The sequence below is a fragment of the Callospermophilus lateralis genome, chromosome 7, assembly GCF_048772815.1.
Source record: "Callospermophilus lateralis isolate mCalLat2 chromosome 7, mCalLat2.hap1, whole genome shotgun sequence".
In the NCBI taxonomy this organism is placed as follows: domain Eukaryota; kingdom Metazoa; phylum Chordata; class Mammalia; order Rodentia; family Sciuridae; genus Callospermophilus; species Callospermophilus lateralis.
Window position 1 is genome coordinate 137769305 of NC_135311.1, and position 71249 is coordinate 137840553.

Here is a 71249-nt window from a genome sequence, read left to right on the forward strand (position 1 = left end):
AGAATGGTAGAAACAGGAGGAAAAGGCAAAAGCCAGCAAGAGCTCACATTTATTGAGGCCCCAGGGTACCTGTGGCCCTTCCAAGGCCCCTCCGTATACACCTTCATTTAACCCTTTGACCATGCTGCTCCTGTCCCGTGTTTCGGAGGGAAGCAGAGGCTGAGCTGGGTTGAGGCCAAGGGCGGCTGCTGAGCAGGCCCATCCTGTCCTTACCAGATCCCAGTGCAGCTGTCCCTAGCCTGCACCTGCCCACCAATGCAGACATGCATGCCACTTACCTGCTCGAGTCAGAGAGGGAATGGTTCCCAGCGAGAGGGCCCGGCGGAGGCGGCCTGGCAGTGAGGAGGGTGAGGCCCGACGGGGAGACCGGAACAGTTGCTGGTTGGCAAGTGGCAGGAAGCCAGGCGGGGTGGGGATGAACAGGGATGGTGAGGAGCCTGTGACGCTCGGGTGCGGCATGGCCAGGCTGGGGCCGGAGGGGAAAAGGCCGGCAGAGTCGCCAGGGAAGCACCTGCAAGGGCCCATTGGGCACCGAGAGAGGAAGAGGGTGAGCCTGGAAGGTTCTGGAGGCAGCCTGCCCAGCAGGGGTTCATGCCCTGTCCCAGGGTATGAGGGGGCCTTAGTTGGGGTCCCACAGGAGGCGTGCATTAGTTAAAGCAGGAAAGCAGTCGTCCATTTGCGCCATTAGGAGCAGGTGGCTGAGAGGTGGCAGCATGACTCCCCCGACCCTGCATGCCCCTCCAACCCCTCAGGCTCACAGCAAACTACCTCCACTACAAGTCTCAGCATTAAAGTGACACTGTCGCCCTTGCTGACCTCACATCAACCCCGTGCCCTGAAACAAAAATCTAGTTGTGTGCCGTGCGCTCAGTGAGGCTCTATGGACCTGGGCTCCTTCATTCCACTTCCTATTCTGTGTCCAGAGATTCCCAGCAGAGCAGTGGAGCCCAAGAGACACCCTGGGTGGTCTCCCACATGGGCTGGGACCCGGGGAGGTAAGAAAGCACGGGGAGCCCTGTGCATCCTGGGGGCCCTGTGCGTCCTGGGCACGGTTCCTGCAGCCCTCCCAGGGCTCCCCCTTGGGAGGCTGCCTTTTGCTTTCTGCTCTGACACTGGATGCTCTGCTAAAGCCCCTTGTGGCGCAGGGGGAGAGGCGGCCAGGCCTGGCACTGCCAGGCTCTCAGGGGTACACATCAAACTCAAGCTCAGAAAAGACCCATAAACGACCATGAGGCTGCCCGAAAGACAGGTGACAGTGTCTCTTTAACTTGAGAATGGTACAAATCACACAACAGGACGGATGGCCCCAGGCCAGAAGGTCAACCATGCTTCCAATTAAGGCACCCGATTACAGGGGGGAGAGGACAGAGGCAGTTAATACATTAGTCTGCCATCTGGACGGAGCTTTGGGCGTCCCGCCTTACCTCAATCCCAAGGGACAAAGGAGCCCAGCAGACAATGTGGCAACAGATGGACAGGTAGGCTCAGGCCTGTGGTGAGGGGGGCTGGCTACTGCACCCGTGCTCTCCCGACTGAACACTCCTGAGCTACCAACATGCCACCACTCTCCTGGCTATTCCTCTCCTCTGTCCCTTTAAGTTTTATAAGGCAAGGGCGGGGACAGCTGTTGACTCCCTGGATAATCACGTGACCATTCTGATCTTGGGCAAAAAACCAGGAGGCCACCTGGACTTTAGAACCAATGGTGAGACTCAGTGTTTGCAAATTAAGGCAGAGAATCTGCAGAGGGGCCTGGCCAACTGGGCCCAGGCTGGACGCACCCCTGCTCCACCTGCTGACTCGTCCTTCAGACCTGATGCCTGGCTCCTTGCCCCTAAACTCTGGGGAGGGCTCTGCCTCTAAACAAGATTTTGCAGGCTGAGGGCGCCACTTGGGGGCAGAGCATTTGCTGAGTGTATGCAAGGGTACAACACCAAAAAATAAGGTTAAGAAAAAAAGGTTTCGTCTTCTCGTTTTGGGAGTGTACATCATGTGGTAGGCAATGCAGGGCAGTGGCTGGGACCGGCGGGCTACAGGCCCCATCGCACAGAAGCCTGGATAGGAAGAGACTGGGTGCTCAGTCCTGCTGGGGAGTCAGCAGAGAGCATCCGGTCGGCAGCAGGGTGTGGGTCAAGAAGCCGGAGCAGGCCCCTCCAGCAGGTGGCAGCAGGACTCTGCTGGGCCTCCTGTGACCACTCCTCTCAAGGCCAGAGCCAAGGGTGACTCTTGAGCAGAAGACCCCAGGGACCAGTGAGCACGGTCAGGGAGGCAGAGAGGAGAGTATCCCTATCAGGCTATGGGTTTTGGAGGCAGCCAGCTGGGACCAGAGACTCCTGGCCCCTAGGGCCAACACCAGAAGGAGCAGCTGTTGTCTGGTTAGTGTTCCCAGGTTCCCCAGTACTTCCTCACACCCGGGGCCACCCCCCGCATCTCCCAGTTGAACCCGAGAATCCCAACCATCTGACAAAGATGTTTCTGATTTTGGTGCCATGGAAACTGTTGGCACTGTGGGGGGGCTGGAAGTCTACCCTCTTGCTGTGATGTGAGGGAATGTCACTGGATAAGCGGACTCTCACAAAGCCCGAGGTGTGGTCTGTTTGGGCTCAATTTTGCTCTGGACAAGGGTCTCCATGGAGCATCCTTCTGTTACAGGGGCCCTGGCTGTCAGGCTCCAGAGAGCTGTGCAGGTACGAGTGCTCATGTGCTCAAACCCACCGCAGAGAGGGACTCGGAGCCCGAGATGCACATCTGTGACCCCCAACTCCCCAGGGTAGTGGCTGTGGGTGGGGCCAGCAACATAACTGACACACGAGAAGCCACGGCCTTCTCCTGCCCCGCCTCATCAAGAGCAGGAGAGAGGTTATGTTTTAAGCAGCTGTTTATTGAGATAGGAAAAATATGCAGCAAGGCAAACGAGGAAGGGTGGCCCCTGAGCCATCTGGTGACATTGTCACCAGTTCCCAGATCTCCCACCCAGACTCCTGTGTACATGCCTACACCCCAAACAAGCCCCCCCGCTGCCCCAGCCCTGGCAGAGGCCCTTCTGAAGAAACGTGAAAGAAAACAGGAAAAGACGCGTGGTACCTGACGCCACCCGGAAGTAACAGGGCCCGGGAGGCATTTATTGAAAACACAGCATTCAGATCATGTCGTCTACAGTGGTTGGGGTCACTACACAGTCATCGACAATGCTACACAACAGGACAGATGAGACTGGCACCAGTCGCAGACAGAGGACCACAGGCCCCTTCCTGGCAGGGCTGGGCTGGCTGAGGGGTCCTGGAGGATGGTCCTGGTAGTCTGCTCCAGGGCCCACTCGGCAGGGTTGGGGACCGCAGAGCCAGAGGGTGAAGATGGCTGAGCCTACCTCTCCCACATCTCAGCAGGGATGGTCACCCTGACCTGGGACGTTCTGGCGGTGGGCCTCAGGCCCCCTCCAGGGAAGCCTGCACTTCCTCAGTTGCCACTATTGATACCAGAAGGTGCCGGCACTTGTAATGAAAACTTCAGCGGACAGTTAAAAGTCACACAAAACTCTAAAAAGGCCAGGAATCCTTACTCGCACGTGTCTTTTCACACCCACTAGAGGGCAGGAGACACATCTGCTTGGTAAGGGATCCCTGCCAGCCAGAGCTGGCTCAGGGTATTATAAATAATTTAAATAAACACACACATCCTGCTCCTGCCCACCGTCAAGAGCGCAGAAATCAGTACCACACTGTCAGCTTGGAGAAAAGGAGATTCACATCACACCAAGAGCACGCATGGCTGACAGCCTGGCCCTGCCACCTTCCCCCTAGGCGGCTTCACAAGGTGGAAGGACAGGCAGGTGAACCTCCAGGGCGGCTGTGTCCCCCCACTCCTCACTGCTGAGCACAGAGGCATGGCCGCATCCACCTCTTTTCTGAGGGGCTTTTTCTCTCTCTCTGCACGCAGAACAAGAAGCCGCGTCCAGCACGGCCAGGCCTCGTGTAAAGTCACAGAAGGCCACAGAAACCCAGATGGTCTCCTGCCCTAGCTGGGCTCCCCTCATGCAGAAACTGAGCAGGATGTGAGCTCCTACTGTCCATTATGGAGGCTAGAGGGTGGATGGCCTCACAGGATCCTTGGACTTAACAGCTTACAATGGTGGGGCCTAGGCACGACTCTCCAACTCCCCATGGGGCACCACGGTGAAGCTGACCAGCCATCTTCCACCTGCCCATCTGCACCCCAGACCTAGGCAGCTGGTGGCCCCTTTGCTGGGTGTGGCCCTTACATGTGTAATCTGCTTTTGCCCTCCTGGGCTCTGAGGCAGAGGGTGGAAGAGCTGGCAAACTGTAGGCCAGTCACAGCAGGGCTTATGTTGAGTGACAAATGGCAGGACAGACTGGCCCTGGAGGGAGTGTACAGCCTACTCAGGGGCACCACAGGCTACATGCCAGGCAGGCCCAGGCTGGGCCCACGCTCCTGCTGGATCCTTGCACACAGCCTCAAAGCCAAGGTCTATCTCCACATTTGGACGGCACCCAGTTCTCAGAGCGTGTCCACATGTGCTACTTCATGTGACCCTTACATCCCCAGAAGCTACATCCCAGGGCCCTGGAGAGGGGACCACCTATTGTTTTGGATGGTTAATCGAGGCTAGGAACAGCAGGGGCCTGGCCAGGACAAACAGCTAATGAGGACCCGGGTATGGCCCTTCTCTGGGGCAGCTTTGGGCGGGCAGCACCCCAGGCAGCCCTGCCTCAGAGGGAAAGGCAAGGCTGAGGCCCCGTGGCTACCCTCTGGGGAAGTGGGGGGCAGGAGGTACGGCACCCTGCATGAGCTGCTACAAGGAAGCCAGTGGGTGACAAGGCAGAGGAGGACAAGGTGGCAATGACTATGGGTCACTATGAGCCTCTGGATCCCTTGGGCCCCTGACCTGCATAGAACTGGGGCAATCTGAGCTTCTCTCAGGCACCATATGGGGTGAGCAGAGGAGCTGGGCATGTCCCAGGCACAGGGGGGAGCAAGGCCAATGACAGCACTCAAGTCCTGCTCTTGCCATCCAGAGAAGGGCAGCCTTGGCCCAGCTGGCAGGGCAGGGCAGTGGGAGGGTGTGCATGTGGAATGCCCAGTAACTAACTTATGAGCAGAGACTATTAAGACTCTGCACCCTGGGCAACCCCAGCACAGCCTGGCTGTCAAGAAGGAGCCTCCTGACTACGCAAAGCAGCAGGATTTTCTACTATCCACCTTGGGATGGGGCTCACCACACAAATCATGGTCAAAGCCAGGTCAGGCCCAATACTACACTCCGCATTCCTGGGGAAGGAGGCCGAGGGATCATGCGGACTCAGGAAGGTCTTAGTGCAGGGAACGGGGTAGTGGATCAAGGGACAGACCAGGCAGGAGGTCCTATGCGGGGACAGGGTGGTGATTCTGTTCTAGCCCTCACTCACCCAGAGTGGCACCTGCCCTGCCAAGCAGCCTGAGTGGACAGGTCACACAGTAAGGGCTCAGCAGGTAGCCACCATCACTGCCCTGTACCAGGGGCTCACCCCTGGGAGCTGGAGCCAGGAGAGGGCCACACATGGTGGTGTGTACGTGCGTGTGCCTGCAGGATTAGAGCTGGGGTCAGAGGCAGACTGTGAAATGCTGCTCATGTTTAGGTCACTGGGGCTGTGAAAGGGTCTCAGGCCAGAAGTGGTGGTAGTGGTGAACAGTTCCTGGGCTCTTGGGCAGCACCTCAACTGGGGGATGGCCTAGCAGTGCTGGGAAGGAAAAAGGGGCAATGGAGAGGCTGGACTGAACTCGGGGCTCTAGGCTGGGTGGATGGGAAGTGAGACAGGTAAGAAGAGAGAAGACTGAGGGGTGTCTGTTCCGGGCACGAGTTGCACCCTGGGCCTGTTCATCCATCTGTCCTCCCCCCGCAGTCACTGCTGCTTCTCTGACCTTCGGGGCCGGAACCTCCGTGGGCCCGTTGCTTTTCTTGTTGCCACAGCTGCAGTGAAGCCCACAAGGCAGCACAGGGATGTGGTACTGAACTTGAGTGTGTCCAGCCAGCTGGGTGAGGCCGCCTGCAGATATTGTTGGGCCAGGTGCAGCCCCAGCAGCAGGGCCCAGAGGCAGGTGGAAAAGGCATCGATTCTTCGGAGCCTGTGAGGGGACAGGAGGGGCAGGTGAGTGCCCAAGAGGCAAGGTGGGAACCCTCAGCCCCCTTCATCCACACTGGGCCTTGCTCAGAGTGCAGAGTCCAGAGCCAGGGGGATCCCTCTTCTGGCTCAGAAGCCACAAGCCCTGGGACAGCGCAATTCCTAAGCTGGTGAAATGGGCTAAGGAAACCTCTTGAGCCACTGTGTGGACGCAGCAGGTGTGGAACTGCTATCACTCGAGAAGGAAGCATGGCCCAAGAGCACCTCGCCTGAGCCCTGCAGCCCACAGGGCAGATGGTCATCATCACCCGACTTACAGACGGGAGCATGAGAGAGAGAAGTGAAGTGTCAGGGCCCAGCTCACAGTGGGCAAGTGCTGGTGACCCTGCCCCTGAAAGGTAAGTCATTTGCTATCCTGTCTCACCTGCCAGACTAACAAGTCTCGTTTGGCTACATGGTGGAGTTCAGCCCAGGGCTGTGCACCAACGAGGCCTCTCGGCTCCCATCCCTACACAGCAATGCAGAGCTCGAATCCCACACGTACCTGATGCGGCCGGCCAACAGCATGGCCAGCAGGCAGGTGAGCAGGCCCAGCAGTACAATGCCCATCTGGTGGCTCTGCCCAAAGGCCCAGGCCTCAAGCAACTTCTCTGCTGTGTGCTCGGGCAGCAGGCCCAGCAGCTGCCGCCAGCCCTCAGCCCCAGGGGCAGTGCCATTGTCCGGCATGGCTGAGCCATTGCTGCCAGGGGGCAGAGCTGGGGGCAGGGCAGCCTCTGGGGTGAAGGGGTCACTGGGGCCATACAGTGCAGCAGTCAGCAGGAAGGCACAGGCCAGGAAGGCCAGAGCACGGAGCAGGATGACCTGGACTGGGGCCTTCACCGTAGAGAAGCTCTGAGAGGGAGAAAGAGAGATGGGTCAGCAAGTGCCACCAACAGCCACCTGTGCCCTCTGGGGGGTGGAGATTTCGGGGAGGGGCTGGCCAGGGCCCTATGGCACCCACACCCACTCGAGAGCCCGATACTCAAGAGATGCCCTGTTCCCACACCCCTCAGCTCTGTTAGGACACACCACTGGCTCGTCCCACTCCTGCCCCCACCTGGCGTGGGGGGGGCACCCTCCACCGTGCTCACTCTCCCTTTAAACAATCTCTTCCACATTGTAGAGACCGTATTCCTCCAAACAAGTTTCCAAATTTATATTGTCAAGTTCTCACTTGTGCTTTTAACTAGCACTGGAATAACCATACAGTTAACGCTGGCAAAAGTTAAGTTAAACAGTACAGTCAAGCCATTTAGTGTATGGGGCCATGCAGTCAGAATGAGAACCACAGGTCTGACAAGGGTCCACCTGGTGTCCTGCTGTGGGCCAGGGACCCAGTGCAGACCGTTAACCACACCAAGTGCCCCAGGGCACATCTCAAGACATGAGAGGACACTGTTTATTTCTAAATCCACCTGGAACTATGTTGAGTTAAGGGTTTTTTTTTTTTTTTTTTTTTGTGGTGCTTAGATCAAATCCAGAACCTTGTATGTGCCAGGAAAGTGCTCTCCCTCCGACATGCACATCTATTCCCTCATTTTTCAAATTATCAGAATATTTCATTAATTAAGTACTGTGATAACAGTTAATAGTTTCAGCCAGACATTCCCAGGTTTAAACCCTGATACTGGTGCCTAGCAGATGTGGCAGGTGTGGGGCTCTGTGCAAGCTTCTCAGCCTCCCCAGAGTCGTAGGAGTCACAGCACCTAAGAGCAACCACGAAGGCCGTTATGAGGAATGCACATAACGATGCCGCGTAAGTGCCACTCAAACCCATGCTTGGGCATGTAAACAACCAAAATGTCACGGTCCTGGTCACTCTCCTTGGGAACACACACGGCTGGTGACAAAGGGACTTGGGGGGCAGGGTGGGAAGGGGTTTTAGGGGAAGGTTGTTTCCCCAGGAAGGGTCACTGAGGCCCAGCCCTCTGGCAGGGGCTTCCCATGTAGACCCAAGGCTCCAGAAGCCCACGATGCCAGTCTCAGACCTGTACCTGGGCCTGGTCTGCCTCCCGGCGCCTGAACTGGTGGCTGAGCAGCAGGGCCCGCAGCTGGCGGTTCTGGTGCTTGATGTAGTACTCCACGGCTGCCTGGCATGGCCGGCACAGCTTGTACATCTGCTCCAGGTGGTGGCGGTACACCTCGATCTCCTCGTCGTATCTCCCCTGTGGGTGAGGATAGAGGCTTGGTTCTGGGGGCACCTGAGCTCCCCTGGTTCAGAACCAGGTCCTGCCACGTATAAGAGAGTTACCATGGGCAAGTACTCCCACTCTGAACTGCCTGCCTCTCTGCCACTGAATGGTGATGCAGGCTCCCAAGAGTGAGGGACAGCACAGGGCAGGGGCACAGGTGACAGCAGTGTTCTAACAAAACTGCTGCTCCAAGCACGTACCTGGAGGTCAGGCACTGAAGAAGCACTGCCTGCAGCAGTCCCCACTCCTGCCTGGAGCTCCTGGAAGGTGGGTGACCTACAGGAGGCAGCTCTAGGCTGCTGCTGGAATCAACCCAGCAGACGGGCAACCCCAGCTCAGGGACTGCCCTTACCCTTGACTGATGGTCTAAAATGCATTATAGCTGCTGGCTAGGCCAAGGCCTTATTGAGGAGCTAAAGGGTTCTTTGGGCTTCTGGAATATCCCAGAAGACAAGTCCCATCCCTACCATCCTCAGAGATACAGCACTGTACCTCCAATGTCTTATAGTCTGGAGTGGCTAAGACGATTATCAGTTTGATCTCTTGAGGAGACCAAGCATGTCAGAAAAGCCATCTGGTGCCAGGTCCCCTATTCCTCCCCTTTCTGCAGACCCTTCCCTCCTTGCTTGGCCTGAGCTCACTCTGTTCTCTCCCCCTCCTAGGCTGGACCTAAGAAAGCTGGTGTTTCTGGGCTTCAGCTGGGATCTGCCTCTGAGGTCACAGGACCTAGGCTAGGCAACGTCTGGGGATAGGGTCCAGGAGGAGAAATCTCTGGATCTCAAGGAGGGAGGTCGAGGGGAACAAAGCTCCCAGCTCAGTCCAATTCCTAACTTCAAGTTTCTTAGCAATACCTAGCTTCCTTCCTCTCCCAGAGCTCTGAGTGTTCCCCACCAGCTCAGAACTGCCCTTGCTGGGCTGAGGTGTAGCTCAGTGGTGCAGCACTTGGGTTTAATCCCTAGAACCCTTCACCCCCAGGAACTGCACAGGCTGCCAGTGGGTAAAGGGACCTAGAAAGATGGGAACAGGACAGGGCCCAATGGAGTCCAAGTTCCTTATCTCTTTCTGTCCAGGGACAAAAACCTCTGGAACAGCAATCCCTGGGGTTTCCACTGGTGTTCCTGGGCTGAGACCCCAGGCAGTAGGGACAAGACAGGGAGAGCAGGCAGTTTGGCTCTAGTGGAGAATGAAATTGCACTCCCTGGAATGTGGCCAGACCAGGGTCAGGGGAAGGGGCCTTGGATACCAGGGACAGGGGCTGAATAGGGGCTGGAGGAGCAGAGCTAGCCCCAGCCAGCACCTGTGCACCTCGGCCCTGCCACCCTGCTCACCTCCTCCCGCGGTGCGAAGGCGGCCAGCTGCTTGATCTTGGTGGTCTGGTGGTGGCTGCACCTTCTGCACAGAAGGACTTGGCTGCTCACCCACTGCTGCGGCTGTGTGGGATCCTGGGGCACGCGCACGCTGCTTACCACGTGATTCAGGTGCTCCATGTATTGGGCAGGGATCGGCTTGTTGTAGTCACCATTCTGTGGAGGAGTGTGGGCATCCTGGTTAGTGGGGAGCCCACTCCCAGACCCTGGCTGGCTCAGCTAGAGGCCACTGCAGGATGCTTCGGGATCTCAGACATTCCCACCCTTTCTCTATGTGACAGAGCAGCAGCTTTTCCTCTGACACCTCACGGGTGCTGGGGCAGGGCCTGCACACACACCTGGCTCTGGCTTCATTGCTCGGAACCCAGATTGTGAATAGTGGCCTGTGAGCGGGCAGCCTGCCTGCTCTGTGAAGTCTTACCGGAAATTGGCCACTCTCCTTCATTCACATATTGTCTGTGGTAGCTGGGCAGTCGAGCAGCTGTGATGGACCACGCTGCTTGTAGAGCCGCAGATCTGGGCCTGCCTTAAGTCTGCCACTTGTAATGGCGAGATAGCTGACAAGCCACCACGGCTCCTTGAGCCTGGTTCCTCCCCCACAAATAAGGGTGTTGTGCCAGGACAACTGTGAAGCATGCGTGAGATGCCAGCACCCTGCTCACGGTCCAATGGATGGAGATGTGGCGGCCACCAATCCTGGGATGGGCCAGGGTGCAGGTGGCTTTGAGTTGCTGTCTCGGGAGCACCAGCCCCACCTGCCCGCCTGCCCACGGCCCGCACCTCCTGGAAGCCGTTGTATTGCTCGCAGTGGGGACAGTCCCAGCAGTTGCGGTTCCCATATGGCACCAGTGTGTCCTGGTTGCAGAACCAGCAATTGACCATTGTGTGCGTTGGCTTCACCCTGTGGACCAAGGACAGCAGATTCAGTCCAGAAGCCCTCAAGACTTGTGAGAGGGGAGGCCACCAAGCCCTGCCCCAGGCCACCAGAGAAAGGATAACAGAAGCAGGATCCCAGCTGGAGATGCAGGTGAGCTGCCAGAGGAAACGGCGGCCGAGGGAGAGTTGGGAGAGGAACTCAGACTCCATGTGCTGTGGCTGGACCAGAAGGACCAAGCGAGGGGGCCACAGCTGACAAAGTACCTCCCAGGAAGAAGCTGGAGACTCTCCGGATCCAACAGTTCCAGCACATCCACATGGGGACCTAGGGCCACCAGCCCCCGTCCCCCGGCTACCTGGGGCCCAACTCAGGATGGTCCCTCCCCAGGCTGTGGAAATGGTGTTCTCCAGAGTTTTCTAAGGGAAGGGAGTCACCCGTGAAAATCTCCCAGACTTTTTTGCTTCCCAGAAAAAGTCCCTGGAGTACGACGGCCAAGGAGCAGGGACTAGTGACAGCTGCTGGGCCAGGGCCCAGCCGTCCTAGTGAGGCAACAAATGTGGGCAGGTCCACAGTGGCCTTCCCTGGTCACACTTGTGGTGACAGGTGGGGGCTTCAGGATAAGCCTGGCCCAGACACTGGGGGATCTGTGTTCTGGGTCCCCTGTCCCCCTCCATCTGCTTCATTGGCTGTGGGGCGTTGTATGGGGGAGGGGGGCACAAAACAAATACACAACAAACTCCTCAGTCCCAGAGCCTAGAAGGACGGGAGTGAAGGAGGCAGCTGGGAGTTCTTACCTCCCAGCTCAGGGCCCACGTCTGTGAAGCAGGAGCTTCTGCACACTGCAAGGGCTCGATGGCATAACATACAAAGGGCTCTGCCAGCCAAGGGACAGCTCTGTCACTATTCTTGTTACTGGCCTGGGGGGACGGTAGCTCCAGGGAAGCAGGGCACAGCTGCTGCTGCCTGGCCTTGCCCTCCTGTGCCCTCCCATCGACTGTCTATGGGCAGGATAAAGTGGTTTCATCACCTGTCGCCTGGGGACAAGAAGGCTGCCTTCAAGGCCTGTTCCTGGGCAGTGCTTAGGATGCTGGGCCTAGAGTCAACCTCATAAACTGTAGTGATGTGGGGGTGGGGAGGCCAGAGGGTGGCCATGGTATGCCACTGGCAGCCTCTGCCTATACCTGCTTCCTACTCTGGCCCAGGTCAAAGCCCTCATCATGACAAAAACCAGCTGCATCTTGTCAAGAGCACAGGGCTAGCAGGCAAGGCCTGAAGACAGTGCACAGGGCAGGGGTGGCTCTGTGTTCATTGGCATGGCCTCCAGGGAGGGTCACCCAACTTCCTGGAATCCCCACTTCATTCCCTCACCTAACAAACTGGGACACTAAGACTCACTGCCCCAGAATGGCTGCTGGGAGGATCCAACCAGAGAATGTAGGAAAGCACTGGGCACGGCAGGTGACCCATGCTCAGCGCCAGCCAGCTTCACTGGGCACCAACAATGGGGCCAGTGTGGCTGGAGGCGTGGAATCTCTGCAGTGGTGGTCTGGTGGCCTGGGCAATTAGCACTCACTGTTTATTAATTTGTACTGCTTTACAAGCCTCTCTAGTTGTGCATGGGGGTGTGTCCTGACAGCCCGTGACCAGGCAGTGTGTCCTCTCTCACCGCTCCCCTCCATGCCTATGACAAGGCTCTGTACCTACCTGTCTCTAGGGCCCCTCAGCCATGGTTTGTTTGAAGAGGAAGACCACCCCCTGTGCCTGCCCTGGGAACCAAAGACAGGTGAGCAGGAGTGTGGCTCCGCTGCCCAGGGGGCCTTCAGAAGCCCCTCCCATCCAGGGAACCCCTGCCAGGGAAATGGTTCAGGGCCCTAGAAGGAGCCCAGCCTGGAAGGGAAGGCAGGAGGTTAGCCTTTGTCCCAGGCCAGCAGCTAATCTTTGATGGGGGCAGAGGTATTCTTTTGTGGCCACAGTGGCTGTTGCCCACTCTGGCTAGGCAGTCTCCAAACCAACAGTCACCTCCTAGCCCCAAAAGGTCTGTGGGTGGCAGTGAGGGGCTACTGGTGGAATCTCAGGACCCCTCCCACTAGTACGGCTGCCTCCCAGGCTTCAGACATCAGCTGGTGGGTGAATGTGACAGCCCAGGCAGGCCAGGCAATCCTGGCCTTGAGGCCTCCCTCTGCCAGGCCTAATGCAGCAGTGGCTGAGCCAACCTCACCTGGCCTGGCTTCTGCTCAGAGAAACGCCCCTGCCCCAGCTCACATTTCCCTCATAAACCCCGGGGCCCACTTCTCTCCACCCAGCCTACGACTACCCCATAACTGGTTCTAGGACACAGCGTACCTAGCAGGTTTGAGGTGAAAAGACAAAGTGACCCAGGCAGCCTCAGGCCCACGAACCTTTTAGGAGGTTACTTGGGGCTTATGGGTGGGCCTGGAAGGTACTCTCCTAGCGCCTGACACCATTATACTAAGCTCTTGGGCTGCTGGAGGGGCCTGAGGTAGTCATGGGGCAGAAGCATAGCCCAGAACAGAGGGGAAAACTATGAGCAGGAGGAGTCTCTGAAGAGGCTGGCAATCCGGGAGGCCCCGGCACAGAGCGTTACTCAGAACAAAGCTCCTGCCCTGAGGTCTCCCCACTCTTCTAGAGTGCCCACAACTTGAGTTCCTTGAGGCCTACCTCTGCCAGGCTGCTCTGTGTCACACAGAAGAGACACTGAAATGGCTCAGCTGCCATCCTGAGGAGCTCCAAGGGCATGTGTACACTGGTCTCCACCAGGCCGAACAGCACACGGCCTGCCCGAGGCCCAGCCCTGTCACTTTGACCCTGGGCACTGTGAGCAGGCTTGGTGGGGGTTGGAAAGACTTGTCTCTGTGAGTCAGGCTTGGTTCCCTCACAGGCCCAGGGAGAGCTGGCCTCACAGGGTGTCTCTCTTGCCGTTTCAACTGCTGGGTGGCCACGCAGATTACCTCATCTGCCCTAAGTATCCAAGGAGCCTCCTGGGCTTACTTCAACCATGGTGGCATCACACTGCAAAGTACACCAAATTCCACAGTGATGCTACCAACACCAAAACAGAAACCCCAAGTTCTACCCCTAGGAGGACAGACCTGGCTTGGGGCGACTCTTTGCCTATCAGTTCACCAAGCACCATGCAAAGTTTGCAGAGATGCAAGGACTAGCATAGTGCTCCACTTGGTCCTGCACATGAGGACAAGAATGACAACTCGCAGCAGGAGACAGATGCCACAGGAAAGTAGCCAACAAGCAGGGCATCTGCTATCACCCCGAAGAGCAGGTGTGCTCAAGCCAGGTATGGTGGTGCACACCTGTATTACTAGCTACTCTGGAGGACAAGGCAGGAGGGTCACAAGTTTGAGGCCAGACTGAGCAACTTAGTGAGACCTCAAAAAACAAAAAGGGGTGGGGATGTAGTTCAGTGGTAGGGCACTCCTGGGTTCAATCCCCAATACCAAAAGGAAAAAATACCCAAAACACAAACAAACAAAAAAGAGTGGGGGCACCCAACAGCAGGCAAAGGTGGGGACCATGTGAGGTGAATGCACCCAGGCACAAAATCTGCTCAGCTTGGGTGGGCAGCCCAGGACATAAGTGGCGAGAAGTGGACCTGGCAACATGAGGGTTCCCTAGAGGGCTGTGTGGCACGAGAGGCTGTGCTACACAACGGGGGAAGTTGCCTCCTCTTCATTCCCAAACAGAAGAAAGACGATCCTAATAAACCCCAACGCAGTGCCGGGAGCCCCAGGCAGCATGTGACGGGTGCAAGGAAGTGTGTGCTTGCAAAGGGCAAATCCTGGACACACGATAAGGTGGGATGAGACGTACCAGAGCAGCAGAGTCAAGGGCTAGGGGGTGGCATAGGAAGCCACAGGCCGTCATGGCTGCCTGGACGGTGTGAGCAAGCCCAGGGAAGTGTTATTTGGGCTGTGCTGCCTGTGAGCGCAGAGAAGCAGCCCAGGTGCTTAGTGAGCACGCAGAGCATGAGGCTTGGTTGACATAAGGCGGGGCTCTGCCACTTACAGCTGGGTGATGTGGGACAGGAAGACCAACCTCCCCAGGACTTTGTTTTCTCATCTGTAAAATGAGAGAATAGTATATCTGGCCCTTTGGTGTTGCTGCCTGGGGACAGCTCCAAGTGCTTATGGCCCCACTATCACCACAGTAATGGTAGCTGATCTGGTCGTTAACAATAATCAGGGTAAGGGGACTCATGGGGGAGGAAGCCACAGTTATTGGACTTGACTGGGGTTCTGGGGGACTTTAGAGAAGTGACCACTTCCTGGGCATCTCAGTGAGGCTTAAAGCCCAGGGTAAGGCTGACCTAGAACGAGTCCAGAGGATGCTCCCTCCACATTCCTCCTCAGGGGCACCTTCCTGCCCTCTGCCATCTCTGTGCTAAGCCTGCAAACACTGACCCCACCAAGTCACCTTCCAAAAACAACTATCCTTTCATGCCCTCCTTAGGGTCATTCAAAATCCCTGCTGTGGCCAGAACCAATGACTCCTCACTGTCACAGTTTTCTCCCTGTTGGAGGGAGAAAGGTGCAAGCAGCCACTTTCCAGACTGTTCTCCAGATGACACCCAATGCCCTATGAGGACACTGAGAGCATCCTGGGAAGGACAGGTCCTTCTCTGTCCAATCAACAGTAACAGTCCCAACACTACACCTCAACCCTCTGGTGTTGTTCAGGGACACGAAGGGACTTCTGCACCCACAGCACAGCTCACCCCGCACCTCACCAAGACCTCTCATTTTGTCTTGTTTCTGGCAGAATGAAAGCCATAGCTGACAGGTCAGGAAGGGGAAATTGGTACCTGGGAACAGTCACAGCACAAGACATCCAAGAGTGTGTCACAGTGAGCAATCCCTAGTCACATGCAGCCACACTAAACCCAGGTGAGCAGGTGCAGACTCTGCTCCTCGGCTGTGCTCCCAATCCTGGGCTGCCGAGGTGCTGCTGTCCAGGAGGAACCTGGCTCTGTGCCAGTTCTGCTGCCCATAGGCCCTCTGTGTAAGAAAATGACTGGTTCAGACCAGCTGGTCCTGCAGGCCCCTCCAGCTTCCAGGAGCTGGGCAGGAGTCAAACATGTGGAGACTCAGGGTGAGCGACCCTTTGAGTTGAGGGCTCCCTCAGTTCCCCAGGAGGCAGCCCCTCCTCCAAAGACACCAGACACCTCTTCCTCTTCAAGAGGTCTCTGTGATTCGCCCAACCCACTCCTTTTTGCCTGTCTCTCCTCTGAGATGGTTAAGGAAGACTCTCCAGTCACGCTTCTGGGTTCAAGCTGCAGCTCTGCCACCTGCTGCTGAGTGACCCTGGGCAAGACCTTTTGCACCCTTCACCTTCGTGCATCCCTTGTTGTCTCTAGGATGGTCTCACAACTCCACTTTCCTCCCTGTGCCCAGGGAAGGTGGATCAGTGGGGAAACAGTTGGCTATTCCCACCCCCAGGCCTTGCTGAACCAAAAGGCCATTCCACTTCTATGCCTGACCATGGAGTCGATGGAGAAGCCAGATGTGAATGGAAGGTCTGCATGATCTCGGCCTGGCAGGGTGGAGGACGGGCCCTGTCCATCTCAGACACCTCCGAAGCAGCTTGGCTTTGCCCATCTCCCGGAGGCAGTCCAGCCAGGAGCCAGGAGTGCAGGTTCCAGACACAGGCAGCATCTCTCCTGATATGGACCTATCTGGCTTGCTGTCTCTCGGCTTTTCCTGGGGGAAGCAGTAGTGGCCTGAAATGGCCGATGTGAGCAGTGTGTGGCCCGAACCATGACACGCAGAAGAGCAAGTCCCAGCTATTATCAACGCATCAGACGCGCTGCCGGGGGCCCAGGGCGGAGGGGGCCCAGGGCAAGGGGCCCAGGGCAGGCCGCCAGGGGACAGCGACCTCCGGGCCTGCAGGGCGTGAGGCGCGAGCGCTGCGGGCGCAGCGGGCGGAGGAGCCCGCAGCCCCCGCGCCCGCCGCTCTCGCCCGCACCCCACACTGTGGAGCCCCCGCCCCCGGCCAGGCTCCCCAGCCGCTTCCCCACTCGGTTCCAAACCCGGTCTTTTCGGGGCGGGCGTGGGGCTGCAGCGGTCCCGCGCGTTCGCAAGCAGGCCTCCGCGGGACTGGGGCGGGGCGGCGGCCAGGCCGCATGGGGCCGGCCCGCGCACTCACCTCCGCGCGATCCGGTAGAGCAGCACGCCGGCGGCGGCGCACGCTGTGACCCCCAGGCCGCCGGCCAGGCCGGCCGTGGGGCAGCGGGCCAGCAGCGCGCTCACTCCTTCCATGGCTCCCGCGCGGGCGGCGGCGGCGGCGGGCTGGGGGCGCGGGCCGCAGCGGGACGCGGGGCGGCGGCGCGCGCCTGCTCGCGCCGTGACCTTCGCCGCTTTGTAGCAGGCGCGGGCCCGCCCCCTGACTCGGCGCGCTCCCGCCGCTCAGCCTATCGCGGCGCGGGGCGAGCCCGGGTGGGCGGGGCGCCGGCGGAAGCGCGCGGCGCCTGCTCGGGCGCGCCCCCCGGCGTCCGGAGGTGGAAGGCGGCGCGCAGAGGCGGACCAGAGTCCCGCCCGCGCACGCGCCGGCCCGCGTGGGTCGAGCTCCAGCCGCTGGGGCTACCTCCGCGTCCTGCCACCGAGGGCTGCTTGCCGTTGGTTCTCTCCTCCCGCTAGTCCGCTTCTCTCAACGTCTAGCCGAATCTTGCTGATGCGCTCAGTGCCGTAGCAACTTCTGAAGGCACAAGGTTGAAAATTAGCTTGTACAAACACAAGCGTCCTGCGACGGAGACAAAGTTAATCCTAGGATCATCATACAAACGTTAGAAAGAACCTCAGAGCTGGAGGTATTGACCTGGAAGGGTGGTACACTTTTAAAAATCCACTTGCTGAGCAGGACACTGTGGCGCATGCCTGTAATCCCAGGGGTTTAGGAGGCTGAGACAGGAGGATCTCGAGTTCAAAGCCAGTTTCAGTAGGCGAGGCGCTAAGCAACTCAGTGAGACCCTGTCTCTAAATAAAATACAAACTAGGAATGGGGATGTGACACAGTGGCCGAGTACCCCTGAGTTCAATCCGTGTACCAAAGGCGGGGAAAATCCACATGCTGGTTAATTTTACAGTATCCTAAGTTTGAATAAAGCCTATTGGTGTATTTGTAAGAAGTAGAGGGTAGTTAACACTGAACTGCAAACTGGTTAGTTATCGCGGGCGGGGGGAATGAAAGGAAGGTGCACTTGAGGGAGTGTAGTAGTATTGATTTGAGCTAAATTGGTCAATAAACCCTAAGAGGAAATATTTTTATCTAAGCAAATGTTTCTGTGACCCCACAAACTTTACCATTGTTTTTGAGATCGATATTAAGTTCTGTGTGGCAGAGATGCATACCTTCAATGTGTGGGCCTGAGTTTAATCATCACCTTTCCAATAAGTGTGAACTGGTATCCAAAAGGAATGAGTGCACTATGTGAGAACAATGTATGACATCCAGCTGTCACATCCCTCGTTCATTAGTTTAAGCACACCTTGATCAGCAGTGCTGCCTATGAATGCAGCTTTCTGAATGGTTTGCCAGACCCTGCCTTTGGAGTCAGAACATTCCTGCCTTTGGTCGGACCTAGAATGACACCCCTACCTTTTATTAAGTCTTTGTTTCCAGCCTTCTTTGTTATTGGAAGGTGGTAGAGACTCAGTTCACTGGAAGCATGCCCCCCTTTTTTTAAAATAAATATTTATTTGTTAGTTTTCAGTGGACACAACATCTTTGTTTGTATGTGGTGCTGAGGATCGAACCTGGGCCGCACCCATGCCAGGCGAGCGCGCTACCGCTTGAGCCATATCCCCAGCCCCTGGAAGCATGCCCTTGACTGAGAAATCCCCGTCTATTCCTCTTTTTGCTTCTGGGCCACAAGGTGAGTGTTTCTCTGCCACAGTGCTCCTGCCATGACATACTGCCTCCCTGCAGGTCCCAAAGCTATCAGCCAATCAACCATGGACTGGAATCTCTATAACTGAGCCAAAGTAGAACTTTTCATCTCAGGCATTACCTAACACAGGCTTTGGAGTCAGAACATTCCACAGGCTCCAAGGCCCTTTAGACCTCTTTTATTAATTTATTCAACAAGTAGGACAGTGGGCTACTGTGGGTCAGTTTACCACTTACCACTTGCAAGTCACCTGACATAATCCCACTCACTTCTTGTGTGGATGGTACCACCTGCCTCACAAGGTCACCAGGATGAATTTAAATGAGAAAATACCTAATACCTTGCATAGTTCATGGCATATACTAGGCATGCAAAGAGGATTTTTAAAGTCACAAATATGTATGTGTATATGTACATATGATTATTTAAAAATAATGAAATCTCAATGACTGAGCTTGTGAGCAGAGAGGAATAAATCATGGGGTTTCCCCACTCAGCCCCAGCAGTGGTATTCCCCATGAAACCAGCAGCTCCTTTCTGGACAAAGTGTCCCTTCCTTCCTGCTTGCTCCCTTCCCACTTTGAGTGCTCAATTTTCTTTCACTTTGATGGCCTGATGAAGGAGAGGCAGAAAACTAAATTATACTGGCTCAACATCAAAATATTCAAGAATGTATAAGTGAAAAGTTAAGCAATCTCATTTTTAGAAAAAATTCTGGTTTTACTGAGTATAAAAATGATGCGGCTGGGGTTGTAGCTCAGTGGAACAGCGCTTACCTAGCACATGTGAGGGTTTGATCCTTAGCACCACATAAAAATAAATAAAAATCTTTAAAAAATGAGGTTGTGGAAATGCCACTATCAAACACTACAAGGAGCTTCTGGATTAGAAATCAATTTCTCATTGTACAACCAGAGAAATGAAAAGCTGTGCCGCAACTGTGTACAATGAATCAAAATGCATTCTGCTATCATATGTACCTAATTTAAATAAATAAATGTTTCCCATCATGCACTTTAGAAGCAATGAAGACTGGCTACAGTTTCCCTTTTAGGTAGTAGTTGAAGCAGATTATATTAGTGAGCTCAAGAACACCAACTGACTTCCCTATGACTATAAAGATCAAACTTGATTTAAATTCTACTTGAAAACATCCTCCCCTCATCCTTACCAAAGTATCTGCAATTGAATCTGAAATACAATGTATCAGGTATTAGGATCAAATATCTTTTGAAACATTCAGATTGCAAAATAAACTTCATATACCAATTCCAGTGAAAGAGCTACTGGAAGACAACTGATTTTTACCTGCCTTTTGTCTTGTTATAATCATTGTGCTCCTTTATTGTTTCCTTTAAAAGCTAGGAGTAAAATTCTGGTAATTTGTTTTTAGGCTTTGATCAGAGGTATTTATACAACACCAGCACCTCCTGTCAGGATGGGTGACCTCCCCAGGGGTGGGCAATCACTCCTGCGTGGGGTTCCATCTCTCCAACAGCAGAGACCCAAGAACAGAGTCAGAGACTGCAGAGGAACAGCCGCTGCCCCCCCACTCAACATTCACAGCCAGGCTGGAGCTGAGCCTGGCTTCTAAGGGTTCACTTCTGGAGGACCATCCACGAGTAGGGAACAGTCCTTTAAAATTCCTGCCTCTGGTCCAAATGGGGTAGATGAGGGTTCCTTTGGAAAAATGTTTATAAGTTGTGCTTCAGCCTCCATATTCCTACAATTCAAAGTACGATGAGCATAAAAGAGGACACAAACCAAATGCACACTTAAATTAAATAGCATGATTTAATTTAGTTGCCTCTTAATCCTGAATCCTCTTAAGTTAAAAAAAAAAAAGTTATAATAATTAACTATTAACGTTAATGAATTTAAACCTTCCAGAAAGCATGAATCCAAAAGGAAATGTCCAGCAGGTGACAGAAGCCAGATGCTCTATGGCCTTTCCTGTTTCAGTCTCAGACACTCTAAACATCAATGGAAAAAAATCTCTAGTTTCTCAGTTTTATTCTCCTAGAGCACAGTGTGTGGCCTGCTACTGCACACGGTCCTCCAGCAGGTACACAATTAACTCATAGGTGGACAACACGATGGCAGTATTTGGGATCTGCCTGATGAGCTGGGCTGAGAGTCCTCTGTAGAAGGCGAGGTAGCCTTCCTCCCGGAACACCAGGCGCGCTGTCTGGATGAAGGACTTGTACTTGGTGCCCTCCTCCCGGAGCCGAGTTCTAATGACCTCTGCAGAAAGACAAACACCTGCTTTAGGCTACAAATGAAACAGGGAGAGAAGTCAAGGTTCAGCTTTGTCTATCTGCCATTCTGGTTCTATTTGGACAGGACAGTCACAAGCTTAGATAAAAAAAGGGTAAATTCCTTTTAGCGCATCTCCTACTCCCCTTCATAACATTCTCCTCCTCAAATCCTTTCCACTCTGTCCAGCTGAAAAGCTGTTCCCTCCTTCAAGACTTTGCCGGTTTGGCCTCCTCCCCAGGCACCCACAGCTGGACACTGGTCACTCCTACCTGTTGTGCAGAGCTCAGACCCTGGATGACCTCTTCTCTATCATCCCTTTGGGTTGCTTGGTAGTGTCCCAGCACAGGGTGGAATGTGATACCTGCCACCAATACTTGATACCACGTGCTGATAGTACAGCAGGCTTGTATCTCACAGCACGATAAACTAAGTGTGTTAAGTGTGGTTGGGCTTGTTTTGTTTTTGTGGTACTGGGGATGGAACCCAGGGCCTCAAGCAAATGGTCTACCACTAAGTCACATCCCAGCCTTTTTAAAAATTTGAGACAGGATCTTGTCAAGTTGCCCAGGCTCAGCTCAAACTTGTGATCCTCCTGCCTCAGCTGAAGGAGTAGCTGGGATTACAGAGGTGTCTGCTATTGTCCAAGGTCTTTTATTTTAAAGTATGTCAGTGGGAAAGTAATTCTATAATTCTTTAAAAAATAAAATTAGCTGAGGGCAGTGCTCAAAGGCAAAGCACATACTTAGCATTCATGAGGCCCTTCATCTCCAGCACTAAGACAAAATTGCTAAAAATTAAACTTAGCCAAAGCAGCCTTACTCATCACTCCACTCAAAATGAAGCTGAGTGATTTTTAAGTTTGGCTCCCAAGTAATTTTTTGAATCAAGGAATTTTAAGTAAGACTTATATTTTTTAGTTTCTTTGAAAACAGAAGTTCATCAACACAGGGCCTGCATTTCTGCATAGCAAATTCTGGCCCCAATCAGCTGAAGCTGAATGAAGCAGTTCCCACCACTGACATGATCTCTGCTCAAGTAGCTAAGGCCACTTGTGCTCACCCACCTTACCTGCAGGTATAGGGTGAGCACCCCTTATCCGATAATCTGCCTGAAACTTCTGGTGCATCATGTTGGCCAGATTAGGCACGCTTAACTGGTAAAGCCTACACACACATTACAAAACCTGAAAATCCCCAAATCTGAAACACTTCTAATCATAAGCATTTCAGACAAAGGACACTCAACCTGTATGTGCACTTCAGTTTGTGCTATGGAGTTCCTGATACAGTGACAAATGACAAACCTGTCAACTGCTTAACTGCTCTGGAAGTAAAAGGCAAAACATACCGTGTGGATAAGCAATGCAGGAGGCACATCCCTTAGAAAGAGCAGCAGCTGCCATGAGTCCAAAAAAACTTGTGGAGTTTTTCTCAGTTCCACTTGTGGAAGAGGCTAATGGACCTTCTTTCAGATACTTCTTTAAACTTTCATAAATAGCAAAACAGATGATAGTTTCTGAGATTCCAGCATATGAGGCAGTTAATCCTCTATAGAAGCCACGGATGCCCTCTGTCTGGTAAACGTATCGAGCGCACTGGAGTGTGTTCATCTGCTTGGAGCCCCTTATTCTGCATGGGGAGAATCAATGACAAGTGACTGAGAGATTGCTGCACCAGGTCACAAAGGTGATCGCCAAATGTACAGAGAAAATGCACAAGAAATCTGTCCTGTGGCCAGTTGACCCCTGGCCCCCTGTGAGGCCAGTTCAACACACTAGGGTACCTGACTGGCCCACAGAGTAGTCGGTGTGTATCAAGGGCCGGAGAATCATGTTCACAGCCTCTGACCTAATTCTATAAAGAGCTCATGGAGGATAATGCTCGTCCCAGGGGAATCACAACTGCAATACAGTCAAAACAATCCAAAAATTTAAGAATGGGAAGGCAAGTACCAGATTCAAAGTCAAGGTGCAGCAAGACACAGGAAGGTGCTTAAGTGGAAAGCAGGACAAAATTCACACATGAAATGTGTGAAAGGAAGAAAAATTCACCAAAATTCCGACAGGCTGGTAAATACAAAGGTTCCCCAGGCTCCAGAGTATTTTGTACATGCACTGAGGACTGAACCCAGGGCCTCATGCATGAATGGTATATTTTTATTCTATTATTTCTAAACTTGGTTCCCTGTCTTAATCATTTCACAAAAAAGGTAACTTAGAGTGAACTGATGTTGACCAGTTGTTTTTAATTGTTCAGTCTCCTTATTGCTATGTTACAAGGAAAAGTAATTCTGGCCAAACTTCTTTTTATTATGTCCTTTTTTTTTGGTACTGGGGATTGAATCCAAGGGCGCTTAACCACTGAGCCACTTCCCTAGCCCTTTTTGAGCCAGGGTCTCACTAAGTTGCTCAGGGCCTCCCCAATTGGCAGAGGCTGGCTTTGAACTTGTGATCCTTTTGCCTCAGCCTCCTGAGTTACTCGAATTGCCTTTTATAGACATCCCTCCTCTGCTTGATCACTGGAACAGTTATTCTGTGTTATGGAATAAAGTGATATAAACTTTAGAATCATAAAATGGACCTGATTAGGAGCTTTAAGCTAAATTGCTGAGATTTCACCCTCTGACCAAGGTGCTTTCTTGCCTCAAGCCTTTTCTGTAACCTGGCTGCTCTCAGGATGGTGGGTGGCCTTGCTGCCTCAGGAGATGGACCTCCTCACCTTATTATGTGCCTCCTGGGTTACTGGGATCAGTCTTAGGCCACTGTACCCAGCCAATTGTATTTTAATAACTATTTATGATTACGTTAAAAATACTTCATTCTAAAAAGAGCCTACAGGTTTCCCCAGAATGCCAAAGGAATCCACAGCACCAAAAACAAACAAACAAACAAAAACAAAGCCAACAACAATGCCTGGCTAGAATTTCAGGGCCAAAACTGAGTGTATCTGAGGGCCTCATTCAACTTCCCCTCTGGGGCCTGAAGGCTTGTGCTGTTCTGCTCTTTCGACTTCCTCCCCGGAACCTGAGGCCTCCAGAGGACCCTCAGCATGGTGGGGCCTGCACACAGCCCTGAGAGCACTTCCCATCTTCTTCTGCCATCTCTGTGGCCCTCCTCTCCCCACAATGCTTCCAAGCACAAATCTCAAATTAAAAAGTATTTCTACATATGCTTAGATTGAGGGGGGGGGAAAGGGGGGGGTGACTGAAGAGTCCTACATCTAACACCATAGCTAGAACTGGGGAAGGAAAAATCCCACCAAATTCTTACATTAAGGAAGGGACAATCAAAACTTACTTTCGCTCTAGCTGCATCCGAGTTTTAACCATCCATATAGGATTCATTAAGGAATTTGTGACAAAAGCTGGAAGAAAAGAACAGCAAAATAAAGTCATTACTGGGCAGAGCCAGTGCTTATCAAAGCTGCCCAGTTTGCGAAACCAGGACTCCTGTGGCTTAACAGAAGCGGCTGGTGGAGGCAGGTACCTCTCTGTACTGCAGATGGAAGCCGCAGTGTCTAAACTGTACGGTGTCTACTCCTGGACCCCAAGAAAGCGCTCAGCTTCCAGAGCCTACTGGGTCTCTCTCACCCCTAGGTGGTGCTGCTGGCCTTTCTCCTACTGTGATTCCCACAACTTAGAAGGTTCAGATCCTCAAGAAATTTTTTTAAGAAGTTGCTAATGTAATCCAAATGTTACCTTATATCTAATTTGGAAAAAAGGAATTCAATCTCTTTTCACCTGAATTCAAACTTAGAAATTTTAAGCCAGATGAATCATTTCAGGAAATGAGCTATTGAGACTGATCTGCTTAGAGGACTCATCTTAACTTTGCTCATCTTTCAAAACAGTCAAAAAAAGGCCATGCTGTGGTATTAGTCCCAACTCCTCTGACACCTCATGCCATCCAGAGTCCTAAGTAGATTAATTATTAGGAAGACACTTGCTTATAAAGTTCCCCGAAGGTCTGCTTTACTTACCTGTTCTGGGTTATTTTTGCAAGTCACAAAACTAACCAGTAGCTTCTGGCTTATGGTTAACTCACTACTGGTCCATTAAGTGAAGATAGACCTAATTTAGAAAGCTATGTCCTCCTCAGAGCTCCACATGAAGTGGAAATGCTTCTCTTGTGTGAGGCAGCTCTGCTTAATGTTTTCTATTCAGGGTCTAGAAATCATAATCTCTAAATATTCAAATGGGTTGCTAGTACACTTACTGGGGTAACAGAGGCAAATTAAACTGGTGTTTATACCCACAGACTGGCACAAGGTGGAAATTTTTCTAAAATGTCAATTTAAATTCTCTAAAATATGTTTTAATTTAAGTGGACATAAGCCTCTGTATAAAAAGATTGCCTCTTGGCAATCTGCAAGTCCATGCTTTCTGCGTAGGACTTCCTGAGGAACAGTCCTGCCCCAAGTTCTACAATGAGCGGAATGACTTGCTCAAAAGAGAACAGAAGCTCTCTGACCTGTCACCTATCCTGAAAACACTGCCCCATAGCCCTGAGCCCTCGCTGTGTACCCAGGTACTAAGGGCAGATGGGCCTGCCAGATCCTGGGGAGTCACAATGAAAGCAGCTCCGATTTCAGGAAACAACTTAATGGGAAAATAAAAGACATGAAAAACACACTAATAACATAAAAAAAAAAAATAGCACTGACTGGCAGCATGCGGGAGAACATGTGAATTTTGAGGGAGAATAAAAAGCTTGAGCAGTCAAAGAAAAGGAAATCAAGTTACAAACTACTCTCAAACATCATTCCATCAGTTCTAACATAAAGCTTTTGAAAATGATTTTGGGTCAAAAAGAATAGGAAGTGAATTTCTGGGGGGCTAGGGGGAACACATGCTTTAGGAAGCGAGAGGCTTTTATCTCACACACTAGGTAACATACCTGCAGAGCCAGCTGAGAAAATATGCACAATATTGCTATTAGGCACGAAAATGCCATTAAATTGCTCTTTGGCTTTGGAGTAACATGCAAAGTACACAGCCCTGTTAGAACAAAGAGAGAATGCTATAAAGAAATCATTATGGCACTATAAAATATATATGTGAGGCATAATAAATAATATCGGAGAAAATATATAACCAAAACCATGATCTCACCTGTGCTAAAACCAAAACCTGCTCAGAAAGTTCTTGCTTGCCCTGCCAGAATTATTTAATGATGACAGAGTATCCAAAACAATTGAGGAAAGTGATATCTGGTGATACGTGTACCAAGTTCTTTTATGTTCTTCATTCTGGATGAATGCTAACAGCAGCAATATAGACTTTAACTTTAAAAGCTTGTAACATTTCTAAAATATACTAAGGCCAGTGCAGTGTTTCTATCCCTTGCTCCAGTCTTCTCGGTCCTTCTCCTCTGACCTCCTTGCTGCTGGGGCTCAGGAGTACAGGCTGCCTGGAAGTTTCCCCATAATGCAGGCAAAATGCTTCTTTTTCTTGTTGGCTAATAACCCAATCATAGGATTTAAGTTTCATCTTAGGATCTTTTTTATATTAACTTTTAATTTTAGGTGGACACAATACCTTTATTTTACATTTATGTGGTGCTGAGGATCAAACCCAGTGCCTCGTGCATGCTAGGCGAACACTCGCTCTACCACTGACCACAACCCTAGCCCCTCATCTTAGGATCTAGACTACTGTTAAAATAAAAATTGCAGGAGGCCACTACTTTGGACTAAATTCCTTCCTGGGCCCCAAGAGATCAGACAAAAGCAATGCAGTCCCTGTGTTGAAGTTGCTTGTCACCCAACTATCTGCCCCTCCAAGAAATCAGGATTAGAGAGGTAACTGTTAACGTTCCCAAAAGGGACAGTTTCAACTGGTATGATCGTCAACTTTCCTCTGCTTTGATTCTTATGAAAAAGAACTGATGTTAACCAGTTATTTTTCTATTGTTCCCTGTTTTTACCCTGCTTGGCCCACTGGAACACTTATTCTAAATTATATGGAATAAAATGTTGCCTAAAAAGTAAAGCCTGGGTGCCTTTCCAGTTCCTTCAGATCAGTGTCTCTCAAGAATCATCTGGGAATCTTGCTAGGCTGTAGGCCTGGGTGTGCCCTGAGATGACATAACTGTGTGGTTTCTCACAAGCTCCCAGATAACACCACATGGTGACCACATACCACACTTAGGACAGCAAAAGCTTAAGGGAGATTATAGGTGATGATAGCAAATTAGTTTTTCTACTTAATAACCAGAATTCCTTTCTCACACAAAAGAACACAATCACAGCTATCACCATCTCTGCATGTCAGATATATTTAGGTGAATCCAACACAGAAAACGAAACTGGCCAGTTAGCAGTGTGGCCCTCCGGCAAGAAAAGCCCAACATGGACACTACGCTAAGGAGCAAGCGCACAATTCAATGCTTACCTTGACGGTGCCACTCCAACCAAATTTGGACCCAAGCCTCTGAAGAGTGACTTTGGTCCTTCCTTCTCCAAGATCGACCTGAATAATAAAAAGACATACCTTTAATACCCCTTATGGGAGGACTGTGCCAAATGGCGAAAAGTCAACTTTCACATCATTCCTTCAGATAATATAATGTTGAAGGAACCCTTACCCAACTCTACTACACCTGTAGGAGTAGGCCCTGAGTCCCATTTCCACTAACACACTGACACAGCCTGCTCAAAAGCAATCACTGGACATATTTTCAACAAGCCTTTCCCCTGTTCCACAGGAGCAAGATATCGAGGGTTTGTGCTACATACTGAAATGCTCCGGTGAAGGGAAGTGTCCTCAATCATAACCACAGCTCAGAGATTTCTCTGGGTGGTATTTCTTTTGGAAATACCTCTTTATATTTATAGCAGCATTATCTTATAGATCTTTGCCTATTGTAGCAGAGCCCTAAACAGGACAGAAGGAACAGAAAAGCCTACCAAGTTTCACGGTATATGGGAAGGTTATTTAAAGTCAAAGTCTAACCTCTTGAGTCCCCAAAATGATACTGTGATAAATTTTATTTATTATTTTGGGTATTGGGGATTGAACCCAGGGGTGCTTAATCTCTGAGCCCCCTTTTATATTTTTATTTAGAGACAGGGTCTGGCTGAGTTTCTTAGGGCCTCAATAAGTTGCTAATGCTGGCTTTTTTTTTGTGATCCTCCTGCCTCAGCCTCCTGAGCTGCTGGCATTACAGGCATGCACCACCATTCTTTTCAAAATTGTACAAATATATATAACAAAGTTTACCATCTTGGTCATTTTTAAGTGGACAGGTCAATGGCACTGAGGACATGCACACTGCTGTGGAAGCAACTCCCCTGTCTACCTCCTGTAAATCTTCAGCTGACACTTCCCACCAAACAGTCCTGCTCCCACTCCTCTCTGACCTGCGGTTCCACTTTGACTCTGCATCTTACCATCCCAGACACTCCCACCAGTGCAATTATATTACGTGTGTCCTTTTTATGACTGGCTTATTTTACCTGGCATCTTTTGAGGGTCATCTATGCCCTAGCATCAGAATTTCCTTCTCCTTAGAGGTGTGATGACCTTCTATTGTTATATACACCACATTTTACTCATCCATTCATTCATCAGTAGACACCAGAGTTCCTTCTACTTTCTGGCTATTGTGAGTAATGCTGCTATGAAGACAGGTGTACAAATACGGTATCTGTTCAAAATCCTGTTTTTAATACTTCTGAATTTATACTAACAGAATTGCTGGGTCACAGGGTCATTCTAGGTTTTGAGGAGCTACCATGCTGTTTTCTACAGGTTCTGTGCTACCACACATTCCTAAGAGCAATGCCTAAGGCTTCTAATTTCTCCACAACCTTGCCAATATGTTTAAAAAAACATATGGCTCAATCCAATAGAATTTACCTTATTTTTATTAATGGTCTTCTCTAATTTAATCTCCTTTCTGAGTACACACACATGCACATATGTGCACGCGCGTGCAAGTGCACACACACAGAGGACTGCTTCTGGGGAAAATCTACCACTGAGCTATATTTCCAGCCCTATTAATTTCTTATTTTGAGACCCAGTCTCCTTAAGTTTCCCAGGCTGGCCTCAAACTTGAAATCCTCCTGCCTAAGTCTCCTGAACAGCTGGGTTTACAGGTGTACAAGACCATGCCCCATGAATCTTTTCTTCTAGTACCTTCAATTCGACAGTATTCTATGTTGAACCAGCTCACAAATAATCATATCCTAGTCAAAGGGTTACATGCCATGTTTTACTTTCATTATGACATGCTGAAGGTATGATAAAAAGATACTTTTACTTCTATGCCAACAGTGAAGTGTTAACTCTATCTTTACCATTTCCATATTTCCATTTCCTCAAAACCAAGCAGAAACTTTTGGTGCAAGAGTGATTAGGCTGATGTCTGCTCCATTGCACATGAACTGTGTTCAAGTCCTGTTCACCAGCAGCTTTTCTCCTTCCTCATGTCACTTTTCATGCTCTAGATCCCCTCGATGAACCAATCAACCAAATTGTGAACCTTGTTTTCTCTCCTAATTTTTAGATGTTCACAAAATATTTCAACTGCTTAAACTAAATATTTATACCTTAAGATCTTTCCTAAAAATAGGAGGCTAGCAATTAAACAAGAAAAAGGTTATCTGAATTAAAAAGAAAAAAGTAAAATCTATTTATGGACAGAAGAATCTTATAAATAAAATATATGTTGGGGCTGGGGATGTGGCTCAAGCGGTAACGCGTTCACCTGGCATGAGTGGGGCGCTGGGTTCGATCCTCAGCACCACATAAAATAAAATAAAGATGTTGTATCCACCGAAAACTGAAAAATAAATATTAAAAAAAATCCTCTCTTTAAAATAAATAAATAAATAAAATGTATTCTGTCCATCTATAACTAAAAATATTAAAAAAAAAATACAGGGGGCGGCTGGCTGGGGCTGTAGCTTGGTGGCAGAGCGCTTGCTTAGCACGGGTAAGGCCCTGGATTTGCTCCTTAGCACTAAACAAAAAAATAAGTAAATAAAATAAAGTTATAAAACATTTTTAAAAAATACTAGGGAATCCACTAAAAAAAGTAATATAGCTAATAAATAAGTCCTGCAAGGTTACAGGGTACGAGATCTGTATGAGAAAAATCAGCTGTGTTTCTACACAGGAGCACTCTGAAACAAAATTAAAAAAAAAAATTCGATGCTGGGTGCAGTGGTACCTGTCTGTAGCACTGGCTAGTTTGGACGTTAAGGCAGAAGGATCATTTGAGCCCAGGAGTTTGAGGCCAACTAGGTAACACAGTGGGATCTGTCCTAAAACAACAACCAACCAAACAAAAAATCCCAGTTCCATTTATAGTAGCATCGAAAGGAATAAAATATTTATCCATAGAGACATGAACTAAATTAGCAGTTGCCAGGAAATTGGGGGGTAGGGGTGGGGGATACTGCTAATGGATACATATTTCTTTTTTAAATATTCTGGAATTACATAGTGGTAATGGTCACCTAACTCAATATACTAAATCTTAGTGATCAGCAGACTTTAAAAGGACAAATTGCATGGTATGTAAATAATAATTATTTAAAAAAATAGTAAGAGAGACCTCAGTTCAATTTATGCAATCTGATTACTTAAAAAAATTAGAGAGACTGCAGTCTCATTTTCTAATCATAAAATCTTTCTTTACTGGTAGGCAGTGATGTCAGGACACTCAATAGTGTGGCCCAGACTAAACCCTTTGGTACAAACTCTGCTCTACACTGCCACATCTAGACCAGGGAACACATCTCACACTAGCATAGTGGACATTTCATTTTTTTCTCCATGGCATCTGAGGAAGGTCAAAGCAGAGTTTAAAATAAGACCTGACCATACAATGGAACATACTTCAACAGTAGAGAGGAAGGAAATACTGACATGTGCTACAGTAAGGATGAACCTCAAAAAACATTCAGCTAGATGAAAGAAGCCAGACCCACGAAGCCAACATACATCATATGAATGTCAGGAGAAACAAATCTATAGACAGACAGCAGACTAGCATTTGGTTACCTGAGGCTGGGGCAAGAGATAGGAGGGTTGCAAACAGGTAAAGGATTTTATTTTAAGCTCTAAAATTAAATAGTGGTCATGGCTGTACAAAACTGTGAACATACTAAAAGCTAGACTGAACTTTTTCGTTTTTTGTTGTTGTTTTGTTTTGTTTTCTTAAAATGAACAGATGGGTCTTCTGTTGCTGCCTAAAGCCAGCCTATGACTCACATTATCTTCCCACTTCAGCCTCCCAAGTGGTTGGGACCAAGCACACAGCATCACACCTGGCTGAACCACATGCTCTTGAATGGGCGGATTGTGTGGCATACGAATCACATCTTAATAAAGCTTTTTAAAACAATAAATAGCTGGGTACGGTGGTATAAGCCTGTAATCGCAGTAGCTCAGGAGGCTGAAGCAGGAGGATCACGAGTTCAAAGCCAGCCTCAGCAAAAGTGAGGCACTAAGCAACTCAGTGAGACCCTGTCTCTAGATAAAATACAAAGTAGGGCTGAAGATGTGGCTCAGTGGTGGAATACCCCTGAGTTTAATCCCCAGTACTCAATCCCTCCCCTGCCCCCCAAAAAGGCCAGGCAAGGAGAGAGGAGGAAAAACTCACTGAAGAAGGATCTAGAGCAGGGGAGAAATGCTATTGTAACAGATTAAACGCTAAAACTGGAATATGGATTATAGAATATTAAAAAGTAGCATATCGGGCTAGGGATGCGACTCAAGCGGTAGAGCGCTCGCCTGGCATGCGTGCGGCCCGGGTTCGATCCTCAGCACCACATACATACAAACAAAGATGTTGTGTCCGCCAAATACTAAAAAGTAAATATTAAAGTTCTCTATCTCCCTCTCTCTCACTCTCTCTTAAAAAAAATACATAAATAAAAAGTAGCATATCAGTATAAAATTTCTTGAATTTGAAAACAACTTTTCTCTCTTGGAAAATAAATGCTGGAGGATTAAGGATAAAGGTGCAAGCCACATGGCACCGATGGACAGAAAATAAATGTGTACAGCCAAAATCAAAGTGTGAACATTATCAAAATGTTAAAAATTGGATGAATCTAGGGACTGGGGTTGTGGCTCAGTGGTAGAGGCTGGCCTGGCATGTGTGAGGCCCTGGGTTTGATCCTTACCACCACATATAAATAAAGAAATAAAGTAAAAAATCCACTGCAACTGAAAAAAAAAAAAAAAAAATTGGGTGAATCTATAAAAAGTTATAAGAAAGTAACCTTTCTGTAAATCTGAAATGATTTAAAAATAAAATCATTTAGGCTGGGAGTGCAGTTCAGTGGTAGAGTATTTGCCTAACATGTGTGAGGCCCTGGGTTTGATTCACAGCACTGCAAGAAAACAAAAACAAAACAAAACCTACTAAAAATATGTTAGGCTATAAAAACAACTTAGATCATGATTATAGTGTAAACACAACTCTTAGGATTCCATAAACACAATACTTCAAAATGAAATTCATGGGGTTTCAATGAATATTCACAGTGGCCAAGAGTAAGCCATATGGCTCTTAAGAGAGGCATGAGAATTTAATATTTTGAAATTAAAATACTTTCTCAAAGCAGGACTGTTAAAAAGACAAGCTCTTTTAACACAAACTTTCCTTAATAGCTTGAGGTAACCTACACCTCCTGACATAGTATGTAATGAAGAAGATTTTCAATGCTAAGTATATTTGACAATCTTTTAAAGCTTAGATTCCGTCTGTGGTCCCAGAAATGTACAGTGTGCAGCTCTAAACACAACTAAGGGAATCTCTGGCTCCAGGAAGCTGGGAGCTCTTATCCATAATGCAGCAGGGAGCTCGTGTCCTCAAGTGACTCAGACCTTTAAAGAAGTGAAGACAGCAGTCTCCATAGTTACTCATATTAACAGTTGGCAAAGAGTCAAATCTGTTATATAATCCAAAAGTCTAAACTATCTGGGTGTTTACAACAATTTTCTGGAACAATCAAGTTCCTACTATAAATGGTCCACTTTAGCTTCGAAAGAAGGTTTATAAGGATTCAGACTCATTTTCCCACAGTCACATCAACCTTCATTTGGGAAAGAAATGCAAAAAGGAATTACAGTCTTGTTTGGAGCATTTCAATCTCTTCGCCAGTTTCAGAACACAATATGCTTACCACCGACTAATCCAAGACAAGTGTCTTATCTAAACATGTCAGTTTTTTAAAAATACGGACTGGCTCAGTGATGTACACATTACTTTTTGGATTAAAAAGATACTTGAAAAAACAAATATAAGGCACCTCAGCAGTTAAAAGAAGAAGCCTTGTTGACAAAAAATTAAACCAGACTTTTTTTAAAAAACAGATACCTGAAATAAACATTACTCTGGTAAATTTAATAGATGGATCCTGAATTTGCTAACATCTTGCCTTTTATTCTTTTATGTAACTGTTCAAATAATAAAAGTTATCAATTCTCCAAAGGAGAATTTTTTCTCTATGTGTTAACTTGAGTAAACCATGATTTGCATTTTGAAAAATAAACTTCCTATAAACAAACTGATGTCTTTTTTTTTCTTTAAATATTTATTTTTTAGTTGTAGTTGGATACAATACCTTTATTTATTTTTCTTTTCTTAAAATATTTTATTTTTAGTTTTTTTTTTAGTTGTAGATAGACACAATATCTTTATTTTTATGAGACGCTGAGGATCCCCAGGGACTTGCACATACTAGGCAAGTGCTCTACCGCTGAGCCACAACCTCAGCCCTATTTATTTTTCTTTATGTGGTACTGAGGATGGAACCCAGGGCCTCACACATGCTCGGTGAGCGCTCTACTGCTGAGCCACAACCCCAGTCTGGCTGATGTCTTTTATAACAGCACTCTCCCACAGAGCAGCACATAAGATGAGTAGCTATAGTTTAATGAAGTGGCAGCTATTCATTTGGGCTTTTTTTTGGTACTGGGGATTAAACTCAGGGGGTTCTACCACTGAGCTACACCCCCAGTCCTTTTATTATTATTATTATTATTATTATTTATTGAAACAGGGTCTCGCTAAGTTGCCAAGGATGGCCTTGAACTTGCAATCCTCCTGCCTCAGCTTCCCAAGTTTACTAGGATTCCAAGCTGCCATGCTATCATTTGAGCTTTTGAATAACAGTATCTTCTACAAATGTAAATAGAAAACAAAGATGGGTTTTGCAGCACAGAGGAAAGGCTAGAGCCCTTGGCCTTGCCTGTCGTTTCCTACATAAAGGGCTCTTTCTGCAGGTCAAAGTGACCGCCCTGGCTCAGGGTGGCTAACAGTCCACCAGGGTGGCAGCCCAGTGAAAAGCAGCCATCCTCTGAGGCACACAGCCAATGGTGGCCTGACTGCAGCCTGCTTTAGAACTTCCCACGGGAAAACATATACACTGTCCCTGAAGGGCCCTGTGCTTTCTTCAGATGGGAATTAGGTAATATGGTGTTCCCCTTTGTGGCCCGGGAACCAATAAGTTCATTTACAAATCTATGTTTGACAGTACAGAAAGCACATGCATAAGACAGCAGCTAGTATTTATTTACAAGGCAGGGAATATTGAGTCCTTCAGGTGCACTATCTATCCAATGGTCTAAATCCATCCACTTGCTGACGTATGGAGTGCTTACTCTGTCACAGGCCTCATTCTAGGTGCTTGAGGACACTTCAGCAATCATATAAAGGTCCCTACCTCCAAGAAGTTCAAGTGGAGGGTGGCAAGAGGAAAGAAAAGAGCATGTAAATAAACAAACTACTGTTGGAAGGAGACAAGTGCTGTGGATAGGAATACAGCAGCGGAGAGGATGGGTGTGGAGGAGGGTTCAGTTTTAAAGAGCACGATCACTGCAGGGCCTTCCTGCAAAGGTGACAAAGCCACGCAGATAATGTCCAGAACAAGCACCCTGTGGTAGAAAATGTTCCTGGCCTTCTAAAGGAACAAGGAGGCTGGAGGAACAAGGGAGGACACAGGAGGTGACATCAAGGACAGCTGTGGGCTGCTTTTGCTTGGAGGAAGATGGTAGTCCCAGCAGGGATGGAAGCAGAGGATTCTCTGGCTGCTGTGCTGAGAACACACTGAATATGGGGACAGCTAAGTCTTAGGCCAGGGCAGTTGGGAAACCACTGTCATGACACAGGTGTGACACTGGCCTCTGCCAGGACAGCAACAGAAGAGGTGTTGAATCTGGGTCAGATTCTGTGTATATTCTGAAGGCAGAGTTGACAGCATCTACTGTGGGTTGAGAGAAATAAGACTTGAGGGCCACTCCAGACCCCAGAGCTTCACAGCTGCAAAGATTACACTGCTTTAACCCAGACAGGGAGGTTCTGGGGGCAGCAGGGTACAGGGAGTTTGGTTTGTCTGTTACATTTAGAATGGCCAGTGAATGTTCGAGCTATCTCAGGCAGCTAGAGGGCCTGTGAGAGAAGCACCGTCATTCACAGATGATATTTACAACCACTAGATGAAATGTGATCACCAAGGGAGGGGCCTCATAGAGGAGTGAGGTAGGCTCTAAGCCTGGGTAGCTCCTGCAGCATGGGGCAGTGTGGCTGCAGACAGCCAAGGAAACAGAAGCAGCAGACAGACAGGATGGCATAGGACATGGTCCTGGACGTCTGAGCCAGAAGCTGACTGATGCGTCTCTGTGTTGAGACCTGAAAGATACAGCAGCTCAGCCTCCACTCTAGGGCTCTTGTGCTACTGTTTTTCACCTTACTCTTAGTTGCTCCAAATCCTTAAAAATAAGGTGGCTATTCATCAAACATGACTTTGGTATACCTCTTTTATTCTGATCTGTATGTCCTCATCTATAACAACGGGCAATAGTAGGCCTGAGAGAGAATACCTTAAGGTGGTTGTGAAGACAAAGAAATACTACTACATGAAAGTGGACTTTTATTAGTTTGAAGCCACAACATCAGCTGAGCTGTACAGCAGAATCTCAAAACATATATGTATCAGGCTGATACATATATTTTATCTCCATCAGGAGATGGAGCTGAATAAAACAGTTCTCAGACAAAAAATGCTGCTTCACAGATGGTTTTCCAACAAGTTAAAATTTTACTTAATTCTTTTTTTTAAAATATATTTTGATGTAGCGTTAAGTAGTTTAAAAAGTATCTACATGTGATATTTCATTATTTGGTAGCTGTGGTTATATCAACCAATGAATGTTGTAGGTCCACAACAAAAATGTTTGTGTGTAGTGTGGAAGATGTTTCTTTATTTTAAGAGATAGAGTAGCCTTTTTCCTTTAGGTTACATTTTTGATAAATGATTATCCTACTTGGGCACATATATAGGGGAGGTAGGAATTACTGGAGATGAGACACACAAGATATTGGAGATGTGGAATATATCTTATAGAACTTAAAATAGAAACATTCCCATTAATATTACAGGCTCAACTCCATTGATACTCACAACTTTTGGGCAATACTGCCGGGTACATTAAACCTAAACTCAGCAGTCACACATAACTGAGCAAGCATGTGTGAGGAAGTCTGTCTGAAAGCTAACAAAGTGGGTAAATCATTTCACTGTTAGACACTGCATGCTCCTTAGATGAAAGGTGTCACCTGGACCCAGTGTCTGCCTTTGCTGTGAACAGAACAAGCCAGTGGGAAGTGTAATCAAAGCCACTGAGGATGGCAGTGGCTGTGTGTCTTGGCTGAGGTTCATATCCACCTCTATGGCACTGGATTCTATTTTCCCTGTGCCTGACCAAAATCTCCTCCCGGTTGGATCTCCGCTCCACCTTCAATGTTTAACTTAAATAACAGATTACTTGGACTGTTCTGGAGAAGTCTCCCTTCCCTGAGGGAGTTTCTGACTCTCACGTGTGACCTGGTCCCCAGCAGGTGTCATGTCATTGGGCTCTGCTCAGTAAGCTTGATGCACCCTTTATCATGTTTGGCAGGGACGTCTGAGTGCTGTACAGGTAGGTTTTACAAACAAAATGTACCTAAGAACAAACCAAGCACACATTCCACATCTAAGCTGTGGTTGGACCCTGTCTAAGTACGTGTGTGTGTGTGTGTGTGTGTGTGTGTGTGTGTGGTGTGTGTGGTGTGTGTTAGGCCAGAGCATCTCCAGTTACTGCTTCTTTCTCTAAGGTTTCCCGACTAAATCTCTACAGGAACAAACAGCAATTTCTTTCCTGATACATCTTTTCCAAGGATAAGTTCCAGAGGTCTGAATATCAAGCTCAGTTAAATTTAACTATTATTTATTAAACATCTCTTTAAAAAAAATTTTTTTTTTAGTTGTAGACTTATTTATGTGGTGCTAAAGATTGAACCCAGTGCCTCACACGTTAGGTAAGCACTCTAACACTGAGCTACACAAGTTATTCGTCGCTCCCTGGTTATTTTGCTGCAGCCGGACTGCGGCAGATGGTGGCCCGTTACTGGGAGCCCCGGGACACTCGGGGGTAAGCAACGAAAAAAGCTGCCCCTCCATAGATAGGACGGGAGCAATCTGCTCATCCCTAGGCAGATAGGGCGAGAGGAAAAATGGCCATTTCGAGAAAATGGAGAAGATTGATACAGTATGTTTGTGTCTTGTTTTGTCTTGAAATGTTGTCTTTGTGATGAAAATATGGAAGGGGTGAGAAGTAAATTGATAAGGGAAAAAGGCACCCCAGTGGAACCAAGAATAGTTAGGGCATGTGTTGATAAAAGCCCAGAAACTCAGAAAGAAGAAAATTCAGAAAAAGAAGGATTATCAGGAAAAAAGTTGCAGCAAAAGGCTATTACTGAATACTTTTCGTTACCGGAGGGTGCGTGAATCGGTGCAATGGCTGCCGGTCATGGCGCAACAGCCCAAATCTAGACCTGACCTGGAGGCACAGTCTGGCAGGCTTTTGTTCCCTGTGCCCGGAAGCAGTTTGAGTCTGGGACTCTCCCCAGGGCCATCTGGGGCTGCCCCGATGCTACAGCTGGCAGAAGATGCTACTGGCGTCCCTGAAGTTTGATCATTTCCAAGGCCAGTAACTACAATGGGTCTCCCACACCTGGAGGCTGATGAGTAATGAGTACTATTAAGGCTTATTTCAAATGTAAAAAACCTTGAGATAATGTACTAAATTGTTCAAAAGGTTGTTTTCTTAGTAGAATGCTACAGGATTTTCTTTAGCCATCAGGAGTTCCTGCCTTCCTCCCAGTGATGGTAAAAACAAAGGTGAAAGAATTTACAATGTTGCTGAGAACCTGAGGAAACTTCAGCTGAGAACCCGATGTGACTTCAGAGCGGTTGCTGTTTCTGCTGCTACAACTTAAGCTAGCTGCCTGCAGAACTTACCTGGACTGTGAGTTAATCTATTGAGACACTGCTTTATCTGGACTGAGACAACAAACTGTAATCTACAACAAATTGTAACTCGGTATCTTTGCTAATAGTGTCATTGCTGGTATAATTTTTCCAAGGGCTTCTTGCATGGAGCCATCAATTGGCTTGGTATTGTAACATTTTGTATCCTCCCTTTCTGTTTCTAGCAGGTTATTTATGGTGTTTCTGTAAAAAACACTATGGTGTTATTTAAATTAAACAAAAGGGGGAAATGTTAAGGTCTATAAACAAGTCAGATTGGCACCTGTTATTTTGCCAGAGAAATGTTAGAGTCTGTAAACAAGTCTGCATGGTGCCTGGCAAAATGCCAGAGGGAGTGGTTTGTGAAGTAACAAAAGTGAGCCATTAAGTGTGGAGATTCCTTATTGGTTGACTGCTGTATCTATTTTATGCTAATTAGATAAGCTGTGTAAAATGTATAAATACCACTCCTGTCCTACAATAAACGGCTTCCACTCCTGCTGTATCAACGTACACAAGTTGTTCCTCACCCCCCAACCCCCGTTATTTTGCCCAGCCAGCCGGGCTGCAGCACAACTTCAGCCCTAAATATCTCTTCTTAAAAAAGTACAGACCATAAGCTAAAAAAAGACTGTCAAATGCTCTTCTGAATCTTTTATTTTGCCTTAATGTTAGAGACTGTACCCTAAATTCAATTTAGAAATATTTAGCTACTTTGTAAGCAAGTAAATGATATACTGTTCCTACAACAAAAATAATAAAGAGGGCAGCTAGTCTAGTACTAAAACAAAATTTTCTATAACTTATTTCTAAATAAAATGTGAAATTCAAAAACATTTCATTTGCATATCACTTACTCTTAAAAATACAACCCATATCTTGACAATTAAAAAGATTTTATCCATTTATTCCCTTGTTAGCCCTTAACAGATTTGAGCAACAGCAATAATCTGATGTAACAATTTAAACATGGTTTCAGTTTGCTTTGTAGTTTGGTTTACTCAACTGTCCCTGGATGATGATCACATGCACAGCAGTATCCCTGTGGCCAAAGGCACAAGGTCAGGGTTCAAAGGTGTTATAAAGAATCCTAGTTCTTGATGGATGTGGTGGCACACACCTATAATCCCAGCTACGAAAGGCTGAGGCAGGATTGCAAGTTCATGGCTAACCTAGGCAACTTGAGTGAAACCTTGTCTCAATTAAAAAAACAAAACAACAACAACAACAAAAAAAACAGCAAAAAATGGGACTGGGGATGTAGCTCAGAGGTAGAGTACCCTTGGGTTCAATCCTCAGTACTCCCCGCCACCACCACAAATACTAGTTCTTAAATAGGACTACAGACTGTGCAGACAGACCATTCCATCTGATGGGCTTGATGAACATCCTGTCCTGACAGCAGAACAGAAGTGTGCAGTGGCAAAAGCAGAGAAGACTGTGCAGGATAGAACTTACTTCAGAACCTGTAGGAGTCCAGGTGTCACCGACGTCGGTCTCACCATTCCAGCTCCATTAATGGTCCCCAGATGAACCTGAGGATAATAGAAGGTCCGGAGAGCAAGTCTTGAAGACTGTAACCTGGTCTTAATGACTTCTAGTGGGCAAGTGAAAATAGCACCAACTGTGCCCCCACACCTGGAAGAGAAGAGGTCACCGAAGGATCAGAAGAGTGGCCTGATTTTCTGCATGAGCAGGATGTGGAGTCTGACTCTTCTCTTAGCAAAAGGGCACATACATTAATGAAAGCAGAACACAAAGGAGGCTTAAAAAAAAAAAAGTTGAAATCCCCGAGTTAAAGTGATAACCACTGTCACCATGTCCTTCTGTCCTGGCACAGACACACCACCTTCTCCTGATTTTGTACTGTCTCTCTGTGTTGACGTATAACATTTTAAAAAATTTTTTATTTGTTCTTTTTTGTTATACATGACATATAATATTTTAACAAACTTCCTAATGTTGGACATACATGCCATCTCTCATCTCACTACCTGCTGCAAGGAATATTCTAGAAAGTGCATCTTTGCACGCCAAAACCAAATATTCAGGTAATGGCACTATTGCAAAATTCCATGTTTATGACAATACGGATCTTTATTAAAATCTAATTTACTTACTGCTTACTAATGATCCCCTCAGGTTAGCTTCCTAGCAAGCAATTGTGTATAGTTTGATTTGGGAACAGACTCTAGCACCAATCAAAACAACTTGTGTAACTATCAGGGCCAGCAGAAAATTGTTTAAAACAAATCACTTCACCTTACCCCATCGTTGCCCTTTCATCCCTTTGAAAATGGGGTCCTGGCCGGATGCAGTGGCACACACCTGTAATCCAGTAACTCGTTTATCTTAAAACACCTACTTCAATCTTCTTTTACATAACAGGATCCATGAATCACGTTTGATAAGCTAGTTATGATGAACAATGTCAAGTACCATCTAATGCCACCACCCATACCACCAGGGATGCAGGCTTTCCTCCTTGAAAAATGTGACTCTAGAGCATGATGATCCTTAAGGTCAGGACCCTGCATTCCTCCCAGTGAGATCTCAAACGGTACTTATTTATTTGAGATTTCACGGGGAATGTTTTTAAAAGGCACCTAAATAATTGGGAAGAGCATTCACCCTTTACCTTCCACCCGCTGCCGCCTGCACTTGCAGTAAGCTGCTGTGGGCCTGGCACTCAAGGAGGGTCATCAGAATGACTGGGACAGGCTAAGCTCGGAAGGACAGGACCTGGCACTGTGCAGTACTCCCGCTAGCTCCCCGGCTTCACCACAGCTTCACCAACACAGGGTTAGGCGGGGGAAATCTAGAAGCATCCCAGGCCCTCCCACACAACTGGGGTAACCAATGAAGTCAAATCTCCAAGCAGGACGCGGATCAGGAGCCTGAAGCTCCATGGAGCAAGCAGCATTGAAAGCCATCTGCTAACCAACAGCACTGCTGCCATCAGCCCAGGGATGGTTTGTGACAAACATTTAGTCCTCTGACAATCTTAAAGAGGCAGGAATAATCAGCCCTATTTCACAAGGAGGAACCCAAATGTCAGGAGACAGAAATGTACAGATGGGGGAGAAGAGGACAGAGCCAGTGGGGGCTGGTTAGGTAAACCTGGTTTAAGTCACAATGAGGACAAATCCTAAACTGCTACCTACAACGGTGGTTTCTGAACTGAGGGCCCAAGCCCATCAATCACAAAAGCACTTTGGGGGATCACAAGCAGGACAGGGAAGCAGGAGGACAGAAACTGATGAAGCCCTGTACTGAAGGCAACGTGGCTCTCCACAAGCTTATATACTTTTTCAAAGTCTCCAAGTCATTAAGCATTCAACCCAAACCCCTATCCAGGTCCCCTATGCTAAGATACCCTCTTGTGGGATATTTATGGAAAGAAAGCAAGTATTGTTAATTTGGTTATACTACTATATATTAGCTTTGTTAGTTAGCTCAGACTTTGTAAAACTCTCATGGATTTTTTTAATTAAGAAGGTATTTTTGAGCTGGGCGTGGTGGCACACGCCTGTAATTCTAGGGGCTCAGGAGGCTGGGGGCAGGAGGACTGTGAGTTCAAAGCCAGCCTCATCAATAGTGAAGTGCTAAGCAACTCATTGAGATCTTGTCTCTAAATAAAATACCAAATGGGCTGGGATGTGGCTCAGTGCTTAAGCACCCTGGCGCGCGCGCGCGCGCGCGCACGCACACACACACACACACACACACACAAAAAGAAGAAGAAGAAGAATTTTGAGTCAGTCTTAATATTGGTCTGTATAATTTGTGCTTAGCACTAGGCTGTATCTAAAAACAGGATAACAGGGAGCAGTTTTAAAAAGAGGTTGGAAAATACTAACTTTCAAATCACTTCACCTTACCCCATCGTTGCCCTTTCATCCCTTTGAAAATGGGGTCCTGGCCGGATGCAGTGGCACACACCTGTAATCCAGTAACTCGTTTATCTTAAAACACCTACTTCAATGCCTAGACATATAAAATAAATGACTCTTCTCCATTATAATACTAACTACATGCTTAAAGAAATCCAATAGGTAGGCAGGGGCGTAATTTGCTGCCTGAAGGGCAAGAGGCTATGGCTTTGAAGGCCAGTGACACACACATCTGATGCATAAAAACTTCAAAAACTTACTTTTCAATATTTTCAAAATACTGGAAAAAATGGGCTGGGTTTGTGGCTCAGAGGTCGAGCGCTTGTCTAGTGTGCGTGAGGCACAGGGTTTGACCCTCCGCACCACATAAAAATAAAAGGTATTGTGACTACCTATAAATAAATATATATATACATACACACACACACACACACATATATATTTAAAAATACTGGAAAAATTACATGTTACAGAGTAAGATAAAGAAATATCTGGGGGCTGGGGCTCAGTGGTAGAGTGCTCCCCTAGCATGTATGAGATGCTGGGCTTGATCCTCAGCACCACATAAAAATAAATAAATAAAATAAAGGTATTGTGTCCAAACTACAACTAAAAAAAGAAAAAAAGAAATATCTGAAGTCAATTTATGGTGAACAACCCAACTACATACATGTGACCAAAAGAACCTTTAAAACAAAAAACAAAAAACTTCTGTTTAAATTATTTTATCAGAAGGTCATAAAGTTCAAATCAGATACAGGTCAACCACCTTCACTTTGTCCCTCAGTCAGCTGCACTCCTGACTTTGTCCAAGTGTCATCCAAATCTATGCCACTGATGGAAGATGACCAGCAGGAAGCAGTCTGTAGACAAAGCTGCCTCCTGACAGTGAGTGACCTCTCTGAGGTGGGAGGCCACACACTAAGCACTGCAGCCACTTTTTTATGTTGTACTCTGCCACTTTGGTGCAAGGCCTCATGGTGACAAAAAGACCAGAGCCGAGCTCTTGCAGGCTCAGTGGCTTCAACTACAAGGCAGGGAGGATGCAGTGTCAGTGTCAGAGCAAGCAAAGGAGCAACAGGAAGCACTGCGACAGAGCCCTGCAGTGCATGATGAGCAAAATGCTGCTGCCAGGCGGGCCTCGCCTCTCCTGCTGGAAAAACATTTCAGGGGCTGGGGCTGGGCTGGGGCTCAGGGGCAGAGCGCTTGCCTAGCATGGGTGAGGACCTGGGTTCGATCCTCAGCACCACATTAAATAAAATAGATACTCATTCAACTACAACTCAAAAATAAATATTAAAAAAAATGTCTTAGAAGTGACCTATTTTAGTCAGCTTTATCACTGCTGTGACTAAAGGACCTGACCAGAACAATTTGAGGAAGAAAAGTTTATTTTAGGGGCTCACAGTTTCAGAAGTCTCAATCTATAGATGGCAGGCTCCATTCTTCAGGGCTTGAGGTGAGGCAGGACATCATGGCAGAAGAGTGTGACAGAGGGATCCAGCTCACAGGAAGATCAGAAAGCAGAGAGGCTCCACTCGCCATATACAAACTATGTACCCTGTAGCCAGGCCCCAGTGAACCACTTCTTCAAGCCATCTGTCTCCGGTCTCCAGTTGCCGCCTCTCCATTAATGTCATCAGGGATTACTTCACTGATTAGGTTAGGACTATGACCCAATCATTTTTCCTCCGAACCTTCTTGCATTTCTCAAACGTGAGCTTTTGGGGGACACCTCACACCCAAACCATAACATGACCTGTCCAAAGGATATTTTTAAGTCATTTGTGTCAGATACAAATTCACTGTAGTACTCAATTAGATGAAAACAAGTTATAATCTTTAACTAAAAATTTGCAAATAAGATCCTTCCAGCTGGGCTTATTAGCACATGCCTGTAATCCCAGTGACTGGTGAGGCTCAGGCAGGAGGATGGCAAGTTCAGGACCAAGCTGGTCAACTTAGCAAGGCCCTGCTTCAAATAATAAAAAAAAAAAAGGGCTGGGGACGTGGCTCAATGGTTAGGCACTCCTGGGTTCAATTCCCAGAGGGCCCTCCTAATCCAGAAATTTAAAACATTTCCTATTAGTTTCTTTCAGTGGAACTCCTTTTTCTTTTTTCATGAACCAACATGGGCAAGACATTCATCAATCTGAGAAGATAAAATACTTATTTTGATTGGCCTTCCAAAGTTTTCTAAAAATATTAAATCATAGGGCTGGGCTTAGCTCAATGGCAGAGAGTGTTTGAAGGCCCTGGGTTTCATTCCCAGCACCACACACACACAATCATAAATATTTACTTTTCTAAACCTATCTGGGACCCAGGCGCTGTAGATCACAACAAACCATATTCTTTGTACAAAAGCTCTCCCCGCTGTCCAGATTCCTCAGTACAAACACCACCTGGCTGCACACTGGGTTCTGCCGCCCTGTGTTCCACTGCGCTGCACAGTGTTAACCCAGCTTCTCTGGAGTCTCAATTCAGAAAGGACACAGGCACTGGTCCTGTCACTGGTCCCTTACCCATGGCTTTCAGCTGTGCTCACTGAACTCCTCTTTCCTTTCAATGGCATGGGCAGATTCCAGACTTTTCTGTAACTTGCAGTTTTTCCAACACAGTCCCACTGACACTTCCATCTCTGATCAGCTTCAAATTTCCCTCTTCTACTGCCAGGCAAACTTGTGGCAGGTGGGGACTTGGCTTGCTCTGTCACTTTTTTCCCTTTGATTTATGGTTCTCTGGGCTTGGGGACAGGGAGAAGAGATGTGGTCTTGTCTTATTGGGGGTCCACCCAGCTGTGTGCTGTACTGGTGGCCCCAGAGAATGTTACAATTTCAGTGCAACTGGTACTCAACCCACTCACCAAGCCCTGACACGGGAGACCCCTCCTCGGGTCTCAACAGTAGCTCCTCCCCCCAATCTCTTTTCTGCCTTACTTGGCCTGGAGACTTGGGTAGCAATAGCGCCTTACCTTCCTCTGGCCCACATGCTCCTCAACAAGAAGCCAATGGAGCTGGTCAGCTTGGCTTTCCTCAGCCCCTTCTCACCCTGCTGGCTCACAGGACACAGCAGCTTCTCGCCTGCAGGAAGCAAACGGCCCCAGAGCAAGCTTCTAGTCTTTCTGCCTTGAGAGCTCCCTCACTCTGCAGCCCAGACCGGAGGTTAGAGTAGGGGACAGGGACAGTAAGATGTTCTTAGTACTCAACAGGACCCAATGTTGACAGTCATGTATTTTCTTTTCTGCATACACAGTGTGTGGGTAGAGTGGTCAATGGCACCAGGAAGACTCTAATACCTCTTTCTAAGACTAGGTTTATTTGGTTCATTTGAGTGTCCTAGTAGCCATGCTCAGACAATGAGAAAAGTCACATTCAATGTCCACTTACATAGTGACACAGACTTAGCATCACATAATCGGGGAGCTGACTAATCCGACTGAATAGCAATATTTTAGACCATTAATCTCCAAAGTCGGGTATGTCCTCCACTATAAAGACCCACTCATGTACAGAAAGAAATACAATTTCAACAGGGAACGGTGGCATGTGCCTGTATTCCCAGCAATTCGGGAAGCAAAGGCAGGAGGATTACAGGTCTAGGGCCAGCCTCAGCAACTTCACCAGATCCTGTTTCAAAATAACAAAAAGGTAAGGGATATGATTCAATGGTAAAGTGCCCAAGTTCAATTAGTAACAAAAAAAGAAAACTCAGAAAAGATCAAAGATTTTATTTCTAATCTCCATTTAATTTATAAAATTTGTGTATACATTTTATATGTATAAAATAGGGCAGAATAAACATTTCAATCATAGGCCTGTGTGATCAAAACTTGAAACCACTTTTCTAGACCAATGTTCCAAGCCTGGGCAATTTTGCCCCCACCCTCAATGACATTTGGCGATGTGTGAAAATATTATGGTGTTGAAATGGGGGGTAGAAGCCACATACAGTGACTATACCTGTAATCCCTCAGGAGGTGGAGGCAAGAGGATCACAAGTTGGAGGCTGGTCTTGGCAATTTAGCAAGACCCTGTCTTGAAATAAAAAATAAATTAAAAAAAAAGAGCTGGGGATGCAGCTTGGTGGTAGAGGTCCCTTGGGTTCAATCCCCAGCATCACAAAACATGAAACCCAAACCAAACACATACAGGAGAAATGGGTGTTGGGAAGTTTTTACTATCACGTAGAGGCCAAGAAGCTGCTCAACATCCTCCCATGCACAGGACATCCCCTCCCCTCAAAATAATTACCTGACTAAGGTTGAGAAACTCTGTTTCAGACCAAAAAAATGGACAACACATCTGGAGACAGCAGAACCCAAGCAGCGGGCACTGCAGGCTGCTTCCTGCCTCCCTGCATCCATCCCTCAGATCCTCATTTGTTTCTCCTTTTAGCTCTGCCTCACTCATACCCCTCGACAAAACACCATCCACTTGGGTAGGCTGTCTGTTCAGAGAAGGGCACGTGATTCAGACCAAGCTTCTAAATGACCAGTTTGGAGATGGTGTGGGTCCAAGTGGGTCCAAGGAGAATGAAACTCCAGACCTGCTCAGGGGCGGGAGACAGAGGAGCTGCTGGAAGCCACTTTGTGTCCATGCAGCAACCAACCCCACCATCGAGAAGACATTCCCGGGAGTCAGAGCAGGCACAGGTGGGTTCCATGGCGACACTGTCAGCTGATTAGATGAGTCCTTCCCTGAAGCCTATCCTTCCTCTATAGTTTGGTGTATGTACCAATAATTAAGCCAGTGGGAATTAAATTTTCTAGACTTACAACTGAAAGCCTCCTAAACAAGCCTAGCCAAAAAATAGAATAATTATGCTCACACTTCTCAAGAAAGCACTTGTGGAGCTTGAATGTTATAATCTTCTAAAGAGAAGTTAGGACTAATGTTTACTGTAGGCTGCTTCTAACGGCTATGAGGAAACTTTCAGGGTATTAATTTTGTTCCCAGGATAATATCACTCTAGTTGGTAATGCCAAAGTCCAGCAAAAATTCTCTGAGGCACTGCATACTCCAAGTGAACAATGAGGGTCTGAGCAGAGCAGCTGCGAGGCCATGACGAGCAGCTCAAGTGCATGTCTGAGTGGTCACAGGAGCGTTTTTGCTTAGAAGTCTATTTACTTAATTTTCCTAAAAATCTATGAACTAGATTTTTTCTGCACTGCTTCTATTTTTTTTAATGTTCCCTGTTATATAAAACTACGCTCCTTGTTTCTCTACCTTCTTTCTTTCCTCCTTTCCGAAACTAAAGTCTCATGTTCATTACATAAGAGCATATTAACCTTTTATCTTCTACACCCACATAACACTTGCCTGATTTCTCCCCCTGAGGATTAGGCACTTCTCCTCCGGTTTATAGCAGGGCAAAGTTAGGGCATTCCACTCCTGCCACAAGGTATACACTGGGTTTTTCTACCACTTTTATATGCTCACACAGAACTACACAATATTTTAAAATTGTTCACAGACTTTTACCTTTTACCTCAGATTCAAATTACTAGAACAATTTATTAAAAAACGGATGTTTTCAACAAGAATCTGTTTACTGTGCCTGTGCATATACATACTAGACAAAGTCAAGGCCATAGTGCTCTTTAATGTAAGAATCACTACCCAACTGGTAGAAAACTGGTTTCCACATGCATGGCTCACATACACGTACAATAGGCTCCACCAACAAGCCGACCCTCAGGACTACCCAATCCTCCTAATCTTTGGTGCTTCTCATAATTCTGCCCTTTTTGCTGCTACCTCTGTAGTCACTGTTTGAAAAATATTAGTTGCTTTTCTGTACATACTATAATTGAGAAATTTACTTGAATACTTGAGATGAGGTTTATGAAATTTTAATTATGTAATTTTTCTGTATTCACTCAGTAAAAGCAAAAATAGTTTGAGTTGGGGATGTATCTCTATGGTAGAATGCTTTCTTAGCATGCAATTTCTTAGCATTCAATTTCCAGTACCACCAAAAAAAAAAAGATAAAGCAAAATAGTTTTTGATGTAGTTATTTCCTGAATTCCATCTCATTTGCCAAATTACCATTACCTTATAACTACAGTTTTAGTAAATCTTAATACAGAACCAAATTTGCAATTCATAAATAATCATGGTGAGTCTATTCTTTATCTGGGACAATTCAGAACTACATCAGTCTATATACCCTCAGGTGAGATACACAGTATCTTTTATTCACTTGGTCAGTCATTTAAGAAATATCGTTTGGGGGCTGGGAATGTGGCTCAAGCCATAGTGTGCTCGACTGGCATGCGCGGGGCGCTGGGTTCGATCCTCAGTACCACATAAAAATAAAATAAAGATTTTGTGTCCACCAAAAACTAAAAAAAAAAAAAAAATATATATCATTTGGGCATTTGTAACATGGAAATATAGTAGGAGATTCTAGTGAAAACCCACATGGTTTCTACATTCATGTACCCTCTATTCTATTGGATATTTCCCACTCAAATACCATACAATTTTTAAAAATGCTTGTAACATGTATAAACAAACTGGACAAAATCAGCCAATTTATATTCCTAGCAGCATATATAAGCTTTATTCAAGGAGTAGTTACCTAACAGTATATTCAAGTTATTATGCATACACTATATACTTTATCAAAAAAATTTTAAGCATTTCAAGTAAGCCTTGCCTCTTTTGTAGACCATTTCCCCCCTCACAATAGATGAACTTGCACCATATCTCAGTATTACCCAAGGCTTCAGCAGTAACCACTGGCTGATACAGATTAAACTTCTAGGGATACAGCACTAGAGTATACCTAGCAAAAGCTGCCCATAATAGGGTCAAAGTACTGATTTTTTAAAATATCTGTGGATTTTATATTTTAATACCTTAAAGACATACTATATTCCTACTAAAATACATTTTAAAGGCTATGTTAAGTATATTTAATTTCAACACAAAAAATCATGCCATAAAAATAAGACCTGAAGTGTCTAGTCCAGGTCTTCCATCTCTAAATCTATATCAGCTTAGTCTAGCTATTTTCAGGTGCCCAGCAGATCTCCTAATCGCCACCCTGCTACTGTGATGAAGATGAAGGGCATCACTGACACTAATACACAAGCAGAATCCCCAAGTCATCCTCTGTGCGAAGTAGAGGAATCCAGCCCCAGGCCTTGTGCATGCTAGGCAAGTGTGCTACTACTGAGCTATATTCCCAGTCCCTCCCCAAATTCTTTGGGGACAAATCAGGCCTACACAGGGAAGGGCCACTTCACAGTATTTCAGCATTTTTCTTGATGAGATGGTTCAAACAGCAGAAAAGGATTAAAAGTAACAATAAAATGTGTGGGAGTACTTTGTTTTGACAACAGTATTACCCATATAAGGGAAGAAAGCAGAAATCCTAAAGGTATTAAATACCATCAAATGAATGATGTTATTTGGGCTGGGGATGTGGCTCAAGCGGTAGCGTGCTCGCCTGGCATGCGTGCGGCCCGGGTTCGATCCTCAGCACCACATACAAACAAAGATGTTGTGTCCGCCAAAAACTAAAAAATAATAAATATTAAAATTCTCTCTTTAAAAAAAAAAAAAAAAAGAATGATGTTATTCATGCAGAAATGAACCTAAGATAGTTTACAGATGTGGTGGGACCAAAAATGCTTTTACTCAGTAATTGTTCCTCTGCTGGTTTATCCAAAGAAAATAAAGAAAGTATGCACCTATAAAGATATCCAATTGTTTATAATGGTAGAAGTCAGCAATGATAGGAGATCAGAAAGAAATGTCATCCAAATATTAGGCAGCCCTGTTGTAAACGACTCTAATGTCCTCAATGGACTTCAGTATTGGGTTAGACACTAAGCTTGCCTTCTTCATTGCTTTCTCCACAGTCCAGCATTGATGGTAGATAAATATGGTTCTATGGCAAACTGTACTCAGAGACTTTCTACCATGCTGCCCCTAAAACTCAAAACAGTACTAAGAAGAAAGCAATTTGAAGAACACAAAGCTATCTTAAAAATGAATTTGAACTTGTATTTGAGACATATATTCAGGCAGGGAAGCTTTTACAATGTGTTCACTTCTAGGTATTGGTTTGTGGGTGGCTTTTCTTCCTGTTCTCTTAAAAGGCAACATACCATATTCAAAATGTGATTACAGGTTAATACAAGAGTATTTTCTTCTTTGCAAAGAATCCAAGAAAGTATCTTTTAAAAAAAATAAATCTAAGAAATTTCAAACACTATGAGCTGTTTTGGTGCAGTTTTCATTTTCCAGGTTCTAAAATTAATTTCCATCTATTCAGAAGCCTTTTAAACCTAACAAAAATATTTGTTCAATATCATAAATTAGTGATAGCATTAAATTTGCTTGGCATTATTATACCTTCTGAAAGCTGTTTAATAAACAGGAGAAACGTGACAATTTCAAAAGGGCTCTGACATTTTTTCAAAAGGCTTCTAAAAGGAGCTGAACTTAGTTCTTTGGAAAGGTGCCAGCTTAATGAGAGTTGACTAGGTGAGACAGCCTGCCTGACTACAGTATATATACTGTGCCCGTTCTACACTCAGCTCCTTTCAAGTTCCACCCTAAAAGAGACTGAAGTCAAATATATTGGAAAACTAGATGGATCTGGAAACATCCCTTTTGAAGATTTCTTTCTTGAATCTGCAAGTAAAGTAATCCCAAAATGCGACTAATGAAGGAACTGAAGTATGTTAAATCCCATAGTTTATTAGGTGCTACCCTAATAAACTACCTAATCAGTCCTCCTGGCGGTGCTGCCCACTGCAGTTTTTTGCCATCACAAGGTAAAAGCCTGACACTCCAGCAGGAGAATAGGCAGCCAGAGGGCACTATGAAGGGTGCATGGGGAGATTCATCAAGACAGGGTCATCAATTACACAGTGAATCTCAGCAGCTAGGCTGCTCCAGAGCATACAACTCTTCCAGTTTGGAATACAAAGAAAAACTTAAAACGAACACTTCACTCAAAACAGTAAATCAAAAATCACTGAGCATAATTTCATTTAAAAAAAAATTCTCCTACTAGGCTTTAAAAATGTATGAGACGTTTTAAAAGCCACACTTTAAAATGTGGCCAACTTTTAAAAAATTCTCAGGAATGACGAATTTATAGTCTATTAAGGATGCTCCCTCTGTTCCTCTCAAAGGAAATATCCATGGAGACATACTGGGAAGGTTGAGAGAATGACAAAAGAGAGATGAATGAGAAATTCTCCCTACGAGGAACCACCAAAATTGTCTAATTGAAAAAATAAGTAATGGCCTAAAATAAAAGTAAAAAAAAAATGCAGAAACACTTACAGGTGAGTTTCTTAACTATAATTGTTTGTAATCGGAAATATGTCTAGGTATCAGTCCAAGCTGAAACCAAAACACTCAAGATGATAAACCAGGATAATCTGTTTTATGCAAAATGTCCTATACTGAAAAACCTTCGTGCTAGGCCTGTGAGGTTCTCAAATAAGACTCCAAATATCTGTAAGAAACCAAAAGGACCCAATGCCACCAGCCGAGATTTTTAAAAATTCCTCATACTCAAAAACGTTTCTAGTTCTATGGGGGTTGGGGGACGTCAGCTCCCGTCCCATACAATTCAACACACAGGAACACCTTCGCGACCCAGCCATCTCCGGAGGTTCCTCAGTTAACCCTCCCACGTGTTGCTGGCTGGCATCGCTGCCGTTCACCAGCACCTTCCAGGCCCTTGCTGATGCCCATCACCTGCAGCCCCTGACCCTCTGAATTACCTCTGCACTAGCTACCCCGAGAACCCCAGGGCAGACCTGAGCATCGGCAAGGGTGCCCAGGGCCCGAAACGCTGGTCTCGGGAGACAGGCCACGGAAGAGAATCCAGATGGACAGGGAGCATGGCGTGGCCGGCGAGGAGGCCAGCCGCCCTGGGCGACACTCACCAGCCACTAATTGTTAAGGAGAAAATGCCTGGCCTCCGAGGCGGGGGACGCGCGCGGGGTTAAACAGCCCCCGCGCGACGCGTCGGGGGTGGGGGTGGGGAAGAGGCCCCAACCCCTCCCCGGCCCAGCCGCCCGGCCGCCGGGACCCTCCCTGGGGACCGCGCTGAGCCCACCGAGGAAGCCGCGGCGGGGGCCGAGAGGCCGGGGCGGCGGGGCGCGCGGGCTCGGCCGAAGGCTCACCCGCCGGCGAAGAGGTGAAGCAGCGTGTTCTCCTTCTGCTGGGTGCCGGTCGCCATGGCCGCGCCGGCTCTGCGGCCCGCCGCAGCCGCTCGAGGGATGCGCGAGGTCGCCCGGTCTCTCGCCCGCTGTCCTCAGGCGGCCGCCGGGGCCTCCATGCGCACGCGGGCTCCGCAGTCCCGCAACCCCCGCGGCGTCGCCGCCGGTGCCTCACCGGCCTCTGCGGCGAGAACCCGGCGGCAAACGAGACCCCGGCGCGCGGCCGTCACGTGGCGGGGGCTGGGCCGTGACGTTACTCAGCGGCGCGAGTCGGAGGCGGGGTGCGGCGGAGGTGTGGGCCCGGATCCCGTGCGCCTATTGGGCAGCAGGAGGATGTGGGCGGGGAGACCTCCCTGGCTGGGGCGGGGTCAGCCCCGAGCGGATCACCGATCTGGGAGGGCCTAGGCCACTGAGTGGATGAAGTGGGAACTGGCAGCAGCTGCCTGGTACCAGCTCCCAGGCGGCGAAGTCGCACTTGGCCAGGGTAACCAGGCCCTTGACCTCGCCGTTTTAAAAAGTTAACTTTGTGATTTTTACGTGTGCAAAGAATTATACAAATACACCCAGCTTAAATGATCTTTTAAATAAACTGACCTCCCAGTGCATTCTAACTATTTTGTGTGTGCCTGTGTTGCAGTGCTGGGGATGGAACCCTGGACCTTACCCGTGCTAGCCAAGCATTCTACCACCGGGCTATACCTCAGCTCATCATTTTGTACATTTAGATATACAACACTTTTTGATTTACACATCGTATTACATAGTGTTGTATTTAGCAATGTGCTTTTTGACTTTTTTTGATCTTCTCCAGTCCAGACTGATACATCTAAACTGTTTCTCTACTTGTACTTCTTGAGTCGCTGTCAAACTCAGCCTGGCATTTTATCTCCTGGGCTGGCTGGGTGGAGCCTTCTCTGGTTACCCTTGCAGCAGAGTCTATCTCACGACTCCACTGAATATCCTTACCTGGGCTTCTGCATTGGCTTTGTTGATATATTTAGATTGCCCTTCCCACCCTGGAATGTGGGCTTCAGGAGAGCAGGAACTTTGGTTTTGTTTTTTTTTTTTCTTGCTCAACGATTGTTCCTGACATGGTTCTTGCTGCCTGGTAATGCCCAAGGAACTAATTAGTAAATGTCCCAAATTGAACTGATCATTCTTCCCCTCCTCCAAACCTGCTCAACCTCTCCACTTCCTGTTCTGATGGTGACTGCCAGTCTGCACAGGGACCAGTGCCAGAAACTCCTTTTTCCTTAGACTCTCTTCTCCTTTCTCTCAACAGCCCACTGACCTCAGGCGGTCGCTGGGGCCTTCGTGCACCCCTGGCTCTTCTAGCTTCTAAAATTCTCCAAATCTACCTGTTTCTCTGTGTTCCCTCCACTACTGCTAGGGGTTTCAGGTCTGCATGGACTTTACCGACTTAGCAGGGGGAAACAAAACCCAAAAATCTCCTGTTCTCACAGGCCACAACTTTACCCCTTTAGTCTGTAGCCCTTTAGTCTTTACCCTTTATAGTCTGTTGGCGAGTAACACCAACTCTTTGTGTTCTCCTTCCTGGAGCTGCTGAAAGCAGCACCTTGACTAGCTCAAGCTGCTAGATGTGCTTGCTGTGTGTAAACAGAGAGCCCAAGCAGGAAGGGAGCTGTGAGCAAACAGAAGCCAGCAGCCAATCTGTATTTGATTACAGGAACTCTTCAGAAATAACTCCCAGGCACAGTCATCCAAAATACAAATACAGTGATTGCTCTATATTAAAGTCATTGCTCCCAGGCCTAGAAAGAGGGAAGCCATGCTAGTGCTCCGTATATGAGGGAAAAGGAAAGAAGGAAGGAAAGGGAAAAAAAAGGGAAATGTGTTCGTGTTTCCTGAATCTACTAAACCCCTTGCTTAAGTCACTTAGGAAGTCAGTGTTCACCTTACCTGAAGATGACTTATGAGGCAGCAGGGGAGCCTAAGGAGAGTTCTGCCAGGCTGTTAACCAAGCTGCTCCCCTCTACGCAGGATTCTGAATCAGGAGATGCCATGGTGGGCGCACAGCCCTTACCTTGGCTGGTGTTGGAGGCTAAGACCCAGGCTGCTAACTCCAAGTTAGCACTGGCCTCCTGCTTTCTTTTCCCAAGGATTGTCCATCTGGTGCTCAGCTGGACACACAACAGGCCTGCCCACCTCCATGTCAATAGTAACAGTGCCTTCACATTAGAGGTTTCCCAAGGTCTCTCGTGTGTTATCTCACTGGGTACTCACTGTGTTGGCAGCCCTGTTGTTGTCATTCCCTTTGTGTGGATATGCAGGATAGATTTGTCCAAGGTCACACGACTAGTTGGTGGCTGATGCAACAATCTTTCAGCATCTGTGCCTTTGAATGTGCTGTTTCTGCCACCTAGGCTGCTCCCCTTCTCCTGGCCAGACTCCCTCTGAACCTCGTGGACCTCCTCCTCTTCCTCGCTGGAATTCTAGCAAGACAGCCCAGGGCTCGGCTTCTCCGTAAGGCCTCCCTATGCTCGCTTGGGAGAAGTCAAGGGCTTCTCCAGCCTGTTCCCCATCACTCAGCGGAGGGAGTGTGGCGATGACGCCATGTGTGTAGCTGAGCCATACTGCACACTGTTAACTCCCAGGCGTGCATGTTGATCGGAGTGAAGACTGGGAAATTTTCAGAGGAAAGTCTGACAATATCTGTCAAAATATAGAAAAGCACACTTCCTGTGACCCAGCAATTCCATGTCAAGGAAGCTATCAGATTCAACGCATGTATTGAGCATTTACTCTGTTCTCAGCGGTGTTCTAGGCTCTGCGGATATAGCAGGGAGGCAAATGGATAGAACTCCTTAGCAAAATGTGAACAATCAAATCCAGTAATATAGAAAAAGGATACTACGTCACCACCAAATGAGAAATGTCCCAGGAATGACAGATTGGCTTAACATTTGAAAATCAATCAATATAATTCAGCATATTAACAGAAGGAAGGAGAAGAAAACCAGACAATCATATCAACAGATGCAGAAAAGCATTTGATGAAGTTGAACATCATTTGTGATAAAAAGCTCTCAGCAATTTGGGAACAGGGAGGAATTCTTCCATCTGATAAAAGTTGCTAATAAACCTACAGCTGACATACTTAAGAGTAAACAGATGCTTCTCTGGACCCTAAGATTAGCAATGAACAAAGGTGTCTGCTCTGTATTCATTTTGTGTTAGAGGTCTCAGTCAGTGCAGTAAGGCAAGAAAAAGAAAGAAATGGCACCAAGTCTGCTGCCATCAGACTCCATCTTACTTTATTCTTGTTGCCTTTCTTTCTCCCAGGATACGGCTGCCTCTCTGCATTGGGAGTGTCTTACCCTCAAGATAAGCATAGGCTATCACTAGAAGATTATCCCCTGTGGCTGGTGTCAAAACACCTGACTGCTTGACTCAAGCTCCTGCGAGTATGTAACCTCTAATTTAGTCCTTAGATAAGTATCCCCTGCTTCCCCAGAGACTTGGAAAAGGGCTCTGGAGGCAACAGTCTACCTCCCAGGTTGCTAGCACCCTCGATAATGGCTGCTTTCTTCCCCCCAACATTTATCTCTTGGATATGAACTTACATTTTAATGAACCTTTGGAGCCAGAATTTAGTAACAGCCAAAAAGGGAAAAGTAAAACTGTCTTTAGTCACAGACAATGTATTATTTACTAGAAAGTCCTAAGGAATCTATATAAGAACGACTGAACCTAGAGAGTGAATGTCGTGAGGTCACAAGAAGTAAACAATATAAAAATATTTTTATATTGTTTATTATTATAGCTAGGCTATAATTTGAATATGAAAATTTAAAAAATCTATCCAGGCATGGTGGTGTGCACCTGTGATCCCAGTGACTGGAAAGCTGTGCCAGGAAGATTAGAAACCTAAGGCCATTTGACCCAGCTATTCCCCTTCTCGGTCTATTCCCTAAAGACCTAAAAAGAGCATACTACAGGGACACTGCTATATCCATGTTCATAGCAGCACAATTCACAATAGCAAGACTGTGGAACCAACCTAGATGCCCTTCAATAGACGAATGGATAAAAAAAATGTGGCATTTATACACAATGGAGTATTACTCTGCATTAAAAAATGACAAAATCATAGAATTTGCAGGGAAATGGATGGCATTAGAGCAGATTATGCTAAGTGAAGCTAGCCAATCCCTTAAAAACTAATGCCAAATGTCTTCTTTGATATAAGGAGAGTAACTAAGAACAGAGTAGGGACGAAGAGCATGAGAAGAAGATTAACATTAAACAGGGATGAGAGGTGGGAGGGAAAGGGAGAGAGAAGGGAAATTGCATGCAAATGGAAGGAGACCCTCAGGGGTATACAAAATTACATACAAGAGGAAGTGAGGGAAAAGGGAAAAAAAATATAAGGGGGAGAAATGAATTACAGTAGAGGGGGTAGAGAGAGAAGAGGGGAGGGGAGGGGGGAGGGGGATAGTAGAGGATAGGAAAGGCAGCAGAATACAACAGACACTAGTATGGCAATATGTAAATCAATGGATGTGTAACTGATGTGATTCTACAATCTGTATACGGGGTAAAAATGGGAGTTCATATCCCACTTGAATCAAAGTGTGAAATATGATATATCAAGAACTATGTAATGTTTTGAACAACCAACAATAAAAATTAATAAAAAAATAAATAAATAAAAAATAAAGAGGAGGAGCAGGCAAAAAAAAAAAAAAAAAAAAAAAGAAAGAAACCTAAGGCCAGCCTCAGCAAATTAGCAAGGCCCTAAGCAACTTAGTGAGAACCTATCTCAAAATAAAAAATAAAAAAGGCTGGGAATGTGGCTCAGTAGTAGAGCACTCTGAGTCTGATCCTCAGTATAAATAATAATAATATAAAAATTAAAAAATCTATTTACAATAGCATTTGAAAAAGAAGAAAAGAAAATAGACATGAAATAGTACCATAGTGACTGAGAACAGATCAGTGGATGCTTAGGGCAGGGGATCAGAAGGGGCCTGAGTGCAAAGAGGCCAGAGGAAACTTCTAGGGCAATGAAAATGGTATGTATCCTGATCAGGGTACACGGAGATAGTGAGGATAACACTCATTAAAAGTTCCACTTATAATGGGTGCATTTGATTGTATGTATATTATATCTCAATAAAATTGATTGGATGGGAGACACAAAGCAAGGCAAAAAATATGTACCACTAAGGACTGGGGGTTAGTGGTAGAGCATGTGCCTAGCATGTGTAAGACCCTGGTTCTAACTCCAGCATACACACACACACACACACACACACACACACATTTAAATATTTGCACCATGTGTCAAGTTTAAAGGTGAACTGCATGGACGGTTACACATGGAGACCAGTAAGGTGTCCTTGGGTCCCCTGCTGGTAGGGTGGGAGGAGAAGAGCTTGTCTGGATGTTTTGTAACCAGGTCAGGTTTTTTCCTCCTTGTTCTGGGGGTTGAGCCGAGGACTTCATGTGTGTTAGACAAGTGTTCTACGCTGAGCACCCCCAACCCTTTCGGTCCAGTTGTGAAGGGCTTGTGGCTTCCTGCTGGCCTACTGCAAGCCTCCTCTTGTTTCTCTTGACTTCGGTTGTCAAACCTCTAATTGATTCTTTAATCCTTATTTTTCTGCAAAAGCTGCTGGCTATGGGAAAAGCATCCCTCCCACCCTCTATTTGAGGTTCCATTTCTATGCCAGAAATTGTAAGGAGCATTTTGGTTTTGTAGAGAGCTGACGGCTGGGGCAAGACTGGTTTCTCTCTCAGGAGGCCTCACGTAGATAGAAGAAGAGGAAACAATAAGGCGTACTTCTGCCCAGGGGAAGCAGGGGCCGGTGGTGGTGTGTGGGGCAAAGGACAAATGCCCCGTCGGCCACTGCACTCCCTCTTTTCGTTTTTCCATAATAGATCCAGCCTGAGCGGTTTCCAGTGACAGTCCTCATGAGACTTTGCAAGCCAAGCCTTCTCTTTAATGAAAGAACGGCCTTGTTTGTGTCTCCAAGGAAGAACTAAAGCCTGTGAATCTCTGTGCCAGCTAGGCTGGAACAGGTTTTCCTGGACTCTCTTGTGAGCTCTTTTTCTCTGCCCACAAGTGTCCCTGATCATTTCTTAGAAGGCAGTCATCTCATGTCAAGTCTAAGAGCCCCAGACTTGTGCTTCTGAAACATTTTGAATAATCCTGGGAACTTGGTGGGCCCTCAAAATAGATAGAGACAGACCAGTGGGCAGGTACTGTGGGGTGGACCCTGTTCCTTTTCTTCCCTCCTGCTAGTCCCTTTGTCCCAGCTTCTGGGAGACAGCAGAGAACAGGGCTCTGTTCCTGAGCTACCACATTACTGGGCCTCTCTGCCTCAGTTTCCAAACCAGCACTGGAAGGCAGGCTATGGCTTAGGCTTCAGAGTGAGAATTAATGATAATTCTGCTAACGCTGGTTATGTGCTAGGCATGGTTCCAAGTCCCCCAGGACAGTTTAAGTTGACACTGGGATGGAACCCTGTTTACTAAGGTAGGGAGGGGTCAAACGGCAGGCCCTGCTAGGAAGTGGCAGAGCTGAGGTTCGAATAGAAGGCACCTCTGCAGAGGGCATGTACTTGGCCATGTGGCTACAGGGTGTCAGGCGTAGAGCTCTGCCTTCAGTGAGCTCGGAACGTGCAGGGATTTTAACAAGATTCTCATCAACATCTGTTCACATCCATTGAGAGGCACAGAAGAGATGGCTGACTGGACAGGAAGAGGGGAAGGACATGCACAATCCTAAAAGAAGAGAGAATGGTGACTTACTGAGCACCTGCTCTATGCCAACTATGGGCAGAGGATGCCATAAGCACCACCTTTTACCAAAACCCTGGGTGTGTTTCATACATTAAAGTTGTCCTGATGATCCTAGAGAATTTACACGGGGGATGCATATACCACATAGCATGCAATGCCCCTAGTCCACACACCCTTTGAATAGCCATGCTGCAGGGGATTTAAAAACGTCCTGTCAACAGCTTCTTTTTTTATTATATCTCAATAAAATAAAATTGGTCAGTAAGGTCGGGGTTTGCCACCAATGAGGGTGAGCCAGGTCAGGTTCTCCTGCCAAGGGAGTTTGACCTTCAGCTTTCAGGGCTTTGGGATTGTAATCAGTGTTTCATTCCATCCTCCCAATGACCCTAGGTGGCCTGAGTGTTCTAAACGGTGACCAGACCTAGGGATGTACTGCAGGGCTGATGACAAGCACAGCAGTCAGCCTTGACTACTCTCCAGCATGTCACATACATACTCTCATCGGAGCCTCCCAACCAGCCACATGCTCTGATTATCCCCATTTCCCAGATGAGCAAACTGAGCTTAAGAGAGATTAAGGAATTTCCCCCAGAATCATAATTTGGACCCAGCTACCCCTACTTGCAGAATGGGGGTGCTTAACTCTGAGCTAGGGAATGGGTAAGTAACGCCCGGGGAAGTCAAGCCAGGTGGGTTCAAATCTCAGGATTCTGGGCCCAACACTGGACCTCTGTAAGCATCTGTTTCCCCAGCTACAAAGGGGCAATAATAACAGCACCTGCCTCCCAAGTGGAGGCGTGGCTTCCATAAGATAATTGCACCTTGGCTAGAGAAAGTACCCCATTAACATAAACCCCATTCTTCTTGTGGTTTGGGCTCCCAGCTTTCACTGTGGGTTCATGCCTCATAGACAGATGGGAAGGATTTTGGGCAAGAGACTGAGGACCCTCAGCATAGGAGGTGGGGTTCTGGGTTCTTGTCCACACAGTGTTGCTCTCCTCAACCTGGTACCTGGTGCTGATGGGCAAGCATTCAGAGGGGTACTGAGCCAGGGGCTTCCGCATGGCCATCCCATAGAGAGATTCAGTGGTGTCTGGACCCACAGCAGCGTTCAACCACTAGGGGAGAGAGGCAGAGCAAGGAAGAGAAGAGGGCAGATCTTCATTCAAGCATGCTTTCCTGCAAGGAATGCTGATTTGTCCCGACTCAGTTGCAAGCCTGATGGTGGCAGGGGCTTTCACAGCAGGGGAGCTTCACAGGGGTCTTAAGTCTTAGAAGAATGCAAAAGCCCTAAAAGGCTTGAAAGCCAGGCTGGGGAGCTGGGTGCCACAGGAACCCCTGCACTTGTCTGCATAAGGTCTGGAGCCCATACAGAGAGGCTGACAGGAAAACTGTGCCTGTGCTCCCCACCTGCAGGGGCTGGAGCCTGGCAGGGAGGGAGGACCAGAGGAGGGCAGGGTCAGGCCCGGAAGGCCAAGGATTGGCAGTTTTATCCCGAGGGCAATGGAAAAACCACTGAAGGTTTTTAAATTTTTTTTTTTTTTTAAGAGAGAGTGGGGAGAGAGAGAGAGAGAGAGAGAGAGAGAGAGAGAGAGAGAGAGAGAAAGAGAGAGAGAGAGAGAGAATTTTTAAATATTTACTTTCCAGTTATCGGCGGACACAACATCTTTGTTTGTACATGGTGCTGAGGATCGAACCCCGGGCCGCACGCATGCCAGGCGAGCGCACTACCGCTTGAGCCACATCCCCAGCACTAAAGGTTTTTAAAGGGTGAAAGAAGCTGCTTCTGGCTGCTGTGTGGACAAAGAATCAGTTGGCAAAAGATTGGAATCCAGGGTCAGGTCGGAGGATGTTTGGACAGTAGTGACAAGAAAGGGTGCTGGCCTGGGTTATGCACTGGGGCGGAAGGAAGAGGATTGGCCGTAAATTAACTTAGGAGGCAAACTGCAAATAACAAGGCCATGTGAGGGGTGGGGAGCCCTGCAGCAGACAGCTGGTTAGTGAGGTCCTTGAGGCTCCTGTTAAGAGGGTCATGTCATGGGAGGGCACATGGACATCGGGGAGAGTTCCTGCATGGGTGGGGAGGGGCTGGAGACCTCTGACTTGGGCCTCTGTATGTGGGGCCTCCCTGATTGGTGAGGCCATGGCTTGCTCCCCTTCTGACACCAGACATGCTGGGGATCAATCACTCTGGGCTCTCTGGGTTGAGGCTGGGCTGGTTACCATCTCAAAGTGCAGGACTGATGCAGGTGACCTAGAGCCAAGGTGCTTATCCCAGACCCAGCATCTACGAACACCCTGAGTCCTCCCCTTGACTCTGCTCCAGAGCCCACTCTGTGTAGGTAGAGTAGGAGAGACATGTCCCCAGGGCACTGCGGTGGCCAAGCTGAGTCGGGAGGGGCTATTTCGCTCTGGGTAGCTTCCCCTCAGTTGTATCCCGACAGCACTCGAGAATCCAGAATTCTCTCTGGGTCACTGGTAGAGGACAAGGGGCAAAGCTGGGCGTTCCTGCAGCTGGGTGCACACGATGCAGAATGGCTCAGGTGCCCGCTGGTGTCACCAGCCGTGATGCACGCAGCAGTCACAGCCCTGCAGGCTCTGCAGAGTCACTGTCCCGCAGGCTGCTTCTCTGAGCTCAGTCGCTCCAGGAGGCAGACTCGGGACACCCTTCAGAGGGCCAGTAAGCCTGGGATTTGAAAAATTCATTAGCTCCTGGAAGTGATCCACAAGCCTCCCGCCCTCCCTGGGGAGCTGGCTCCAGCTGCAGACCTGCCATCACCACAGTCCAAGTGGAGCAGAGTGAGGGTGTCACCTTCCAGGGCCCAGGCTAGGGGAGGGGGGCGGTCTGCCAGAGGGAGCCAGCGCCTGGCTAACGTGCGGAGATCGCGTTCTCTGTCCTATTCTTGTACTAACTCAGTGGTCACAGCAACCCCATGAAGTGGAGACAGTTTTGTTACTGTCCCCATGGTACAAAAGAGGACACTGAGGCACCAAGGATTTCAGCCTGTGTGGTTTGGCCCCAGAGTCTGTGCTCCAAACCCCTCCCAGGACTGAGCCTGGCTCTGAGCAGGCTGCATCCTCAGCCTTTCTTCCTCTGAAGTTCAAGTTAAACTGATCCAAAAGCCAAGCTCTTCCTCCTTCACCTCCTTGTGCGGATTATCTGTTATCAGTAAGCCTAGGGCTTGGGAGGGCCGGAGGGTGAGAGGAGGGAGGGGAGGGGGGGGAAACACTCCAGGGCTTCGCCTCCCCAGCCATGGCCATCCCCATCAAATGACAACTGAGCACCTCACTGCATGCTGTGCCATTTATAGTTTGTGTGACCTTGAGCAAGCTAACGTCTCTGATCCTGACTTCCTCTTATAAAACAGTGCTTTAGGTCACCAGGTTGTTCAGAATCTCTCCAGCACACACCCTCTCTCAGGGTTGGAAGCAGCCCTCCTGCTTCCTTGGGATTTCTATCCGAAGCTCTACCCTTTCCCTGATATGTTCTGGAAGATCCACCAGCCACGGGACACCTCTAGAGGGTATTAGGCAGAGGAATTTAATGTGGACAAAAGACGTGTGTTGTCCTTCTCCTGTCCTCCCCCATGTCTGCTGAGCCCTGGCCGGCCTCATTTTCCCCATGGATGGTCATTGCTGGCTCACTGGGCCTGAAGTCAGAGTTAGGGGCTTAGTGGATTCATGAAACTGAGTCATGAAAAGGTTTTTTGTTTTTTGCACAGACATCCACCTGAACGCATCCTCCATCTCTGGCACCGGGTGCTTGGGTATGAAGAAGAAACGGTCTTTGCCCCTCATGCGAGCTCAAATTCTAGTAGAGAGGATCGACCACAAACAAGGAAACAAATGGTCCATTAAATCATCACCTGTGACCAATACCAGGGAATAAGCAGGTCCTGGATTAATGATCAATCTAATGATCCCTCTGGAGAGGGCGGCAGGGCAGGCTCTCCGCAGAATGGCATTAGGCTGAAACATGGAAGATGCAGAGAAGCTAGAATCATAAGAGCCTGGGGAACGGGTCCTGACCAGCAGGCATGGCAGGTGCAAAGGCCTGAGGTGGGAGAGAGCTTGGGTTGTGTCAAGAACCGAAAAAATGGGGCCAGTGTAGCCGCAGCCTAGGGAGCTAGGGAAGAAGAGGTTTGCAGGTAGGAGAAGCAGTTTGGTGCTGGTGTGTAGACATGGATTTCTACCCGGAGGACTCGGTTTACCCTCCAATCCGGGGATTGTCTCACAGCAGTCCATTTTCTGAATATATCTTGCTTCTTATGCTGCAACTTCACGCCTGTAAGCATCATGAGTGTGAGACACACCCGAGCCACCCACTCCGGGTGAAGCACGCTGACGTAGCAAGCAGTGTTGCCGAGATGAGAGGACATCTGGTGGGCATGCTGAGTGTCCTACGAAGCCCTTCACTCTTTGGTGCCTGTGAGAGTTAATTATATGTGGCAACTTGACTGAGCTCAGGGAGGCCCAGAGAGCTGATAAATTAGTATTTCTGGGTGTGTCTGTGAAGAGGTTTCTGGAAGAGATCAGCATTTGAACTGGTAGACCAAGCAATGCAGGGCTACCACATGCTAGGCATGACTCCACCACTGAGCTACCGGCTGCCCCAGTACTCTGCTTTTTTAAGCCTGAGTATCTCATTGCAGATGTACCATATTTCGTCTCTCTATGCATCCACCGATAGCCATTTGGGTGGCTTTCTTGTTTTTGCTACTGTGGAAAATGCTGCTTGAAATGGACACACAAATATCTGTCTGAGTCCCTACTTTGACTCCTTTGAGGTCTACTCTGGAGGTGGCATTGCTGGATCATACGGTCGTTCCAGTCTTTGAGGAGCTCCCGTGCTGTTTCCTATAAAACCACAAAGGAATCTCCAGGCATCAGATGAGGGAATTGCAGCTGCTCAGAGCTTCTCCCTGTGTTTTTGTACCCGATGTTTAGGCTGAGATGGGTGAGGAAGTAGGGCCTGGTTGGGGCCTCTGTGATGCGGAGCTTACCTTGGTGCATGGTGCTTGCCAACAAAGACAGAAGAAGAAATTTGTGTCTCCGTCCAGACTGAAGGAGGAGCGGGCACAAAGCCCCTCTGAAGTTGGGCCCTATGTACCCACACCAAGCGGGAAAGTTATGTGTGCTGGGTCTATCCCAAAGCACAGCCGTGCAAGGATGCGGGTGTGTTTGGCAGGGGGTCCCAGGAAGCACGGGAAGGCAGGGAAGGGGGAAGGGGGAAGGGGAGCGTTTTAGTCGGCATTTGTGTTGCTGTGCCCAAATGGAGAGGAACAATGTAGAGGAGGACAAGTTTATTTTGGTTCATGGTTTCAGAGGTTCAGTCCACAGTCAACTCACTCCTTAGCTCTGGGCCTGACGTGAGGCAGAACATCATGGCAGAAGGGCTTGGTGGAGGAAAGCAGCTCAGGACATGGCAGCCAGGAAGCAGAGAGAGGGAGAGCTCCCTCAGCAGAGACAAAATATAAACCCCAAAAGCAGACAGCCAGTGACCTACTTCTTGCAGCCAGCCTACCTGCCTCAGTTACCACTCAGTCAATCTACATCAGCGATCAACCCACTGATTAGGCCACACCTCATAATCCAATCATTTTCCCTCTTGCTTTGTCTCACACATCAGCTTTTGGGGGAAACCTCATCTCTAAACCTTAACATTCCACTCATAGCCCCCAAAAGTTCATGCCCTTCTCACAATGCAAAACACATTTGGTCCTTTTTTTCCTTTTAATATTTTTTAGTTGTAGATGGACACAGTACCTTTATTTATCATTATGTGGTGCTGAGGATGGAACCCAGGGCCTCACACATGCCAGGCGAGCGCTCTACCACTGAGCCACAACCTCAGCCCTCACATTTGGTCCTTTTCTAAGAGTCCCCACAGCCTTGACAGTTCCAGCATTGCCCAAAAGTCCAAGTCCAAAATCTCATCTGAGTCTCAAGGCAAACTCACAGATGTTTTCCCAGTAAAAATAAAAAGCAAGTTATATATATCCAAAATGTAATAGCACAGAGTAACATTTCCATTCTGGGCATTGAACCCAGGGGTGCTTAGCCACTGAGCCACACCCCCAGCCATTTTTGTATTTTTTATTTAGAGGCAGGGTATCACCGAGTTGCTTAGGGCCTTGCTAAGTTGCTGAGACTGGCTTATAACCCGTGATCCTCTTGCCTCAGCCTCAGAAGCCCCTGGGATTACAGGCGTGTGCCACTGTACCTGGCCCATGATGCTGTCTTTGAGGGACTTGTGAAGGTGTATTCTTATGACCTTGCTGGTTACCGTCCATATGGTCTCTCTCTCTCGTCCTGTCTCTCTTCAGTTCCTGCAGCTTTCTTCAGGGGTCTCTACTACAGCCTTGGCTTCTTTCTCACATCTTCCCACACCACACTCTCAGGGGCAACCTGCAGGGACTCCAACCTCGCTGAACATGCCTGGTCTCCCAGGCCTTCCTTTGAAATATTGCTGGAAGCCTCCATGATCCCCTAACTCTAGCATCCTGCATTCCTGCAGAACCAGCACCATGTGGTTGATACCAAGGTCTGCTGCTATCTTTAGCAGGAGCCAACCCTCCTATGACCATGGCTGCAGCAGCCTTTGAGTGCCTGTTTGGTAGAACATGGTGAAAAAAAACCTTTCTAGGTTCCCCTGTGCAATAAGGGTGCCCCCTTTTCTATTCTCAAAGGAATTTTTACTTTGACACCCTTCAGCCTGAGATGGGTGTGGTCTTCCCAATTCCTGAGATGCCCTCCAGCCATCCGCCCCATTTTTTCTGGGAAAAGTATTTAGCATTTCTTTAGTGGCTCTAATCTCTTTTACAGTAACACCTTCTTTAGTCCCAGTTTCATTTTTCCATCAACACTGCAAGGTTTTCAAATCTTTCTGGTTCTTATTATCCTAACAGCTGCCAGCAAAATTCATGCCATGACCTGAATAATATGTTGCCTACAAATTTCTTTTGCCAGATTAATTAGTCCATCACCTTTAAATTAAGACTCAGAAAATCTCAGGGCATGGGTAAAATGTAGACAACTTCTTTGCCAGAAAATAACGTGGATGGCCTCTAGTCCAAATTCTAATAGAATCCTCCTCTGAAACCTTATGAACCCAGTCTTTACTGTCTATAGCCCTATCAGGATTCTGGTCTTATGAGCTCCCACCAGAATCACCCACTAAACAACATTCTAAAGCTTTTCCAGTCTGCATTTCTAAGCTTTTCAACACCCCACCCCCCAAAAACCAAAGGCTTCTGGATCACGCGGTCACAGCAATAATCCCACTTCTTGGTACCAATTTCCATTTTAGTCAGCTTTTGTGTTACTGTGACCAAAAGATCCAAAAGAACAAGGATTTATTTTGAAAATTCAAAAGGAGGAAGTGTTTATTTTGGCTCATGGTTTCAAAGGTTCAGTCTATGGTCAGCTGAATGCATAGCTCTGGACCCAAGATGAGGCAGGACATTAGGGCAGAAGGGTGTGGTGGAGGAAAACAGCTCAAGATATTTTAGCTAGGAAGCTGGGAGCTGAGTGAGCTCTGCTCACAAGAGACAAAATACAAACCCAAATTGCACGCGGCTAGTGACCTACTTCCTCTAGCCACGTATTCCCTGCCTTCAGTTACTGCCCAGTTAACCAATCAGTGGTTTAATTCACTGATTAAGCCACACCTCATAATCTAATCATTTTACTTCTGAAAACTCTAACGTTGTCTCCCACATGAGCTTTGGGTACCATAAAGGAACCACTGTGGTGCTTCTGAATTCAACAGCGTCCCCACCCCACCCCAAGAGGCCAGGTGGGATGTGAATGGAAAGTCCCCAGAGAGGAGGCTAGGTGTTCAGCAGTCATTCCCCAGTGGGGTTGCTCCCTCAGTATGTAGTTGTCACGGAGGCTGCTGGAGGCCACGGGGGCTGTAGGGGGAGTGTCCACGGGCCTCCCAGCGGGTTGGCTGAGGGGGCTGCAGGTGGGTTCCTGATGATGCCTGGTCTGTTAAGTTAACCAGTGCCTGGTGGCAGTGCTTGGGGAATTGGCAGAAACCGCCACTCTCAACATGGCTTTGCAGGATTCCCCTCCAGGGAGCACAGTGGGCGTGAGCTCAAATCCATTTCAAAGCACAAGCTACCCAGGCAGCGCTTCCTCTTCTTCTGCCACATGATATTCCTTCAGGCAGCCAGGCCTCTGTGCATGCTCTGCCCCCTGCCTGGGACCCTTTCCTGGCCCTTTCCTGCCAGTAGGTTTACCTTGATATTATTTGCCTGTGGGGCCCTCCTCTCTCTGCGCCCCAGCAGGAGATTGTAATGAAGAGGTCTGTGCTTACTTGTCTCCTTCCTGCTTTGGCTGTTAAAGTACAGTGCTACCTGTGTCCAGCCCAGTGTGTGTGTGCAAAATGAATAGTTAACAGAATTCTGTGATTATACAGTTACTTCCTGGACCCCTCTCTTATTTTTATTTTTAACTTTTTTTGGTGCTAGGGATTGAATCCCAGGTGATCTACCACTGGGCTACATGCCCAGCCCTTTTTATTTTGAGATAGGTCTCACCATGATGCTTAGGCTGGCTTCAAACTTGCAATTCTCCTGCCTTAGTCACCTGAGTCACTGAGATTACAGGTGTATCCCACCATATCCAGCCTTTTTAACCCTTCTTGAAGGAAGATTATTGCCTCAGAGAAATTGGTAATCTTAATTTACCTTATTACATCCTGTGTATTTGGATGTAATAACATTCCTTTTTTTTTTTTTTTTTAAATAATCTGTGCTTTTTAGACTGGCTTTCTCTTCAAAGTATTGGACCTCAGTATGTTCTGTTTGTTTTAATTTTATAAAGATAGTTTTTAAATTGAAGAACAATCTGCCTCACCTACAGGGCAGTTTTAAGTGCCTCCCAGTTTGGGGCACATGCTTTGTGACTCTTCCTTCCTTTGCCTTGTCTGTTGGTCCCTGGGAGGAAGGCTCATCCTGGCAGGGTCCCAGCAGCTCCTGGGAACGTGCTGTCCTGGGACAGGTTGGCCCTGTTTCTTCCTCTGGCTGTCATCTGGAGTGGAAAGGGGCTCAGTTCATCCTCTAGGAAAAGCCTGGAGCTGCCAACGATTCTTAGGCAACCGCAGGGACAGCCAGTTTTCAACCGAGAACCCAACCTGGAGCTTGGACCCTGATATTAAGGACACATTGGGAACTTGCCCCCATCTGGGCCCTTGCAGGCACCCCTGAGAGCAGTGGATCACGTTTCCATCTCTGGACCTTTAGAAGCATCTTGTTCCTGAATGGCCGATGAGGTCACAAGTCCCGAGTTCTGAATGGGGGATGGCTGGGAAAGTGACTTTGAGCGGGTCAAATATCAAGTCCCCAGGAGGTGGTAGAGGTGGGGGGTGTCTATGTGTGGAAACAGCCTCAACTTGACTTTTTAAATTTTTTTCCCAATGGTGGAGATTGAACGCAGGGCCTCCACATGCTAGGCAAATGCTAGACCACTGAGCTGCCCACCCAGCCCTTACATTTCACATTTTTTTATAACATCTCATGACACATGAAAAGCATAGAAATTCCATCCTGGTCCATAAATAAAGTCTTCCTGGGATTCAGTCTGGTCCATGCATTTCCAGCCTTGCCTGTGGCACTGTCCCTGTAATGGCAGAGCTGAGGGGGAGCCCGCTGAGGGGGTGCGACCATGGAGGTGGTGAGGCCGTGAAGTAGGTACTGTGTGGCCTTTGGCAGAAAGTTTGTGAGCCTTTGGCTGGAATATTGGCAACGATGAAGTTCACGTTACTGCTTATCTGTAGCAGCTGGCACGGTGCCCAGTGAGGTACCTGCTGAGGGGATGAATATTCAGTCACTTGGCTTCAGGTGGAGGTATAAATGCTCTTTTCTCCCAGATCCAGGCTGCACTAGGCTGTGCTGATGCGAGGCCTGAGAGAGAACACGGTGGTCCCAGCCCCCAGTAAGTCTAAGTCCACGTACTGTGGATAGTTGTGCCACCGTGAAGGGACTCAGGCAGGGCATTGGGAAATTGTCCCCTCAGCTCAGCTGAGGAACACGCCTGTCCTGTTGTAGAAGTCGCTCTATTCTGGGAGCTATAAATGTCAGGTTACCTAAGGTATTTGTCTACTGGTACTGCCATAGCAAAGTCCCACAGACACTGGTGTCCCAGAGCTCTGGAGGCTGTTGATCTTGGTTTCTGGTGAGGTCTCTCCTCCTGCTTTGCAGATGGCCCCTGTCTTGCTGGGTCCCCATGTGGCATTGACTCTCTGTGCACCCTGGTATCTTCCTCTGCTTATAAGGACACAGTCTACAGGATTACAACTCTACCTACACAATTTCATTTAACCCTAATTACCTCTTAAATGCCCTACCTCCAAATAGTCATTGTCACTTAACAACAGGGACATATTCCGAGAAATGTGTCAAAACCTCTATTGCCTGGGCCAATCATTTGATGTTGTCTCTTTTTTATTCTTCTCTCTCTCTCTCTCTCTCTCTCTTTTTTTTTTTTTTTTTGGTATTAGGGATTGAACTCAGGGGTGCTTCACCACTGAGCGACATCCCCAGCCCTTTTTGTTTTTTATTTTGAAACAGGATCTTGCTAAGTTTCCTACGGCCTCTCCAAGTTGCTGAGGCTGGCCTTAAACCTGTGATCCTCCTGCTAGGCTCCTGTTTCGCTGGGGTACAGGTGTGTGCCACCATACCTGGTTTTGATGTGGCCTCTAAGTAATCAATAGACTCAGTCCATACCAGATGTGTGAGACTGCTGCCTGTGGAGCATGGAACACTGTTTAATAGTCAACTTTTTTTGGGGGCGGGTGGGTACCAGGGATTGAGCTCAGGGGCACTTGAACACTGAGCCACAACCCTAGCCCTATTTTGTGTTTTATTGAGAGACAGGGTCTCACTGAGTTGCTTAGCGCCTTGCCATTGCTGAGGTTGGCTTTGAACTTGTGATCCTCCTGCCTCCACTCCAAAGCTGCTGGGATTACAGGAATGCGCCACTGTGCCCAGCAGTCAACTATTTTTTTTTTTTTTTTAATAAGCAGGAGTACACTCTAAAGTAGCAATAATAAGTATTGCAAATACCCAAGCAGTAACAGTTACTTTCCTCACCAGGCATGTCACTGAACGTGCCTGTATGTGCTTGGCTTTTGTAGGGCTGGCAGCGTGACCACAGGTATGTGGCCGAGCTGTTCACTTGGTAATAGCAATTTCTCAGCTCCATTTCTTATTTGTGCTGGGAATTGAACCCAGGGATTTGTATGTGTTATGATCTTATGATCTTATGGGACCACTGTCAGATGGACGCGTGGCCCATCATCAATAGAAATATTTCGCGGTGTGTGACAGTACAGTTGCCTTCTGAGGTGTACTGGGGTTTAGGATTGCAGCATATGAATTTTGAAGGGACGCAATTTGGCAAATACCATCTAATTTCCTTGATTTTAATGATGCCGAGGGCTTGATCTCAAAGAGAAAACAGAGGCAGGGCCCTTCAGGCCCTTCAGGGCCTCTGGCCATGGGTCATTCTGGGGCCATCACCTTCCTACCCTGCTCCAGCCTGGTGCTCCCTGTCCCTCCAGCTCCACCAAGGATACCCTCTTCTGTATTTTGGTTTTGTTTTTAAATAATTTTTTTTTTAAATTTTAGAATAGTTTCAGATTGACAGAAAAGATGCAAATATAACTCTGAGAATGTGTACAGGCCCTCCCCGCCAGCTTCCCTATTGTTAACATCTGACATGACTAGGTGACGTTTGTCACAACCATGGAGCCAATATTGAGACATTATTATAGCTAAAGTTTGTATTTTATTCCTAGTATGTGTTTTTCCTTCCCTGCACTGGGGATCGGACCAAGGCCGCACGCATGCCAGGCAAGTCCTCTACCACTGAGCCATATCCCAGGTCCTCTTTTCTTAGTTATTACTTCATGTTCCCTTTCTGTTCCAGGGCTCCGTCCAGGACACCTCGTTACAACGAGTCTTGTGCCTCCTTAGGCGTCTCTTGGCTGTGACAGTGTCTCAGACGTCCTTATTCTTGGCAACCTCGACAGCTTTGAGGAACTCAGGTCAGGTGCGTGTCAAGTGCCCCTCCCTTCGTTGGGGTTGTCTGATGTTCTCTTCATGGTCACACTGGGGGTGTGGATTCTTGGGAGGAGACCCCCCTTGGGAGTGTCCCTCTCAGCACATCCACGGAGGGGACCCCCTCTACTTGGCTCCTTGCTGATGATGCCGACTTTCATCGCCTGGCTGTGGTTGTGTTTGCAGGGTTCCTGCCCTTGACATGCTCCTCTGTGCCCTGCCCCCTTTCATACTGTGCTGTTTGGGGGAG

The 71249-nt window shown here is 47.8% G+C and overlaps 2 protein-coding genes across 2 annotated transcripts in view; both read right to left on the minus strand.

The window, feature by feature from the left end:
• Tmem201 (transmembrane protein 201) overlaps positions 1-16926 on the minus strand; it is a 23444-nt gene extending 6518 nt beyond the window's left edge. The window contains exons 1-7 of the mRNA XM_076861350.1: positions 16769-16926; positions 10495-10615; positions 9676-9870; positions 8150-8320; positions 6661-7007; positions 5917-6120; positions 279-511 (exon numbers count right to left, since the gene is read on the minus strand). Of these exons, the coding sequence (XP_076717465.1) occupies positions 279-511; positions 5917-6120; positions 6661-7007; positions 8150-8320; positions 9676-9870; positions 10495-10615; positions 16769-16881 (1384 nt within the window). The 5' untranslated portion in view covers positions 16882-16926. The remainder of the gene's footprint in view (positions 1-278; positions 512-5916; positions 6121-6660; positions 7008-8149; positions 8321-9675; positions 9871-10494; positions 10616-16768) is intronic.
• A 3358-nt stretch (positions 16927-20284) lies between these two features.
• On the minus strand, positions 20285-52381 carry Slc25a33 (solute carrier family 25 member 33). The gene is made up of 7 exons (XM_076861351.1): positions 52134-52381; positions 39536-39715; positions 27159-27236; positions 25663-25763; positions 24064-24130; positions 22116-22396; positions 20285-20753 (listed from the first exon to the last, which is right to left on the minus strand). The coding sequence occupies exons 1-7, from the start codon at positions 52187-52189 to the stop codon at positions 20551-20553; spliced, it is 966 nt and encodes a 321-aa protein (XP_076717466.1). The 5' UTR covers positions 52190-52381; the 3' UTR covers positions 20285-20550.
• Between the last annotated feature and the right edge of the window lie 18868 nt (positions 52382-71249).

Coding starts and splice junctions, on each gene's coding strand:
- Slc25a33 (XM_076861351.1), bottom strand. CDS start 52,189: ATGGCGACCGGCACCCAGCAGAAGGAGAACACGCTGCTTCACCTCTTC. Junction 39,716..52,133: donor CTTCACCTCTTCGCCGGCGG/GTGAGCCTTCGG, acceptor CTTCTCTTCCAG/GTGTGGGGGCACAGTTGGTG. Junction 20,754..22,115: donor CTGCATTGCTTATCCACACG/GTATGTTTTGCC, acceptor GTCTTTCTGCAG/AGGTCATTAGAACTCGGCTC.